The 72,089-nt window shown below is 35.7% G+C and overlaps 2 protein-coding genes and 3 pseudogenes across 2 annotated transcripts in view; 2 read left to right on the top strand and 3 right to left on the bottom strand.

Annotated features, from left to right (window-relative positions):
• The window catches only part of LOC101789345 (olfactory receptor 4P4-like), a 15,494-nt gene extending 14,533 nt beyond the window's left edge, over positions 1 to 961 (top strand). The window contains exon 4 of the mRNA XM_063229074.1: positions 800 to 961. Within this exon, the coding sequence (XP_063085144.1) occupies positions 800 to 961 (162 nt within the window). The remainder of the gene's footprint in view (positions 1 to 799) is intronic.
• An 18,727-nt stretch (positions 962 to 19,688) lies between these two features.
• LOC134471106 (olfactory receptor 4C12-like) lies at positions 19,689 to 26,289 on the bottom strand (annotated as a pseudogene).
• Positions 26,290 to 43,171: 16,882 nt separating this feature from the next.
• LOC134471206 (olfactory receptor 4C3-like) lies at positions 43,172 to 43,768 on the bottom strand (annotated as a pseudogene).
• A 3,523-nt stretch (positions 43,769 to 47,291) lies between these two features.
• Positions 47,292 to 48,257, top strand: LOC100726090 (olfactory receptor 4C5-like). Its single transcript, XM_003464171.5, has one exon. The coding sequence runs from the start codon at positions 47,319 to 47,321 to the stop codon at positions 48,255 to 48,257; it is 939 nt and encodes a 312-aa protein (XP_003464219.2). The 5' UTR covers positions 47,292 to 47,318.
• A 16,152-nt stretch (positions 48,258 to 64,409) lies between these two features.
• Positions 64,410 to 66,064, bottom strand: LOC100726365 (olfactory receptor 4C3-like; annotated as a pseudogene).
• Positions 66,065 to 72,089: the final 6,025 nt, after the last annotated feature.

Below are 72,089 nucleotides of genomic sequence, written 5' to 3'. Positions count from 1 at the left end.
TTAAAGGATTTGGAACCTTATGGAGCCCTAAAAATCATACAATTTGTCTCTTTTTATTTAACCTCCACCATACACTCATTTGGGAGATAGAGGATCTAGGACAGAACCTGATACTCCTCCCCTCCATTCAATCTCTTTTCCTCTCCTTATTTACAAAAGCTTTGTTTCCATTTTATCCTTCTTTCTCAAGAGTCTTATTAATTTAGGCTAATGTTAAAAGATATACAAAAATCTGTATTCTTACCCAGTTCCTTTGAAAATTTGTCTATCACTGGTAGTATATCTGAAAAACTGGGTGCAGAAACTGGGAGTTTTTGTAGTATTGGATATTTTTTTTAAAATGTTTATTAAAATGTGTTTGCAATGTATAATATTTACACTTACCCTAGGAGAGCAGTGTTTTGATGTATCATGTCCTGATCAGTTTTCTTCTCCTTTTCCTGAAAGATCTTCTACTTCTTCAGAACTTTTTATTTCCATATATTGTGTCTTCCTGTATCTTACTATATCTCTTTCATTTTATTTAAATTTTATTTTTATATTTATATTAGAGAAACCTTGAAATATTTAACCTTCTGCATATGATTGATTTCACTTAGCTATGTGAGATTGATCTCAGTATCTTCACATGGATAACATTCCTAGTGCTATTATTTTTTGTTTTAATTCAGGCCTTATTAAGTTGCTAAGTTGCCCAGGTTATGCTCAAATTTGCAGTCCCTTATCTTCAACTACCAATTGTGCTAGGATTACAGGCATGTAGCATCAGACCTAGTTCCATAATTTTTGATATTCCTAGAATACAAAAGCTCCAGCCGTCATCAACATCCAGAAAGACTTTGAAAAGAGAAGAGGAAAACCTCAGGCTCCCCCAGTTTTAGTGAGAGTAGTTCTGATCCACAACAGCACTTCCCCACTGATGCATGATCACAGCCCTATCCACCGCTTTGCAGCCCATTAGACTCACTGAGACAACTTGCCACATGAGTCATTGGTTCTTCACTGGTGAAAAACAGGACAACTCTTCTCATTTTCAAGTTGAAAAGAAAATCATTTACTTAATACTGGGAAAAATGAAGATATTTCTTCTAATTAATAATTACACTTATATAACCTAAAACATCATAAAATATTAAATTGCTTTTCTATACAATGTCAATAAAATATGTAAGCATAGCTTTCATCTTCTACCATGTCATTCCTGTTTATATTTACATGTTTTAGGAAAGTAAAGTATTTATCACATTTTGAGGCTCTAGAATTTAGCTACATTTCAACTACCTGAGTGGAGATGCTTCATTTAGCGATTCTTGTGATGTATCTACTTCGTGTATGGTTACAGATTATTAATATAATCTGACCATCAAAGAGTAAATAACACAGCTATTTATGCATGAGAAAAAATAAATATTAAATTGAATTCTGAGCCTACCTTAACTTAAACCCAGCCAAGCCCAGGCTAGATGAGGTGAACTAAAGTTTACCCAAAGAAATATTAATTAAAATTAAATCCCTTTTATATAAACCACGAGTTTTAGATTGATTTGGTACTTTTACTACTACTAGCACTATGACTACTACTACTTCTAATTCACAGTGGTAAGGATTGAACCCATGGTCTTGGGCATGATAGGCAATCTCTTTATTACTATACTATAGACATAGCCTGGTACACATCATTATTAACCTTGCTCATCCTAGAGGAGCATGGTCTACTTCTACAAGTGTGGAAGCCGAGACACATTCCTGAATGAAGTGAAAAGTTCTTTGCAAAGAACAGTGTCAAAACTCAAAATACAGAGAATAGTTGTGACATGAAGGGATGCATGTAGCCTGAGTTCTCCACATGATGAACAAGCACTCAATGCCAGAATACAAAGCAGCCAGCCTTGCCCAGTTTCTTCCACGGGCCACATGTAGAAATGAATGGGCAGAAGGGTAACTATGCCCATATAGATTACCTTTCACTTCTCTCTTGTGGATTGTTTGGTAGGTACAATGTAAACCTGTATTTATAAGCCATGTTCACACAGAGTAAGAGAGGGTCCGTATTTTTTTAGGAGAAAGATGATAACAAATCTCTCACTACAAGCAAAATTAATTTGGAAGTAATGTTTGCTGCCTATATAAATAGATCAAAAGCTTATTAAAAACAAACATCAAGATTTGACACCTGTACATGCAGCCACCCACATTAATTTCCTTTCAACCTCAATTTTCTGAATGATCTCACCAGGAGATAATCATCTTCAGATGAACATGGAAGTAAAAACCTGACTTCATCTGTTCTTGTCTTCTTATCCCATTTTTACATACATTATCAGTTTTCTTCCTACCTCTCCTAAACTTTAAAGCAAGACACATCTCTAATCTTTTTAGAAAGAAAAAAGAATGATTCTAAAAAATTTCTCATATTTAACCAGGTCCTGCTTACCTTTATGACACAGTCCTGTTACACAAGAGGAAGTGAGAGTTTAAGTGTACACAGTTCGGGTTTTTTTTTTTTTTTTTTTGGTAGACACTGTCCTACAAAGGAAGGAGAACAAGAAAATTGCAGTCCTGTGTGCAGCTCATGATTGAAAAGTTGGTGAGCTTTCATCTACACTCTCAGTCCCAAGTCATCAGGTAAATGTTGTAGTAATGGGTGGTAAGCCCTGAAATCCCTTCAGTCTCTGAAATCACTAGTTGCATTTTAAGTCAAGGCAAAGCCTGCTTTCATTAAAGATAATAGTCTATGCTGCAGTTTCACTGAGTTCCACTTAGTCATGATTTGTTTTTGAGTTACATTGTGATATAACTATTAAACATTTTCTATATCCAATATGTATGCAATGGTGATTTGATAGACACATAAATTTTGAAAGGTGATCATCAGCAAATTAATTAACATATTCATCATACTTTCTAGTATGTATATGTGTGAGTAGACATGTGTCTCTGTCTTTATTTGTAACATAAGAGAATTCATTCTTTCTCATGACAGAGACATCTCTGTGTACAATGGACATAGATTTGCATAATGTGAAAAATCATTATTAAAATTTCAGTATTATATACATGTTCCACATACAATAAAAATGAACAAGTTGCACATCAAGGCTATCTATTTCTTCATTTATATGCTTTCATTGCTTTAAAGCCTTACCTAAATTGGGAAGATTTTCTTGCCACAAATTTATGAAACAGTACAATTTGGCATACTTATAAAGAATTCCATAATTTGGCTGTAACTAAAGTCACAGGGAAATATTTGTAAATTTTAAATAAAACAAATGTTCTTCATCCTCTTTTGAAAGTCTAATTAATCTAATACACTACCAATAAGCTACTAAAAATGAATTACTGTTACTTCTATTAGTAAAATATGAATGTTATAACTACTTTGAATTGTAATTTTTAAACCTATTTTCTTAACTGAAATTTAAGATATGTAATGTGTATATTTGCCACAGCTTTACTTTTTGTTTTTTTTTTTCACTTAAAATTATTCAGGTAGAAGATACATTGCCATTAACTTTCCTCATTTTTCATTAGTGTAATGAAAATTTCAAAATGGAAGTTATTAAGTGTTTTTTCAATTTATGACAGGTATCTCATTAAAGACATGTATTTACTAAAGCAAATCATGATATTTATAATATGCTCCAATAACAGCATTATGATGCCTATTATATTAGGGGTCTTGAAGGGCAGTAGAAGTTCTCAAAGATCAGATCTGGGAGACCTGGAGATCACATGAATCTCTTCTCTGTGTACAGCCACAGAAATAAGGAAACAGAGAGGCAGTGACTGGGGTCTACTTCTTTCAGGACTTGTGGCTTTTTGTGACAGTGCACCTCCTGCTGCATTTACTGGGATCAATTCCAAAGCTAGAACAAAACTGAGCAAAGGGCTCTGACAGCAAAGCATTCGATCTGCGAGTCTCTCTTTCCTCACAATGTTCCTCCTGGCTGTGCTTCCCAGCATGTAGATGAGGGGGCTGAACAAAGCTCTATTCACAGCATAAAATGGAGCAAATCCCTGGTCACTGGGATGGAATCAATCTTGGGGGCTTAGGCAATAAGACAAAATAGAAGAACATGAACATGATGGTCATGTGTGAAATGCAGGTGGGGGGATATGTGTTGTCCTTGGGTAACCAGGTCCTGAAGATAGACAGGATGAGGATATGGTGGAAGAAATCAGCAAGGCAACAAAGATCAAGCTGGGCATCTGTCCTGCCGTGTAAGGACATGGAGTCTAGTGTCAGTGTACATCAGCACCAGCAAGGGAACAGATCACAGAAATGCTCTGTCAAACTGGGGTCAGAGAAGGAAAATTCAATAATAATCAGTATGTGCAGGAATGAATGAAGAAAGGCTCCAATAATAGAGGCCATCATGGGAATGTAACACTGTGTCTGTTCCTGACAATCGTATAATGGGGGGTCTGCAGGTGGCCACAAATGTTCACATCCAAGACTACCAGGATGAAGATCTAAATGACAGCAAACAGGAAGGCACAGGACTTCTGCCCATGCAGCCACTGTAGAATGTTATATCCTCCAGTCAGGAAGTCCATGCTCCATTTATGGAGCCCCATGGAAGTAACACAAATATTCAAAAATAAAAAAGTTAATGTTCTGTACTTAATAAAATTAGAGATTTGTTTCTACCAGTGGCAATGTAAGAGAGTGAAAATGTAGACCTCAAACTTGGAGAAAATACTAGCAATGAAGAGTTTCAATAAAGGGTTGCTATCTAAAAGTACAAAAGATCCTTAAAACCCAATAATAAGGAAACAATATGACTAATAAATAAGAAAAGCGCTTTGCAGATGCATCTTTAAAGAAGGTCTACAGAAGGCATATAATCTTGTTAAAAGCTGCTTTCCCATATATCACCAGGGACATGCAAATTAAGACAAAATACTACTATACTCCTAAATAAAATGGCCAAATCCAAAACACCTCTTACGCCAAGTGCCAGTGGGGAGGTGGAGAAAAAAGACAATCTTGTGTTACTCCTGAGAAGCAAGTCTTGCAAAGCCACATGGAATGATAGTTTTGGCAGTTTGTTTGAAAACTATACATTACCCATCTTATGATTCAGCAAATCACAATCCTTGGTATTTATATTCAAAAAAACTTGAAAACATATGTCTACAAAACTTCTGTGTATAGATGTTTGCATCAAATTTCTCATAGTTGACAAAATGGAAGACACCAAGATAAAAAGTAGGTTAATAAATAGATAAGTCTGATATACCCCAATTGTATATAAAATAAGTGGAATAAATCAGCAGTGAAAAGAAATTAGCTATACAGATATGAAATAATGAAGAAAAATAGTGCATATTATTAAGTGAAAGACATCAGTCTGAAAAATTTAGCTATGAAATCCCATTTGTTACTTTGAAAAAGGCAAAACGACGGACATAGTAAAAGATAGGTGATTTCTTGTAATTAAGTGAATGAGAAGGATTAACAAAGCAGAAGTTAGTGCAATCAAATGTATCTCCTGGTTATTTGTGTACATATTCTTGCCATCACACAATAGCCAAAAATCAGAATGCATATTAAGAGTGAACTTTGTTTAAACATATATACACTGGATGATAATGACGTGTCAAAGTGGTTTCACAAATGCTAATGACTTTAACATTTTGTTGGGGAATGTCAATCATGAGGAAAGTAATGTATGAGTCAGAGCAGATGGGGCCCATGGGCAGGTAAATAGCATTCGTGTTATTGATTCAGCTCACCAGCAAAGCAAAGCTGTATCCACATAACACATGAAAGTCCTCAACCTTCGATGGGGAAAGACGGAATCAGAAGTTGGAACACAGCACACACACACTTATATTCAAAATGCACATAAATGAAATGCTGAATGTACAAATTGCACTGACTGTGCTATTTATTTCATAATGTACACACCTATGAAATCACATTATATACTGTAATTATATTCAGTTTCTATTTGACAATTACATCTTAGGAAAACATAGGGAGAAAGATTTGCAAACCTCATTGAAAACTGAGCCATATACTTCATTTGTGCTGAATTCTCAATTCTTGTAAAGAGGAGCCTTCTGTGGTCATCAAGTATGAACTGCACTCCTGAACATACCTAAGGAAGTGAATCCTAAAGAATGGGATAAGATCACTTGGTTTAAAAATACTAGAACTGATCATTTGTGCTGCTCTGTCCCTCTGTCACAGGTCTACTGAGGTACTGAACTCTACACACTCAGTGTATCTGTGTGTTTGTGTAATGAGAATATGAGTGTCAAGGCCATGAGTACATTTGAAGAAAATATCCAATGGGCGACAAAGTTTTCAGTAATTACTTTTCCTCTAGAAAAGACCCTGATAGGTGCCTTGCCTGAAAAATCAGGGAAATTAGAGAATGATGAGATTAAAATTAATGAAATTGCAAGGGAAATAAGGGGATAGCAGAACTTCAGATTCTGCTTTTGATGCTGATCTAGAGACTCTGTCCTGTGGGATGAGCTCGCTCAAAAATGTGAGAGCGAACAGAGCGCACTGTAGCAGCATGGGAGGGAGTCTAATGCTGCTATGTTTTTGTAATAACCCTGTTGTTATGAGTGCAAGATACATCCTCCAGTACCTGGTTATTTTTATGTAATTTGAAAACTGTTATTTGGTTTCTCACAAAAGAAGAGCTTACAGGAATCTATTTGAACATGACTTACATGAATATTTTATGAATCTTTATTTTATAATTTATCAAAAAGAGGCATAAAAGGACACACCAGTCTTGGGTAACACTATGCATCTTTCTATGTCTTTCATGAAAGAAACTGAGGGAAGTATGTTGGCTGCTTTGTGCCTAGGTTTGTGGGGTTTGCAAATTATGAATTAACCCATACCAGTCTCTGTCTCTCATGTTCACTTTCTGTGTCAAGACTTTTCTGTTCCTAATTTCAAATCACCTTACTCTACATTTATTGGAGGTTTTATTAATTCATAGACTTGCTTCAGTTCTAGTTTGAAGGTATTAGTCTCAGATTCATAAGACCAACAATGCTGTGCAAAAAGTCTACTCATGACTGATAAAAAAAATCACCTAATTATTTTACCTGTATGTCTAGCTAAAATGGGAGTTCATCTGGTCTAGACTGGGTATAGCTGTTATTAATGTCATATTTCAGGATGGACCCAACTGCCTCCAGGGAGCTTTTCCTCCCAATATTACAAAAGCAATGTTACTCTGAACTGTCATTCAGATGACACAACTGATCACCACAGAAGAACACAGAAAAAAGAAGAAACATTCCCACACAGCAGTCACAAAGTACTTTAATTCTGGATACCCATAGGTGGAACAAATGGTAGTTTCTTGAGTCTATGTAAATGAGACAAGCACATGACACAAGGAAAAGGACACAAGCTTTGCTTACATATTCCACTGACATTGCTTAGAAATACATTCACACTATTTATGTTGATGCAGGTGAAAGAAGCACAAGCACTGGTTAGAAGTTACAGGCAGAGATATTTTCACTTTTCTCGTTGTTACATAAATTAAATTTAGCTTGAAAGAAAAAGCATTGTCATCTTTTTCATCAATGAATTTTTTAACACAGGTCCTCTGTGGCATCATTGTCACAGCCTGGATATGGTACTGCAAGACCAGCTCTCAGTGTGGTGGTCATGACTTTTTAGGATGAGACTGATGTTGATCAGATCCACTGTTACTAAAACTGGGAAGATTTTGAATTTCCCACGATTCATAGTTGTGCTATTCCAAAAAATATATACTGAGCCTCTCTGAGCTCAAAGGAACTTTTTTCAAATGGTGAAAGTTTACACTCAGTGTCTTTCATATGCTCACATTCTTTGTCTTTGAGAAATATGAATTAAACAGTTGCAACATTTTCACTGACATCAGACTTCCAACATACATCACAAGAGTCAAATATTTACTGCAAAAGAACAGGAAGTGTATCACAGAGAATTGATCAAATGGGTTAAATTTATTTATCACACTTTTTTCTAAATTCATTTCAATTTTAGCAGAGTAGATGGGCCACTTTGAATTCTATCAACTTATAGAGCTTTGCATCCTAAGAAAATTCAAAATCATCTGTTTTCAGCTTTCCAAGTCTAAGTGCTCAGATGACCCATTAACTACATAAAAATAACAAGGGGACATTGATAAAATACATATTTTTGCATAAACACTAATTCTGACTTAATGGGTCAGGATATCTTAGAATATTTTTTGTTATAGCTCCAAAAAATTCACACATGATCTTTATGACCAGTATAGTTTTGTGAAGCACTGGCATTGTTCCCATTTGTAAACTGAGCACATATTCTGAACTGGCATAATAAATGTATTAATATGACTTTAGGGAAAGTCTTATAACTTTAATACAACTTATAATCAAGATATGTTGTAGCTTTCTAATTTGGCTGTGTTAAATTCTGAGTACACACCAATGTCAGACATCAGTCTTAATAGCCTTATAGTCCAAATACAGTAATGTATCTGGGTGCAAAATCAGCACTCAAATATCAATAACATTACTATACACAAACAACAAAATCACTGAGAGACAAGCCACATATTTCACAATAACATACAAAAAATGAAATATTTAAGAATCAGTCTAACAAAGGAAGTAAAATACCTACACAATTAATATCACAATACTCTAAGAAAGGAAACTGAAGATCTCAGAAAATGGAAAGATACCTCTTATTCACCGACAGGAAGAACAAACATTGCAAAAATGACCATTCCTCCAAAATTGGTACACAGGTTTAGTGCAAGTCCAATTGAAATACCATTAGCATACCTCACAGATCTGGAGAAATCATTCCTGAAATTCATCTGGAACCAGAAGAGACCTAGAATAGCAAAGGAAATTCTGAGCAACAAAGGCAAAGCAGGAGGCATCACAATCCCTGACTGAAGTTGTACTACAAAGCTACTGTGACAAAATCAGCATAGTATTGGATTAAAATCAGACCTAAACATTAATGGAATACGTTAGAAGATATGACCACAACTGCAAACACACTCAACACTAAACTAAAGTCAAAATGGATCAAAGATCTAAATATTAAAAGATAAACACTAAATCTGATGAAAGACAAAGTAGGTAGAAATCTTGAGGAGATAGGGATAGACACAGAATTCATGAACAAAAATCAAACTACACCAGAAATACTTCCCAGAATCAACAACTAAGATCTTGTCTTATTAAAAATTTTGCATGTCAAAAATAATCTCCACATGAGTAAAAAGGAAAACCCAAATTGGGAAAAAAAATTTAATCAACTGTCCTTCAGACAGGGTACGTCTATCTAGAACATATAAAGGATTAAAAAATTCAAAAATCCAATCCAAAAATGGGCATCTGAGAGGAATACACAGTTCTCAGATAAAGAAATACAAATGGCAAATAAACACATGAAAAACTGTTCAATAGCATTGGTATTAGAGAAATTCAAATAAAAAGCACACTGAGATTCCATCTCACTCCAGAAAAGAATGTCCAGGATCAAGAAAACCACCAATAACAAATGCTGGAGAGGCTGACAGGGAAAGAGAACTCTTCTGCACTGTTGGAGGACGTGTAGACTTGTGCAATCACTGTAAAAATCAGTCTGGATGATCTTCAAAGTCTCATTTGACCCAGCTACTGTATTTCTGTGCATATTCCCAGAAAAATTGAAAATGTACCACAGTGATATATGTGCACCCATGTTTATATCAACCCAATTTGTAATAGCCAAATCTTGGAAACAACCTACATGCTCATCAACTGAGGAATAAGTAAAAAAGACATGATACTTCTATACAATTGAATACTACTCAGCTATAAAGAAAGGTTACATTGAGGCTTTTAGAGATAAATGGATGCAACTTGAGGCCATACTTATAAGTGAAATAAATCAAACTCACATACATAAATGTTATATTGTCTCCCTAGCATAAGAAACTGAAAGAATAAATAAGGTACAAAGTCATCAGTAAGTATTATAAAAGGGTAAGATTTTGCTCAAAGGAGAAAAAGTAACAGAGAAAAGGAGAAGAAAGAAAAGGAAAAGAAAAACTATATAAATTTGTATATATACAAAGAAGCTAAGATCATTCTACTTCTTATCCTATCACTTCTTGGAACAAAACAGTTAACATTCATAGAATTAGATTAATTTTGCATGCTTATATCTGGTAATAGGAGAAACACTTTTGAATATTACTATGCAAAAGAACAACCGTTATTATGTTCCTACCATCTTGTTTTGAAAACATATATTGTCATTGTTTTGGGCTCTTTGTTATTGTTCTTTATTTATCTCTTGTTTCTTATTTTCTTGTAATTTGTTTTTCTCTCTAATATAGAAAGGATAGATTTACATGTAGAGCCTTATACATGCTTAGAACTTCTCCTAAAGAGTTTAAAAGAATTGATTTTATTATGCATGATGATATGAACAACTACTTTGAAGAAAAAGAGTTATTATGGCAGCCATTGCTGATTTGCTATCATCATGTTGTAAAGTCTAGTACTACTTTTATTCTTTGTTTAGATTGGTTTTAGTCTGTTTGATATTTTTTATTTTAAATATATATGAAGGTATAGACAGCTATTTTGCAGAGAATGAGAGATATGTTAGCTATTGTTGATTTTCTTATTATCTGTTTTTGAAGGCCTGCAATGCTTTCATTCTTCCTTTTTTACCCATTTTAAACCAATTTGTTTTGCTTGAATTCATTGTGTGTGAAGGTATGGGCAACTATGCTGAAGAAAACAAGAGACATTATGGTAGCCACTGTGGATTTCCTGCTATCTTGCTTTGAAATCCTGCTTTTGAAATCCTTTGAAACACATGCATTGTTCTGTTCTGATCTGCTTTGTTCTGTTTGTTATATTTTGTTTTTCCCCTCTTTAAAACAAACAAATTGACACTGTGTAAATTTGGAAGGAGAATGAGAACATCACAAAAGCATGGAGGAAATGTCATCTGGGCTTTGGTTTTGTCTTTCTTCCACGTGATAACGTGAACTAATGTCCAGTTCCCTAAACTCAAGGGGTCTGTAGGTTCCTGGAGATGTTGGATGCAGTCAAGAAGAGAAATTTAAGCACTGGAGAAATGTGGATACCAATTTAATAGCAATTCTTACTGTAATTCTTGGACAAGTTAGAAAAAATATCTGATGATTTAAACTTACTATTACTTTGGAATTTCAAGAGTAATGTATTTCAAATTCCTTAAATTCAAACACAGGATTTCAAATGCATAATTTGTGATCACTGATCATTACGTTATAAGTATCTTTATTTTCTATCAACGTTTTCATTATTTGGTTTTCTTCTTCTATAACCAAGGCTAATTTTTATGCTATTAATTGCATTTGGCTTTTTCTTAACATAAGTAACTTCAATCTTTGAAAGAATTTTTATGAAGTTTGTTTTTATTCTTTCAACCATATCCCATACATCAAATAATTTTATTGTACTTAGAATGACTAATTTCTCCTGATACCATTTCATAACAAATAATGATGTATAGTTTCATAGTGTTCTTTGTTTTATGGTTGTTTTCTGTCTACATATTAATTTGATTTCATTGGTACTTATTAGCAATACATGACATGTGAAATATACAAAATTCGCAGAGTAGATGCATGTACATAACACATCTCAATTCCTTTTTATTCCATTTCCCCTTTCACTCTTTTTATCTAAGTCTCTGGTTTCCATTTTCATGGAATGGAAATTTTCCATTTTCATTATTGTTATTATTTCTATTATTTTTAGATCATGATTATGACATTTAATGTTTACATTTGGGGGGGGTATTTCGTACAAGTACCTAACACATTTTAAATCTTAGTAATGGTGTTTTCTCAGATGAGTGAATATAAAGCTCTTTTTTCTTACTGTGTACCTAATAATTTCAATTTTATGATGTCAAAAGGACTACAAATAATTTAATACATTCACTACAAGTTATGAGAAACTGAAGAATGGGTTTTGAAAGGATTCACATACCCAATATATAAAATGGCTTAATGTGTTGACAGCATTAATATTTTGACAGGGGCACAAGAGATAATTTGACAATGCTAGATATCTAGTAACAATAGTTTAGAATACCACCTCTACAAAGATGCTTCACTGCAATGAGTGTAGAGAGTGCTACAATGCTTTATACATAGTGGTGACACAATAAATATTTCTATATTTAACCTACACAGACAACTATAATTCCATTTCTTGCTGCTCCTGAGATGTCAGTAGCCAGAACACATCATGACTTTATGAATTTTCCACTATATAGCCTAAGTTGAATTTTGGAAGGCTTTTTTTTTCCTTCCAGTGGAAAGTATATAATCAGTGAAAAAAAATTCCCTATATATACATATACATCAAGATACATAGAGAGACATATGCATAAACTCTGCACATTTGGACACTCAAAGTAACTTTTTCATTACCTTTAAGCAAAATGTGAGAGTTTTTGCTTTCAGGTACAATAGTAACACTGGTGAATGCAAAAACTGGTCAATAGAAACTTGAATTGAAATGAAAGCAAAGAAATCCTGTTATGGGAATGCTTTCCCATAATCCCAGTTGACTGAGAGACTGCGGTGGAGGATCATCAAGAGTTTGAGGCCAACCTGGGCTACATAGTGAATCCAAGGCTGATGTGCACTATAAAGCTAGATCTTGTCTCAAAAAAAAAGATAGAAAGGAAGGAAGAGAAGAATAAAGAAGAACAAAAGAAAGAAAGAAAGAAAGAAAGAAAGAAAGAAAGAAAGAAAGAAAGAAAGAAAGAAAGAAAGAAAATACCAACTGATAATCTACTCATTTATGTGCAGCAAATCCTGTTAAAGATTCAGGACCCTAAAATTAGTGCTTCATTGTCAACCATATTTATTTGACTATGTCTTCCCAATGGTGATGATTATCCATTAGTAAGCTATTTAATACCTGTAGAATCCTAAATGTTCTATGTACCACAGTGATAAGTGCATTTTAAAGAATTGGAGAATATATAATTCAACTTTTATAAAATGAAGGCAAATTTACTCTTCTGGTAAATATATCACATTTGTATCATTAACTAAGGTTGTCCATCAGGAAAAAAGACTCTGGTTAAGGAGTTGTGCCTGCACCCCTTCATCTTCCTCTATAATACAATTGTTTTTGTAGCAGCTGGGAGGATTAACAAAAGAGACAAGCTGTGCATTATTGGCTCTGCATTATTCATATCTGTGACACAAGTCCTAATCTCTTCAATACAGTACCTTTTAGCATATGTAATGGTTTCTGGTTGGCTAAAGTTTCTGTGTGCCTAACATGCTTCAATTGCATTTTCCCTTCCTAAGATATGGGCACAATTCCTTTTAAATTTACCCATTGCTGAGACAAAATATCCAACAACCAATGTTACAGGGTAAAAGATTTATTTAGCTCACAGTTTGTATATGTTTTGGTGCATAATTGGCTGGCTTCAAATCAGGGTAGTATTATAGAGCAGAAAGAGTTCATGGTGGGGAGAAGATAGCAAAGCAGCAAGGGGCAAGATAAGCGTTTCGCCATCCCTGCTGTTCTATCTAGGATTCTGGGATTAGAGCTGTGCCAAGTCCATTATTGGACTGATTTAGTAATCACCCACACGTAATCCTACCACACTTAATCCCAGCTTTGCAGCATGAGTCAGTCACATTCTATATAGTTACTCATCTCTGAAAAAGCCCCACCTATACCTGCATGAGATTTGGGGGGACATCTAGACACAACAAAGTAATCAATAAAGGAAGCTATCTTCTGGATATTTTGAGGACTGGGAAACTAACACAAGTTATATTGAAATTAAAAGGAATTGAACTCAAGAATTTATTCCACATGCTGAGGAATATGGGTTGAACATACTTCTTCTGCCTGAACTCCATATTCCCCTACTCCAAGAATATTGAACCAAAAGAGATATTTGATGCCTTTAACATTGCTATCAACCTTGTAAACTTCTTAAATTCTTGTTCTCTGTTTTCTCTATTGCACAGGATTACACTAACATAAAAGAGCTTTGTAGAAAATATCAAAACATACTCATACACTTCCAGTGCAATAGTCCTGTTTCAAGATTTGAATCCTATCTAAATCTACTCAAAGGATTTAAGTCTAAAATCTATTGAAAACTGAACCTGTCACATAGATCACATTTATTTTTAATACAGTGTTGCTAGTGTTATCATCTTTCAATATAATTACTATCATTAAACAATTCCTTCTAACACTAGTGGCATATTCATTCATTTAAATTTATATCCGTCCATCTTGGCACTGGAAATATCATCATCATTTCTCATTGACATTTCTCATCTCATTTTCTCAATGACATTTCTCATTGTCATACAGCCTCACAGATCTACTGTAATATATATACAGTGCTACTTCTTGATACTCTACAAATTCATCATGGCCATTAATATGTAAGAGCAAAGTTTTACAGAAAGATATTCATTTACAACTTTCACAGATGGTCTCAAATACTTCCATACTCCCGTACCAGCAAATGCACATTTTGTTAGCAAAGACAACATCTTCTGTATTCTCCCAAAACATACAGTCAACTGGAAGTTTTCTGGCCTTAATTTTTTTTTCAATTTATAAAGGAAAAAATAAAAATAAAAAGTTTCAAAAAGCTTAGTAGGAGAGTTACAATAATTAGTAATTATTCAGAGCTTGAGATATAATCCTGGCATATTGTCCAAACAATATAAGCCCAAACTTTTCTTTTCAATGAACTAATTGAAACTAGAGTATTACCTTAACTACTTTATGCATATATTTTTTTTTCTTTTTTTCATTTCTTCCTTTCCCTCCTATCAGAGTTTGTCATTTCTTTTGAGCAATTTCTTCCTAGTTCCAAAATGTCTATTGTACATTTTGGATTTTATTTCCTTATGCAGTTTCTCACACTGGTGAGATTGTAAGATGTTCACAAATATGTGTCTAATTTATTTTACCTGTGAATGTGCTCTTGAGTTGCATTCACTTACCTATAAAAGTCTTCAGCTTTTCCTTCTTTATGACCAAGTAGCAATCCATTATACTCACACCAAGGGGTTAGCTCAGCAACATAAGCACCTGCCTGGAAACTAGAAGATCATAAATTCAATCCCCAGTACCAAATATAAAAATAAAAATAAAAAAAAACTCACATGTCTTTATCCTTCAATTTATGGGCATTTGGATCATGTCCAGGATTTAGCTATTACAAATTGTGCTAATATAAACATGGGTGCACTGTAGTATGATGTTTTTAATTCTCTGGGGAAAACTCTTAGAAGAGGAATAACTGTGTCAAATAGGACCTCTGGTCCCAGTATTTTGAGGAATCTCCACACTGATTTCCATAGTGGACATTCCTGTTTTACTCTCACCCATGGTAAAGAATTCCTTTTTCCCCACAGCCCTTGCAGCATTTGTTATTAGTTTTGGTTTGTCTACTTAGCCTAGAAGCAACCTTCCTCATATAGAGAAATCACATAGAAACAAGCATGTGGAGATGCCTCTAGCTCAACAAAGATATGAGGGAAAGAAGAGAAGTTGAATATAATAAAAGTAGAGTACAGAGGAAATGTGGGAGATCGTGTCATCCATATGAAAGTCACTCAATCACAAGATGTAACTCTACCCCTACTCAGTGCCTCAAGTTGCCTCTCAGGGTTTAAGAAACAAAGTACTCTAGCTCCTGCAATACATTTGTAATTTATTTACACATATATTCCCAAGAAGATAGCCAAGTTCTATTTTGTGGCTTATAGATATTTCCTTTTGAGACTTCTAGATTTTGACAAATGTCCTTGGCATTAATACGTGTCCTACGCCCTAGAAATTCAGTTCAATTTCTTTGAATAATTCACAAAAGGGAAAAAAGACAACTTAAGAAAAAAGGTTTATGAGAATAACTTCATTCCTCCAATATTTTATTGTACATCTTTCATAAAATGGGGCTCTATATTTATAGCTTTATGTTAGTTTTATCTTTCAATCTACATAACTTCCATGAAGCAGGTGTTTAAAATAAAACTTCATATTAAAGAATCTGAAACTCACAGAAGTTGAACAGAGTTCCTGGGCTATGCCTTTAGTAAGCTTAATACTAATACCTGTACCAAGGGCTGTGTCATGAGGATGTGTTCTTCATGTTGTGAAAAGTGTGTTAGTAGCCTCTGCTTCTCTCTACCACAAGTTCATTTTTCTTCTTTGAGTAACTGGAAACTTCCAAATAACCCCTGTATTTCCACTGTGGGTTTTAAGATTATTTTCTTTGTGTTATTGTTTATGGTATTGTTTTTAAAATTCCTTTCACAGTGAGTTCATTATTGATTTACAAGAACCCAGTTTTTGTGTGTGTGCTGATTTTGTATTTTCTATAGTACTGGATTTTTATATTAGTACCGGGAAATTTTTGGTGGAAATATGGGGTCATCTATGTATAGGTTCATGTCATATCCAACTAATGATACTTTGACCTTGTCTCTTTATACACATCTCTTTTATTTTTTTTTTACTCTCCATGTTGTTCTGGATAAGTTCAGAGTATTATATTAAATAGGAATAGTTTGAGTGAAATCTTTGTTTTGTTCCTGATTTTAAAGGAATGCTTTCAATTATTCCCTATTTAATATGATATTGGGAGTAGATTTGTCTTAACAGACGTCTATCCAATTCAGATAATGTCTTTTTATGCCTATTAGAGAACAGTCTCTGCAGTGAACAAAGACATAAAAATCCTCAAGATACTGGCAAACATTACAAAAGATCATACATCATGACTAAGATGTCTTCCTTCCAAGGATGCAAGGAAGATTCAATAAATTCAAATCAATTATTGTGATCAATTATTGTGATATGTCACATAAAGAGAAGCAAGGGCAAAGTTATAGGATTATCTTAGGAAAAATGGAAAAAGCTTTTGACAAAATCCAACATCCATTTACAATTCTTAGTGTTTTTCAAATGCAATCTCACTGCATGGTTCAGGCTGGACTTGATCTCACTATGTAACCCAGGTGACTTTAAATTCCTAGGGATCCTCTTGTCTCTGCCTTCTTATGTGGGGATTACAGATATGTACCACCATCCCTGGGAAGAAACACTTTTAATATTAATCTTAACATCAATTAAATTTTCTTCTACTTATCTGAAATACCTTTTGTATGAATTATCTGTGAAATTAAGTATCTGTGCACAATTAAATTTTCAAATAGGAAAAGACATTATCATGTTAGCTGAATAGCTTGAAAAACAAGAGGCTGAAATTTCTCATGCATTCAGTCTTTTCCCACTCATATGACCAGAAGTTTCTAAAATAAAAGGATTAATCCTTGCACAATGATAGACTAAGAAAATTACTAATTTTATGAGCCTTATTTTATTCTCAACTTGTTTCAATATTTAGCACTCTTATCAGCTCTAATTTTGTTGCAGATGTTTCTCACTTCCAAAAGCCCTTTGATTATTATTAGAAAAGTGCTCTTATTGCCAGATTCTCATTTTCCATAATTGAAACTTTTTGTCAAAATCCAATTTACATAGTAGCTTTTTCAGATATTTGCATTAATTTCCACTGATATATCTGGTCACTTGTCAATAGCACATTTTTGACCACTTCATCAAAAAAGTTTTGTTAAACTAAAAGCATAACAATGTAAGCCATGTAAGAAGATGTATAAAAATAAAATGATGAATCAAAAAATGAACTTTAGTACGATGGAGTAAAACACCAAACAATCTACTACACAAATGCTATGATTAGAATCATTCAAGGATAGAATTGGAAGAGTGGGTTTAAAAAGTTTCCAAAAAACATTCCAGGTTTTATGAGAATCATAAACCCAAGAATTTGACAATTTATGAGCACAAAACCATAAAGAAATTAAAGTTATATCTTAATAAATTGCTAAAGCAGTGATGATGTTTTAGCAGACAAATGGAAAAGAAATATGAGGGAGGAATAAATAAAGATTAGACTATTAATCAGTTTTCCTATTGCAGGGACAAATACCTGACACATACAACATAAAGGAGGAAAAGGATATTTGGCTCATAGTTTCAGAAGGATTGGTTTGTAGTTAGCTAGCCGCACAGCACAAACTTCATGGCAGAAGGGTCCTTACCAATGCTGCTGATTTGTGCAACTATGTAGCTGGAACTGCTCTAGCTCCATCACTAACCAGTGATTGGGTATGGAGAGTGATTAAGGAAAGTGTGTTGAGTTCTTAAGATTGCCTCCACTGCCCAAAACTCTCCCTGTCCAGGTCAGACTAAGGTTCCCAATGGGGAACAAAGTTGTTTTTATTGTCTCTCCCACCACCAGGTTGGCTAAATATCTGCTGTAGCTGCACTACTCAGTGCAGTGGTGTGCTACGACCAGGGCAGCTCTCAAAGTTCCCAGGGGAAAGCATGATAAGATGAGGAAATAAAGATATAATACAATATGAGGAAATCTGAGGTCAGGAGGAGCCCTCTTTCCAAAAGGGAAGAAAGAAACTGCTCAACCCCTGTACCACATGTATTTACACATTTGGCTGATTGGTGTCATGTGAAACCCCTTTGCCTGGAAACCTATTGTTCGGGTTCTCTCAGGGCTTGGTGTTCTACAGGCTGAAGCAGCTTGTCTGCATGGCTTGCCTCAGGCTCTCTTTTTTCTTGGACCCAGCTTGCCTCACTCCTGCATGTGTGATCAGTTTTCAGCTTCAACTGCTCCCTACAGCTGTCCCTTTTCTGTTTTGTAGTTGCAAGCAATGAAGGTCTAATACAGTTGGAGGAGCTGTGTTTGGAAGACTTTTATCTTTTTTATTTTAAAGAGAATAAATCCAAGGAAAATAAAACAAAACCAATCAAAACAAACCAGTGTAAGTAATAAATGACTTCAAAACAATACAAAATCAGTAATAGTTACCATAATGTCTCTTACTGACTTCAAAATAGCTGCAGATACCTTCACACATAGTAAAAATCAAACAGAAAAGAACAGAATAGAGCCAATAAGACAAAACCATTAATGCAATCAAGGACTTCAAAACAAGATGATAGTAAATCCGAAATGGCTAACTTAATATATCTTGCTATCTTTGAAACAGAACAAAACCCAACTGAACAAAACAATGAAAACAATACAGGACTTCAGAAAATACAATAGGTAATCAACAATGGCCACCACCCTCAGAAGGAGACCTCACTAGATGCCACACTGCACACCACTACCTTCTGAACAGATGATCAGACCACTGGCCCTGGAACTGCAAGGTCAGTGAAACAGCAAAAAATCACAGGCATCAAACTGAATTTCACCTCATTAGCTATCTCAGCCTGTGTTTCTCTGGATCAGTTGGTTGCTTACAGTGCGTATGTATGTGTGTGTGTGGAGGGGTCTTCTTGGCTGCCAGCCCACAAACTGGAAGAGGCTGGATTGTCTCTATTTTCCTGTTGGCATATGGTACTGGTTCACAGGTGGGACTTGCTTCTTGGTGTCTCTTTGTTCTTTACCCTGACAGTCCGTGAATTTTGCTGGCTCTTGGAGAAAGGCTTGGGCCTGGTTGTTCCCTCTCCAGAAGCAACCTGAACATGGTGCTGGTTTGCAGAGTAGGAATTGATTTTTGGTGAGTCCTTGTTCTTACTCCCCACAGTCTGAGAATGGTGCTAACTCATGGGGACTGGTCTATGACATTGGGACAATAGAAGGACATCCACACAGTAAAAAGAATCTAAATAGTTGCATGCAGAAATCCTCCAGTCTAGGTCACTCCCATGAGGAGAATGCACAGCTTGTGCTCATGATGGTCCTGTAGTGCAGAAGTTTGCAGATGGCCACATAGCCATCATAGGCCATCACTCTCAGCTGGACAACTTCAGTAGCACCAAAAATGTGTTCTTCATAGACCTAAGCCATACAGCCATTAAAGGAAATGACTTTATTCTCATGAAGGGAGTCCTTGATCAGCTTCACAACTGAAGAATAATAAATTGTGTCTATCAACGAAAGGTGATATATGGCCTGAAGAAATATATGGGTGAGCTCAGAGCCTGGCTGCTGAAAATGGTGACCACTGTGAGCAGGTTGCCAGAGAGTGTTAGCATGTACAGAACCAGAAATACCACGAAGATAACTTTCTGATTTTTAGGATTCAGTGTGAGGCCAATTAAAATTAAAATGAATTCAGTCACGTTTCTGTTATTCTCCATGCACTTTGTGTGGGTGATAAGAATTCCAGAAACAAATGTTTCACCTTTAGAAAAAGAAAATGGGAAAAATCATAAAAAATCAAATAGTCTAAAACTCTGCCTTCTCATTACCCTATCATTTCATAAGCTATTGCTTTTCTTTCCAAAATTCTTTACAAATAGGATGCTCAAAACTTTTCTTGACTCTTGTTTTTTATTTTCATGCTTTCAAAAAATACTACAAAAATAGGAAATCCAAGAGAAATGGATTTCACCTCTTAGGATCAAATGATTAAATGAAATATTTCATTAGAACAGCAGTATGTTGGAATAATAATTAGAAGTAATAATCTTGGATATTAACATCACTTTGTGAATCATCTCTATAAACTATAACTATATATATATGTATATATATATATATATGAGGTGACAGTTCAGTGACAATGGTTGTAAAATTAATCTTTGAGGGTTATAGATATTGTGGGCATATTTTAATAATAAAATTCAAAAGCAGAGTCTTCATAATTTTCCATAAGTTTTGTTCCACCTACATTAAAACACATGTGAAATATTGCCTTTTCCTTCTTATCCTCACCAAGTAGATAGAACTAGCGAACACTGCATTTCATGACTTTAGTCAAAAAAAGGCAGATAATCACCACATGTTGTTCTCTCTCATATGTGGAAGCTCAAAACCATCAATCTGAAAATGTGGAATAGTGATCACCTGATGCAAGATTGAGTTGGGAGGCAGCGAAAGGGAGGCTGGGTAACAGTTACTAAAATAGAGATGCAAGACATTCTGATGTTCCAAAGAACAGTAAAAAGACTATCTTACTAACAGCAAGCTGTTACTTGTTTTGTGAACATCCATATTAGAGAAGCTCAAAGGTTCCAAACATGAAGAGAAAATAAGAAACTGCTATCACTCTGACTGAATCAGTGCCTACTGCATGCATATGTTGAATTACCACTTGTAACTCACTAGTCTGCACAAATGTTACATAACAATAAAAAATAAAAGGAAAAATACCAATACTAGATAGCCATTAAAAGAATATATTATAAATTTTACTAGTAAATTTATTAAAATGTTTAAAGCAGTTTTGTCAGGATATGATATTAAGCATGATAGTTCCTGTTTTGGTTTTTTTGTTTTGTTTTGTTTTGTTTTGGTTTGGTTTGGTTTTCTAGGTTCTCTAGTTTGCCTTGTAGATTTTATTAGAAAGAAATATTGAATTTCCACCATTTTCTTGGTAGGCTAAAACTGAAAACGATTAAGTAGAATATGCAAGACAATGAATATTATGTTTCATTGACACCCTAGGAAATATTATCAGAATATAATTAAAGTAGTGCTGTAATGTGCTCAGGATTTGTTGCTCGCAGCTCATCAAATGAACATAGGATGAGGTTCTGAACCAGCACTAGATGTTCAAGGAAGATCAAGGCAGTCAATGACTCTGTCACTAGAGTCCTATAGACCATCCTGTCACTTTGAATACATCAGTTGGGGACCATCAATCTCTGATTTTAAAACGCATTAGTCAACAATGTATATGCACACTCATTTAATCAAATCTGAATACTCTGACAGAATCCTTTTCATACAAAATCTATTTTCATTTACTTGATGAATACATGGATGACTTAATTGAACATCAAAATAGTATTAAATATTAAATGTTGCCATCATTAATTCTTACATTTTCCTGGACCTCATCTTCCTTTTATGCACTGTGATATGTTCTCAAAATATAAATGTCAAGAAAAATAGCATGAAATGCCCCTGTTACACATGGACAAGTGTGGTATTTTTTATGCCTTTTTCTAATTTACAGAGTTCACATTAATAATTCTATTATAAGAAAGACATATAATTTCTGTTTCCTCTTGAAGGCCTATATTAAAATCATGAATGTTCCTATTCATCAAAATATGTGAGACAACAAATATGGACTTTCTTGCTTTGACACATAGGGAAATATTTTCTGAATGTAACTAAAATAGTACTGCAATGTGCTTAGGATACTGTTGTTAACAATTCATCAAATGAACATAGAGTGACACTGCTATGACTGTCCCACAGAACATCCTAAATATCATTTTTAGTTTACCAGTTAAAGATTATTATTCTCCAGTTTTAATGTGCAATTAGCCAATAATTTAAATGTATGATTGGTTAGTCAAATCTGAATATTCAACCAGAATCCACTTAATTCAAAATCTGTTTTCATTTACTTGATATAGTATACACATCATATGTAATTCAATTAAAACTTCATACTAGTATTGAAAACTAAATTTTGTCATTATGAATTCTCACATTAATAAGGACCTCAAATCCCTTTTATTTATTGTTAGGTGTTCTTAAAGCACAAATATAATAAAATGTAGCATGAATTGTCCCTGCATGTGTCTACAGGACACACAGTGAGGGCCACAGAAAAGAAGCCTATTCCAGATGATCCCACAAAGGCTTCATTGTGTATATTGTCTTAGAGCTCCCAGACCAGCATGTTGGCATAGCCCAGTGCACTGGAGAATCCTTCCAGGAGCAGGAACCCCAGATAATAAAATGGAGTGCATGGCTAATTGCCAATTCATCTCTAGAGAAGATGGCTCTTGGGAGAAGAAACAATGCACTAATATGTAACCATGGTAGAACTCCTTGTACAGTGGTTTTATATGTCTTTTTCATTTCATGTGTTTATAGGAATATATTTTGTTTTGTCTTTCTTTGTTTTGTTTCTTCCTCTAATAAGAAAGCATAGAAATACATTTAAAGAGTCATGTATGTGTAGAATCTATAAACAGTTTATGAGAACTGTTTTTCTAATGCATGATGAAATGAACAAATATGGATAACTGCATGTATGTTTAAATGTGTAGAATTGATAACTATATTACTAAGTTTTTGATGGATAGCTGAGCAGAACTTTTTGCAGTCTTGCTGTTTGAATTCCCACTTTATATGTTTCACTTTTGTATCTTGAACAACTATTTGTAAGAGGACAATATGTAATCATCAACTAATGATTTCTTACTGTTTATTTTTTCTTTGAAAGTATGTATTATTTCTTCCCACTTTTGTTTTGTATAGTATGTCTTTAAACAAAATTTTTAAAAAGACCAAGAATATACCCATTAGAGCACAAATCCTCTAATATTCATATTTTTTCATTAAGAATGACCCTATCCTCCATATGAGGGTTCTCATTTTTAGCTGAGAGGCAAGAATCCAAACAAAGTTACTCCCAGAGAAAACTTTCTTTCTTGTTTGAATTTTACATACTCAAGCACTTTCAAAGGAAAGTTTACCTATAACCTCTTCCTTATCCATTCATAATAATATGTACAGATTCATTTTCCACCACTTGTTTCTTATATAAGAATTTTTCTTTAGTGTATGCCAAATGCTCACCTTATAATAAATGGTTTATATGTTCAATTTCAGCTAATCCTTATAATATGGCTATGAAGTTGGTACTCTTTTATTTATACTTTAAAGAAAAGTAAATTGTGGCTAGGAGAAGTAAATAACTTGATCAAAATCATAATGATAATAAAAATAGAAGACCTTGTGTTCTGATCCAGGCTGTTTGTCTCCAGCTCTTCAGCATACACTCAGAACTTCCCATTACAGATCTTGTTTAGTTCTGGAGATCAGGAGTGCTAGTATTTAGACAAGTACACTAGTGCCTAACACCACTACCTGTGACCTCCATGGCATGCTATAAAGTATATTTTTGACATGCTATGAAATACATTCTGATATAAATGTAAACTACCATCAAACAAATCAAACGCTTATACTTTAGAAATTGTCATATAACATCCATTTTTAAAATTCATACATAATTTAAAGATGAAGATACTGAGGACCAGACAACAAAAGCCTGAGCAAAAAACCTTGTCAACTGGTGTCAGAGAACAAGATAACTGATATCTTCTAACACTTATCACCATGAAGTTTAACGCACTACAATATTTGTCTTTCACAGGAAACTTTAAAATGTGTATATGTAAGGAAAAACAACTGAAAGAAGACAGATAATTGATATTCACAATTATTGACATCTGTCTTGACACCCTGAAAAAGGGGACTGAGTCTGAATGGGAAGACTGATAAACTGAGTCACCACTAGGCCCAAGTTTCTCGCAACATGTTTGGTAAGAACAATATCTGGGCAAGTCTGATAAACTCAAAATAAACTGTCATCCTGAGCCTGGAGTTTAATAAGACTCCCAGCCGCTACAGAGCATACTCTCTCCTTATAGATCTTATACTTTCATGCATTTACCTTTTGGGTCTCAGTTTTAGAGTTGACAGATTCCTTTGAAATCTAAAATCCCGAGCTGACCAATCTTCAAGTCAGTGAAGCTCATATGCATCATCTCAGCTCTGCTGTCAACTTGCCTTTTTTATCTTCAATTACATCTCGTATTTCCTCCCACCAGAGAGGGTTTTTATCTCTTTTTCATTGCTGGAAATTATCAACATCAAAGGATTATTTAACAAACATGAATGACTCAATGTAAACCAATCTCCAACTACTTGAAACACCATATTCTATATTGTACTGTGCAGGAAACTTTCAGCATACTGTCTAGGTATCACAGCCTCTGCAAACTGAAAAATCTAAAATTTAACTCCAAATTCCATAAATCATATATCTTTTCCTGTGAAACTGTAAATATATTTATACTAACAATTTAGGAGAATGGATATAAGATATCCTAAAACATCTGAATATAGTCATTGATAAAGTATCAGAAATTAATGCTCAAATGATCTTATTTCCAAAACCTCAGGGGGAAATGTGGAACCAAAATTAGTTTTTCCAAAAGGTGAAATTATCTCTGAGATACTAGACAAACTCTTAGCTATGAACCTCTATGAAAATCAAAAAGAAAATTAAACTTGGTCCACATACAATGACACAGGATAAACATTTCCATTCCAAAAGTTGGAAAGAGGACATAGAGATCAATGAGACCAAATCAAGACTGAAACCTGGCAGGGCAAACATTAAATCTTATGGCTGTTTGTTTAGCACCCTGTGTGAGTTGTAACAAAACATGAAATCCAAAGACTTGTGCAGCCTCTGCCCATATAATATTGCTTATGGTTGTTAACTTCATTGCTTCACCCTTAGGATAAATTTGTTCAATCCTTACCTTGGCTTTCCTTCACATTCCAGGGTTCTCCATCTTTCTAGGAAATCAACTGCAGTTTTTGTTTCACTTTCACAGCCTCATACACAGCTCCTTTGGGAAACATTCTGTATGACCTCTTTGATGACTTTCTTCAGAAACATGCATGGGCTTTCAATCTGGGAAGCTGAGGCCACATGGTGAGTTCCAGCACACTGATGTGAGCATGGGGAGAGTTTAAGGTCATCTCTCACAACAGCTAAGTGACCAGCAAGCTACCAGACACACTGGATTAAGCTCAGTAAGTCTCCCTAGCCTAACTGGGCCATGCCCTGTGACCTTCTCTCAATCTGGAGAGCTGAGGCATGCAAGGTGAGTTCTAGTGCACATGGCATGGGCCTGGGGATACTTTAAGAACATCCCTCCCAGGAGTTAAGCAACACCCCAGATTTCAGACACATTGGATTAGGCTCAGCAGGTCTTACGGGCCTAACTGGACAAATCCCAGTGACTTTCTTTCAACCTGGTGAGCTGAGGCCACATGAGGTGAGTTCCAGCACACCAGTGCAGGCCCAGGGAGAGTTTAAGATCATCAAATAAGTGCCTATCCAGCTTTCAGATGCACTGGACTTGGGAGGCTGGGGAGGTTTGGGGGGCCCAACTAGAACACAATCAGCAACCTTTCTTGAATCAGGGGAGCTGAGGGAATGCAAAGTGAGTTTCAGCACATTAACACTAGCCTAGGGAAAGCTTTGAACCATCCCCCACAGTATTTAGGAGCCCATGCAGCTTCCTGGAACACCGCAGGTGACACAGGAGGTCCTGTGGACCTGACTGGACCATGTTCAGCAACTTCCATCCAGTCCCAGGAGCCGAGGGCATCAGAAGCAATTTCCAGCACACCCAGGAGAAGCCTTGGAACATCGCTTGAAAACACAAAAATATAGGAAAATGACAAGATGAAAGGCCAAAAAGCAATCTCAAAACTCCATCCCATCCCAAGAAAGCCTAGGAGCCTTCTACTTAGAAGAAAATATAAGCCATACACTTGAAATGTCTGAAATAATAGCAACTGAAATAAAGAAGCTATAAAATAATTCAAATTAGAAATAATCTCCCAGTAAAAGAAGAAATGATAAAAGTAATCAAAGAGATGCAGAACACATCTAAAGAAGACATAGTTAAAAATATTAGAGGAATAATGCAAAAAGATAGAATACCTGGACGAACAATATAAGAAACAAACAGAATACATGAAGCTGACTCAAAGAGATATACAGGAAATCGAAAATTCCAATGAAAGTTGTCAAAACCACTACAACAAAAGTAAATGTAGAGAAGAAGACAATTTGCCTGCCCTCTTGGTAAGCGACCCTGGGGCCAGCTGGAAGGAGAACCAAAAGCAACCAAGACCCGGCCATATAGACCATATACTAACCTACAGAAGATATTTAAGTAAATGCAAAAGAATTGAAATTATCCCATGCACGTTATCAGGTCATGCCTCCAAGAAGCTAGAAATTATAAAGGAAACTGCAAAAAACCCACAAGCACATGGAAATTGAATAATACACTCTTGAACATTCAGTGGGTCACAGAAAAAAAAGAAATTAATCAATGCCTACAATCAAACAAAAATGCAAATGCAACATACTGGAATCTATGGGATGCAATGAAATTGGTCCTCAGAGGAAAATTTTTTGCACTGAGTTCCCACATCAGGAAAACAGAACAAACAAAAATAAACAACCTGTGCTACACCTCAATATCTAGAAAAAGAAGAGGAAGTCAAGCCCAAAACCAAAAGAAGGGAGGAAATTATAAAACTCAGAGCAGAAATTAATGCAATAGCGACTAAGAAAATAAGCCAAAGAGTCAATTAATCAAAAAGCTGATTTTTTGACAGACTAAATAAAATTGATAAGCCCCTAGCCAACCTTATTTTAAAAAGGGAAGAAAAAGCTCAAATTCACGCAATAAGGAATGAAAAAGGTGAAATCACTACAGACTTTCTGGAAATACAAAAGATCTTCAACACCTATTTCAAAAACCTTTATTCTCATAGGTTTGATAACACAGAAGAAATGGACAGATTTGTAGAAACATAGGAACTACCAATGATGGGTCAAGAAGATGTAAAAACTGCTGAATAACCCAATTTTTATTAATGAAGTTGAAAATGTAATTAAGTCCTTACCTATAAAGAAAAGCGTAGGCCCAGTGGATTCACTGTGGAATTCTACAAGAAATACAAGGAAGACAATGTCAACACTCCTCAAACTCTTCAATGAAATCAAAATTGAAGCAATTCTTCCTAAGTCATTCCTGAAAACAAATATTGCTCTAGTACCAAAACATGAGAAAGACTGAACTGAAAAAGAAAACTACAGGCCAGTCTCCCTAATGAACATAGATGCAAAAATTCTCAATAAAATATTGGCAACAAGGATGTAGCAAATCATCAAGAAGATTATACATCATGACCAAGTGGGATTCATCCCAGGCATACAGAATTGGCTCAATATACGTAAATCAATAAATGTAATCCACCAAATCAACAGACCCAAATATAAGAATCACATGATCATTTCTATAGATGCATAAAAAGCTTTTGATAAGGTCCAACACTCATTCATGATAAGAACTCAAATTGTAATAGCTGGTCTATACCACAATATGATAAAGACCATCTATGACAAAACAACAGCCAGCATCATATTAAATGACCCAAAACTGAAAGTCTTTACGTTAAAATCAGGCCTAAGACAAGGAGGTCCCTTATCACTGCTCCTATTCAACACAGAGAGAAATAAAAGGATTAAGATAGGAAAAGAGGAAGTTAAATTACCATTATTTGCAGATGTCATGATACTCTACACTGAAGACCCTAAAAACTCCATTGAATAACTCCTAGATATAATAAATAAATTCAGCAATGTAGCTGGGTACAAAGCCAATACTCAAAACTCGATAGCATTCCTACACACTAAAAACAAAATTGCTGAGAGAAAAATAAGAAAAGCCACACCCTTCACACTAGCATCCAAAAGACTGAAGTACTTAGGAATTAATCTCACAAAAGAAGTAAAAGATTTATACATGGACAATTATAAAACCCTGAAAAAAGAAATTGAAGAGGATCTCAGAAAAGAGATGGGCATCCCTTGTTTATCGATAGGAAGAATAAATATTGTGAAAATGTCATTCTTCCAAAATTGTGATATAGATTCAATACAATCTCAATGAAAATTCCACTAACATACCTCATAGATCTAGAGAAATCATTCCTAAAATTCACCTGGAACCAGAATAGCAAAGGCAATTCCAAGCATCAAATGCAAGGCAGTAGACATCACAATCCCTGACTTGAAGTTTTACTACAAAGATACTGTATTAAAATCAACATGGTGCTGGAATAAAAACAGACCTGAAGGTCAATGGAATAGATTAGAAGATACAATCATGACTACAAACACACTCAACAAAATTATCTTTAATAAAGGGGCCAAACATGTTCACTGAAAGAATGATGTTCTCTTTAATAAATGGTGCTGGAAAAATTGGCTCTCCACATGCCAAAAGCCAAAACTAGACTCATGATTATCAACATGTACTAAAATAAACTCTAAAAGGAACAAAGATCTAAATATTAAAACAGAAACACTAAATCTTTTGTAAGACAATGGAGGTGAAAATCTTGAAGACATAGGGGTAAGTAGAGAATTCATGCACAGGAGTCAAACCACATGGGAAATACTTCCCAGAATCAACAACTGGGATCACATCTTATTAAAGAGCCTCGGCATGTCAAAAAAAAAAAAAAAAACTCCAGTATAGTGAAAAGAAAGCCAAAAACTGTAAAAAAAATCTTAGAGAACTGTCACTCAGATAAGGACTTCTGTCTAGAACATATAAATAATTAAAACAATCTTACCCCTGAAATTCAAAGACCCAATTCAAAAATGGCCATCTGAGATGAATATACATTTCTCAGATAAAGAAATAGAAATGACAAATAAATACATGAAAAAATGTTCATCATCATTAGTCATCAGAGAAATGCAAATTAAAACCACATTGAGATTCCATCTCACTCCTGAAAGAATGGCCAGGATCAAGAAAACTGCCAACAACAAATGCTGGAGACATTGTGGGGTAAAAGAAACTCTCCCACACTGTTGATGGGAGTGTAGACTGGTGTAATCACTGTGGATATCAGTCTGGAGATTCTTCAAAACCTGGGATTGGAAGTCCCATTTGACCCAGCTATTCCACTTCTATGCATATTCCCAGAATAACTGAAAACATCATGCCACAGTGATATATGTGTACTCATGTTTATAGCAGAACAATTTTTAATTGCAAGATCTTGGAAACCACCCAAGTGTCCATCAACTGAGGAATGGATAAAAAAGTTGTGTTATTTTTATGCAATGGACTACTACTCAGCTATAAAGAAGGATCACACTGAGATATTTATAAATAAATGGATGCAATTTGAGATCATACTCATAAGCAAAATAAATCAAACTCACATGTATAAATACTGTATAGTCTCCCTAGTGTAAGTAATGGTAAGAGTACATAAGAGTTTATGGCAATCATGATCCCATTACATTGTTTTGAAATTTTATAATGCTCTCATTCATTAGTTGGAATGGTTTTATTCTGTTTTGTTTGATTTTATCGTGTGGGGTGTTATGAACAGCTATTTTGAAGCAAACAAGGCATTGTGGCAACCATTGCTGATTTAATATCATCTTGCTTTGAAGTCCTACCATGCTTTTTTCTACTGTTTCTATTGGTTCTATTATGTTGTGTCTTATTGGATTTTAATATGTGTGATAGTATAAACAAATTTTCTATGGAAAATGAGATAATATAGTAGCCATTGTTCATTTTCTGTTATTTAGTTCTGAGTTCTCTGCAATACTTTCATTCTCTTTAATAGTTTTATACTATTTTGTTATGTTTGATACTATTATATGTGAAGGTATGCTCAACTATTTCAAAGAAAGAGACATTATGGTAGCTACTGTTAGTATCCAGTTGTCATACTGGAAGTGATGCTTTGCTTACATTGTTGTGTCCTGATCTGCTTTGTTCTGTCCTCTTTTCAAAGGTCTTAACCTCTTTAAAATGCAAAAAAGTCTCTCTGGACTCTCAGTGCTTACATTATTCAAGCAGTAAAAGTAGCATCACAAAGATGATGCCGATATTACTAAACCTGGAGCAGTACTAGGCTCTCTTCAAATTCTGCTACAGAGGCCTTCCAATGCCTTGATGGCTAAGTATTATGAAACAAATTCCAGGGAACAAATTCCCTGGGTTTCTTCTACAGTTTGGTTTCCTCGATGCCCTTCACAAAACAAAGTATTTTTTGCCATTTTGAACCTACAAATGGTAGGATTTTTCTGATTCCTGACGTGCCTTTCAGACATTTGTTTTGTTGTTGTTGTTATCCTGATCTGAAGTATTTTAATGTTAATTTTTTCATCAATCAAGTCCTCCTCCCTCATCAGTGGAACTTTCTTTCCAACAAATCAAAAAACTTTTTAAATGAGCTTCTTGCCTTGATTTTCAGCGTAAATCTGGGTACAACCAACAAGCTCCATCTATGCTATAAGCTGAACATTTTAAATTTTCTTCTATGTAATTAATGTGCTACCCTTAATCTCAGTCTCCTCAAAATTCTCAGGACATGAGCAGAATATAGACAAACTTCTGCCAGAGCATAACACAAATGGTCTGAAGTTCATTTGCCAATAAAATTAATTCTCATTACTGAAACCTATTGAACCTTCTTCCACGAGGTAGCGAGAGTATACAGAGGTTATTCCAGCAGTTTGGCCTCTGAATCACTGACTGCTCCCAAGATGACATTGACAGTGTTGATAGAGTAAGGGATATTGTGGGTACAATGGCCCTTCTTCTTTTCCTCAAACACCATAATGTTTGATTCAAACTAATGGGCAACTCCTTCAGATTTATTCTCCATATCTGGGTGTGTTTGTCTCCCTGCTTTAGAATATTCATGTCACTCATTGGCTCTCCTCAGAGCTTCCCTTATCACCTATGTTTCTGGTTGGCCACAGTAGACCTTTAGAAGACCATCTTTGTCAGGTTTTAGTATAATGATTAAGCAGTCCTCATGTTCCTTTGTCATGAAAAGTTTCTACAATATATACTGAGTTTTTTTATATTTAGGAGAATTTGCCATTTTACTGGGCTAATATTGTCTTTAAAGGAATATTTCAATTGCAGAACCAAATGTGGAAGCATTTAATTGCAGCTTTAGTTTTGCTGTTTCATTGCTTGATTTTTTTTTTGCCAAATTCACTTTCCTTTTGTTCAACATGATTCAATAGGCATCACAAATCATTTTAAGTATTTTCCAGTCACATCCCAAAGTTTTCTCATTTAACTCTTCTCTTATACCATTAAGCTGTCAGGGAGATCAGTATTTCACATAGCACCAATCAAGTCAAATTATAATACCTTTCTTTTCTCTTTCTAAACTGAAACATTGTTGTCCCATATTCTACACCTTGCCAGTTAGTAAAATCTGGATTCTCTCTGATTTGTGAACATAACTATATCCCAGATATCAGAATCCAACTTTTATTCTGTACACTGACTTTTGACTATCACTGTGTCCTACTGCCCACTCCCACTCCCTGCTCTAATGTGATAACAGACTTTTTCTTTTATCTTTTCAATCCCAACCTCTGTATCACAGGGGACAAAAATATTTATGGTAGAAGAGTCTCACACTGTGGAATAATTTTTTTGTCATAAATTAAGTTTATTGTTTTATGTACAAACTAGGTTATGCCTAATCTAGCTATCTAGGCCTCCTGGTCTGTAGACTTTAAAAGCCCTCCTTTTACCCAAAGGAGCTCAGCAACCAGTAGGAGCATCAGCAAACCCTAACCTCACCTGTCGGAGCTCAGCAGTTGACCAGAACATTGGCAACCCTGCCCCCAACCTAGAGAAGCTCAGTAGCCAGTGGGAGTACCAGTGACCCCGCCACCTACCTAGAGGACATAGGTGGGCCAGGAGGAGCCTCAGTGACCCCTCCCCACACCCAGTTGTTCTCTAAAGGCAAGCTAGAGTGCAGTTGAGTCCTCTCCCCACCCAGAAGACTTCAGTGTGTCAATGAGAGGCTCAAGGACCCAACTCCCAACCCAGAGAATATTGACAGGCCAGAAAGAGTGTGGATGAGCCCTTTATCTATACAGCAGGCCCTGGATGAGCCAACAAGTGCTTCAGCAAGGCGTCCTGCCACCCACAATATATCAGTGGCAAGCAGGAGTGCAAGTAAGTCCTTCCCCTATCAACAGGACCTCAGTGGATTGGTGGGAACATCAGCAACACATCCATCCCACCTGGAGTGTCTTGGTGGGCACATGAGGGCATAAGTGAGTCCTACCTCCACCCAGAGGACCTTAGTGGGACAGAAAGACCACAGGTGAGAATTTTTGCACACAGAGGATCCATTGCAGACAAGTGAGATCACTGGTGATGGCTCCCAACAGCTGGAGAAACCTGACTGGAACTGCAAGACCCTAAGTGACATAGTAGGGCCCAGGCCTGGGTGCACACCATAGACAGTTGGACATGGCACTGATGAAAAGTTTGAAGCTGCAATAATAAAGCAAGCTAAGAGTTGGTTCACCATCAGTGCACCTAGGCCAGTCAGCCCAAATGAATCCAGGACTCACACAACTGGCTCTGCAGGAGGAATTCAGATAACCTGCCCCTCCCCTACACTGTGGGATGTAGCAAATGGGTGGACATCAACCACACAGTAGGACTCTAAGACACACACAACAAACAGACAAGACTAGCAGGATTGAAAGATCAAAATATTAACCAAGAGGTGAAGATGATAAAATGAAAAAGCACAACGCAATCCCCCAGCCCATCTGGACCAAAGACAGAGAATTGAGACATAGAAGAAACTGGAAGACACACACCTCAAATTTCTGAAAAGATAATAAGTGAAGTAAAGAAACAATCCACAAGGATACAGAGAAAATCAGATCAGAAATAATCTCTTGCATAAAAATAAATAAATAAATAACAACTTTAATGAAGGATTTGTACCTCAGGCAACCAATATAGGAAACAAGCAGATTGCAGGAGACAGATGTAAAAAGATATACAGGAATTAAAAATTCCATTGAAAACCGGAAAAACTACTTGAGTGAGATGGAAGATAGGCTTTCAGACCTTAAAGACAGGATTGATGACAAAACCGTGGTTAAAAATAACAAGGTACTGGAGCTGGGAATTTAGATCACTGGCACAGCACCTACCTTGAAAGTCTGAGGTCAAAAGTTTGATCCCTGGTACCAAAAAACAAACAAATAGAAAATAACAAGAGACCATTAAATAACAATTCATCAACTCCAAAATGATGCAAATAAAAGGAATATGATTGATAGGGGTAAATTAAAATGGAGGAGTCAATGTAGATGGCATAAAAATTATTTTCTTTTTTGCAGAAGTAATAAGTAACTTCCAAGAGTGGGAACAGAATCTGAAATACACATGATTGAGGTATATAGAACTCCAGAACTACAACAATCAAGATGGCAGAAATTCAGCACAAAAACCGAATATTAAAAACTTTTAGAGAAAACAAACAGATCGGCTATCAATGAAAGCCCATTAGAATCATAGTCAACTTCTTAACCCAAACCCTCAAGTCAAGAAGAGCATGTAGTGAAGAGTTTGACACCCTGAAAGAAAACAACTTCTAACCAAGATTGATGTGCTCTGCAATATTATCTTTCAGAGTTAATGGAGAAGTTACTTACATGGCAAAGAACAATAGAAGACACTCAAATCCACAAAACCAACCCCAGGAAGAATATTGAAAGATACCCTAGATAGGGATAAAAGTGACCACAATTCCAAAAGCAACAACTGGGCAAGCAATTAAACAGAAGGGCAAAGCACAGAACCAATCAATTAGGAAAATAATATAACAAAGTTAATACTATAAAGGAATGTTTGAGCACATATAAATCAATAAATGTAATATACCACATCAACAAAGTCAGACAAAAGTCCCATTATTACTTAATAGATGCAGAAAAAACTTTTGATAAAGTCCAACACTCATTCATGTAAAAAACTTTACAAAAATCAGAATAGATGGTCTCTGCCTCAATCTGATAAAAGCTACATCTACAATCACCACTCCTATTGAAAATAGTTCTGGTTAGGCAGAGTGATTAGACAAGAAAGAGAAATAAAAGGAATAAGGGTAGGAAATGAATAAGTTGAATTATCATTATTTGCAGATGACATGATACTCTACATAGAGGATCCCATAATTCCACCAAAAGATTAATAGAATTAATATGCAAATTCAGCAGAATACTTGAATATAAAAATTGATACTCAAAAATCAATAGTATTGTTGTACACAAAAAAGAAAATCTCTGAGAGATAATATGAAATTAGCACCTTTCACAGTAGCATCTCAAAAATGAAATACATAGGAATGAACCTAAGAAAGGATATAAAGATCTATATATTGAAAACTACAGTATTCTGAAAAAGAGGATTGAAGAGGATATCAGAAAATGGAAATATATCTCTTGCTCTTGGATAAGAAGTAGTGACATTGTGAAAATGGCTATACTCCCAAAACTGTTACAAAATTTAATGCAATTTCTATCAAAATAACATTTGCATTTCTCATGGATTGAGAGAAAACATTCCTAAAATTCATCTGGAATCAGAAGAGACATAGAATAGCAAAGCAATCCTCCACAACAATGGCAAAACAGGAGGCATCTCAATTCCTGACTTGAAACTATACTACAAAACTACTGTCATAAAATCACCACAGTATTTGGCAAAGAAATCAAAACTGACCTGAAAATCAGTGAAACAGATTACAAGATACACACACTACTACAAAGATACTCAGCCACATTATCTTTGACAAAGGGATCAAACATGTTCACTAAAGAAAGATAGCCTCTTTAATAAATGGTGAGGGGAAAACTGGCTTTCCACATGCCAAAGACTGAGACTAAATCCATATCTGTCAACATGCACTAAACCAAAGTAAAAATGGATCAAAGATCTAAGTATTAAAACAGAAACACTAAATCTGCTGAAAGATAAGGTAGATAGAAATCTTGAAGAGAGAAGTAGGCAAAGAGTTCATGAACAAAATGTAAACTGCATGGGAAGTACTTCAAATAATCAACAAACTAGGATCTCATCTTACTAAAAAAATTTTGCACATCAAAAGAAATCACCAACAGAGTAAAAAGAAGATCAACAGAATGGGTAAAATTTTTAGCCAACTATCCCTTGCACAAAAGGCTTCTATCCAGAGCATACAAAGAATTGAAAAAAAATTAGATCCCCAAATTCAAAGATCCACTCCAAAAATGGGCATCTAAGATGAGTACATATTTTTCAGATGAAGAAATACAAATGGCAAGTAAAAGCATATGAAGGAATGCTCAACATCACTTGTCATTTGAGAAATGCAAATTAAAACAACACTGAGATTTTGTATCGCCTCTGAAGCATGGCTATCATTAAGACATTAACCAATAATAAATATTGGCAGAACCTTGGGGAAAAAGATAACTTTCTCCACTGTTGATGGGAGTGTACACTGGTATAACCACTATGGGAATCAGTGTGCAGATGCCTCAGAAAGCTAACATTGGTGGTCCCATTCGTTCCAGTTATTCCCCTCTGGATATTTTCCCAGAAAAACTGAAAATATGGTGGCACAGTGATATATGTGCATATATGTTTATAGCAATACAATTTATAATAGCTAAAGTTTGGAAGCAACTCAAATGCTCATCAACTGTGGAATGGATAAAAAAAAGTTGTGGAATTTTCATACAATGGAATATTACTCAGCTATAAAGAAGTATGAACTTGGGGCTTTTATAGGTAAATAGCTGCAACTTGAGACCATACTCATAAGTGAAGTAAATCAGACTCACATGTAAATTGGTATTGTCTTTCTAGTGTAAAAATTTGAAGCAGTAAGATCCAAACTTCACAAAAGATACTATGAAAGGGAAAGGGAAAGAAAATACCCAAAAGGAAAGAACAACTGAGATGAGAAAAGATTATTTATATATTTATATGAGATAACTATACTACTAATCTGTTAGTTTATGAAAAAAGAAGTTTGTGCTTTTATTGTTTGATTGTTTGATCATTTTTATGCCTATATCGTATAATCTGAATAACTGTTTTGAAGATAACAATATGCAAAATGTTAACCAGTGTTAGGTGATAGTAAAACAATAGAACCTTCTTAAACATAGTGGATCCTCTGCCTGTGGTGACTGAGAGACTCCTCAGCAAGAAGAGAAATCATGCCTTCCCATGAGCCAGGCTCTGTCATGGGGTTGGGAAAAAGACTCAGTAATAAAACAAAGCACTCCTTTTGGTAAGCCAGACTACGTCGTGAAGATCAGGAAGAGACTCAACAAGAAAACAAAGCACGCCTTCCTATGAGCCAGCCAGTGCATACACTGGAAAAACAAAAGAGCTTCCCACACCACACCCCATGCCCCACCCCCAATAAGCAACTGGCTGATTGGGAGGGCTCAGGGTAACATGGCAGCAACTGAGTTAAAAGGAATACCTTGATGCTTATAATGTTTGATTGATTTGCAGGCCTGGGACTGGTGGTCTGGGCATCTATTTGGAGGATGACAGCATACATTGTGGCAACTATTGGATATTTCTTCCCATCTTGTTTTTTAAATCCAATTTTTTTCTGTTTTACTATTTTGTTTTATTCCTATATCTGGTAACCTGAGCAAATATTTTGAAGATAACAATATGCAGTATAATAGCCATTGTTAAATTCTTATCATCTTGTTTTAAAAGACTACATAGCTGGTGCTGTTCTCTTGTTGTTGTTGCCATTTTGCTGCTTTTTAAAAATTTGCTTGCATCTTGATTTTCTGTTTTTTTTTCTTTAAAATAAAAAATGTAGAATGAATATTGTGAATTGGAAAGAAACTGTTCAAAAGAAAAGATAAGCTCTAATAGGGGAAAGGAGAATGGGTAAGAGGCAAATCATATGTATATACAAAATAGTTAAGGTAGTTATACAGCTAGCTTCTGCTTCTTCCTTGAAAAGAAAGCCTTGTGCCAATATTGTTTAGTCAAGATATCATGTCTATGTCCTGTACTGTGAATAACAAGACAGCAATACACGATGTATTGAGCATCATAAATGTCCTATAACCCTGTTTTGAAACTCATTTTCATTGTTTATTTATGTTTTTCTCTTTAAAATAAAACAAAAATATTTTTTAAATTTTGTTTAAAGAAAGACTAAATAAAACAGAAAATAGGTAGAAATAATACACACATTCAGAGAAAAAAATAAACAGTAAGAAGTCACTAGTTGATGTTTACATATTGTCATTTTACAAATAGTTGTTCAACATACAAAAATGGAACATGTGAAGTGGGAATTCAAACACTGAGACTGCAAACAGTTCTGTTCAACTGTCCAACAAAAACTTAGTAACATGGTTGTCAATCCTATACACATTTTTTCCTTTTTTAAATTTTATTTTGAAAGTAGTAAAATACAACAGAACAAGACAGAACAAACCCAACTAGATCATACAGTGAAACTGGTACAAAACTTCCCACAAGTTACCAGGATAACAATAATAGGTATCACAGTACATTTCGTTATCTTTACAATAGTTGTTCTTTCAAACATATATATCAAAATAAAATGAAATACAAAACATTATAGAACTTATCAAAACAATATTAAATAGAGCAGCACCATTAATCAGAATAGAGCAAAACAGTAATAAAAATATTTGCCTTCAAAGAGATGATAGAAAGAAATCCCCTTATTTGCTATGGTCAACCTCCCAGGAGATGCTGCAATTTCTGGTTCACATTTTCTAATGGGGGGACAGGAGAAGGGTGGTAGGGGAAAGTGGGATGTTTGACTTTAGGCCATGCACCAGTAGATTCACTATTGCTTAGCAGGAAGACAGGCTGGTTGCTTGGTTTCCCAGCTTTGTAATTTCCAACATGGTGTGGATCTCAGAAGGTAATAGTGGTTCTTCCCCTAGAGGGACCATAGTCTGCCACTCTGTAGCCATTTACCAAGGAGTGGAGCTGCTTGCTGGGTTTCCCAGCATCCTGAGTTTCAACATGGTGCAGATCTCAGGAGCCCCTGGTGGTTGCCCCCCTGGAAGGGCCGCAGTCAGCCACACTTCAGCCACTTATCAGGGAGGGGAGATGCTTGCTTGGCTTCCCAGCATCCTAAGTACCAAAATGGCATGGATCTCAGGAGACCCATTCTGTACACTTAAACATACATGCAGTTATCCATATCTTCATTAATGTTTAGATTAAACAAACTAAAGCAGGTTAAAATAATTCTAAAAAAAGAATAATAGGATTTCACATCATGACATTCCGTGATCATCACTGGGTACTGTAGTGTCTTTTTTTTTAATTTAATTTAAAGAAAGACTAAACAAAACAGAAAATGGGTAGAAATAATACATAATTTCAAAGAAAAAACTGTAAGAAATCACCAGTTGATGATTGCAGATTGTCTTTTACAAATAGTTATTCAAGATACTAAAGTAGAACATATAAAGTGGGGATTCAAACAGTGAGATTGCAACCAGTTCTGTTCAAAAACTTATAAATATGCTTATCAACCCTATACACTTAAGCATATGTGCAGTTATCCATATATTCAATTATGTTGAGGCTGATTAAATCCAAGCAGGCTAATATCACTCTGAACAAAGAATAATACTACTTCTGGGTTTCACATTATGACACTCCAGGATCAGCACTGGGTATTTTAGTGTCTCTTTTTCTTCAGAGTATCTGTTCATTTCATCATGTGTCATAAGATCAGTTCTCATAAACTGTTTATAGATTCTACACATACACGAGGCTTAACATATATTTCTATTCTTTCTATATTAGAGGGAGAAACAAAACAAAGCAAGACAAAATAAAACATATTCCTATTAACACATGAAATGAAAAAAAATAAGAACTTTGTACAAAGAGTTCTACAATGTTTCCTGTGTTGTCTCTTGCTATCTCCAATAGAATTGGCTATATCATGAGACATAGTATAATTGAATATATCAGTACATAACAGTATTAATAAAAACACAACTTTGTATATAGTGTAGAACTTCAAAAACTGGCAGTTATCAAACCAAAATGTTTATCGCAAAGTCTTGTCATCTTCAGTGTAGTTGCCTATACTCTCAGACTTGATACTATCAATTATATCACTTTTGAATAAAATCTTCTCATTTCTGTTATGCTCTTTTGGCCATCAGTTGTCTGCTTATCTTCTTCATTCTGTTTTCTGCTCCTTTCATTGAGGCCTCTCTACCACTGTTCCTGCAATACTAGTACTTTTCTCTCTTTCTAGAATACCTTGCAGTATTCTCTGTAGACTTGGATTGGTGGTTGTGAATTTCCCAAGTTCCTCTTTGTCTTGGAAACATCTTGTTTCTCCATTAATTTCTAGAGACAGTTTAGCAGGGTATATTAATCTGGGATGAGGTTATTTTCTTTCAGGGCTTGGAATATTTCGCTCCAGGCTCTTCTTGACTTGATGGTTTGTGTCGGGAAGTCTGCTGTTATTCTGATGGGTCCTCCTTTATAGGTTATCTGTTTCTTGTCTCTAATAGCTTTTAATATTCTGTCCTTACGTTGAATTTCTGGGATCTTGATTATTATATGCCTGTGTGTAGCTCTGTTTTGGTTGTAGATGGCTGGAATTCTGTATGCCTCCTATATCAGAATATCATTTCCTTTTCCTATGTTTGGGAATTTTTCCTTAATTATTTCTGTGAATAACTTTTGTAGTTCCTTTGTTTCTAGCCCTGCTTCTTTATTCACATTCTTTATTCTAGTTATAGATCTTCTTGTCATTTTCTAGCCTTTGTATTGTTACTGTCACTTCCCTGTTACTTTTAGAAAGATTTCCCTTCCATAATCCCACATTGCAAAACTGTCCTCCAGTTTGGATAATCTATCCTTAGTTTCTTTCAAGATGATTTGCCATCTTTCCATAGAATTTTTATTTCATGGTGATCTAATTGAATCTGCTTCATGTATTCTATATTTTTTTCATATTCTTCATCAATGGTTCTCTCCTTTGTTTGAGTTCCTCCCTTCTTCTGTCTGTGTCTGCTTGACGGATGCCTTGTATCTCTTTAACTAATCTTCTTATATCTTGCTTTACTTAGCTAAATATTTCACTGTTGAACTCATCTATGAGGTCTTGAATATCTTTATATACACAGGTGCCATGTCTGATATTGCATGTTTGCTGTTCTCATTCTCCTTGGTATTTACCTATCCTGGGTCAATGTTCTCATGCTTGAGACCTGGGGATTTTTTTTTTGTTGCTTCCTCTTCCCATCTTTTTTGCTTCCTCCAGGAAGTTCCAGTTTCTTTCTTTGTTGGTTACAATTCTTCTGAAGCATGCTGGCTCGGATGACCCTTCCCACTGCCGTGTGCTAATTATTTGCAGACAGGGTTAGGGTTAGGCCCTTCCCCTCCGGATCAGTCAAGATGCTGTGGTCTGCACTGTATTACTTTGCGCCTCCTCCCCTCTGGGTCAGTCAAACTTCTGAGGCTTCACTGGGTTAGTGTGGTTAACGTGCACCACTGATGTGGGGACTTAATTTTGGATAACCTATTGGGTCTCAGCCAGATCACGTAACCCAGGCCTAGATCACTCCACCAATTGCATTCAGGAAGGGAACAACTGACTGAAGTAACTGCTGCCCCTTCTACTTTCCAGTCCTCCACAGTCCCAGAATGTCATCCATTGGTGCCCCCTTTCTGTGGGATGGCTCCACTCCTGTCACTCACCACAGGTCAATGCAGTCACCCTGCCAACTCAGCTCTCCATTTAGCTCACCGACCCCCGAATTCAATGTGACTGCACCTCCAGTGAGTTGAAATGGTGGGACCTCAGATGGTTCAGCCAGTCACGGTGGGACCTCGGCAAGTCATAGGAGGACCTCGGATGGTCAGCAAGTCACCAGCTGTGGCAGGAACACTGAACCTTTAGCTGTTCCAGTAATAGCACTGGGACTGTATGTTTGGTTGGTTCTCCTCACCTTAATTTCTTCTTGGGATGAGATAATTCATCTCCCTCTGTTTGGGGCTCCCTACTCTGTATTATGTTGAACTCTGTATTGACTATCTCAGGGAGCCTCTGTCAAACTTAAAAAAAATATATTAACCAATGTTTATCTCCTATTATTTTGTTTTGACATCTATATCAACATTTTAATTCTTTCTCTATTTTTAAATTAAAAAGTAAAAAGAAACTATTCTTACAATGTGACATGTCTGCTCATATGTGTGTTTTCTATTTCTTATAACACAAATATGTATGAGTACACCATTCTTCTAGAGATGATATTTTTTAAAAAGTTCCTCTACACTTCTGTTTCTCTTGACCAAAAATCTATTATGACTTTGATAATATTCTTCCAATGCCTTTTGGGAAATAACCTTCACATACACAAACACACACACATACATGCATAATGATAAAATAATATTGCTGTTGAGTGGTTTATTTACTAATATCATCATAATAGATGCATCATTCTTTGACTTTCATTTTCATGCAATATTAATTACTTTCAGGCTACTCTCTATTGGTATATAGAATTTCAATTTATTTTAACTACAGTATAGAAATTCAATATAGTTCAATATATATTTTATTGAAGCATTCACTTCTTTGTTTTTGTTTTATTAGAAAACATTCTATGGTAAATATCACTGTTTATGATTGCACATGCCCATGCATCAGAACTTTCTAAGCAAATACATATATATCAGTAAACCCATTCATGTTGGGAAGTTACTATTGTCAGAAATTGTATTAAAAACTTTGTATAGATCACCTCATTTAATTCTCACAATAACAATTTAAAACACAGAGTATCTTTACAAAGTTTTTTTTTTCTTATCTTTACTGGGAAGCATAGTTAATGCCTTTTAAAAGGAGGAGATTCTGTCAGTTGACACATAATAAAAGACCTAGAAGACATTATGCTTGGAAAAACTAAACCAGGCACATGAATACAAAAACTGTACTATGTCACTTATATGTGGAATCTAAAATGTCTACCCCATTAGTATCTCAGCACCAAAAGTTCATAGAGGCTTTGGGTCACTTAGTCAAGGTCATTAGCAAGCAATGACAATGAGATTCAGACTCAAGTTCATCCATCTCCTGGCCTAGGTCCTCACTGGCCTGCTGCAGCTGCTATGCTGCTGATATCACAGAGCAGGGATAGGAGCCTGCTATACAGGCTGTGTGTGAGGGCACTGAGCTGGGCTTGCCTCGTGTTTCTACAGCATAATTAGTGCTCACAAAGACTTATGTGGTGTTGATGTAGCTTGCTAACTTTAGATGAGGATGATGGATCAGTAGTAATTGACTTTGAGTTTCAAAGTTAAATAACCTTGATTAATCAGTTAACTGCATCATACAACATAGTTTCCTATTACTTAAAATCTAAATAACAAGAATAATAATTATAATAATTCAGGAGACAGATATATCCTTATGTTATACAAAAATTATGCAAGTCAATAACCAGTAAAGATGATGAAGACGAAAAGATGGATAATATGATTCTTATATGGTAGTACCAAAAAAACCTTTGGTTGTTTCACTGGTAGAAATAAATTTTCTTTTTTCCCCTTTGTTTTGGAACTCATTATCCACCTAAAATTTCTATCATGTAAAGAACTTTCTCGTGGCATTTGTTACCTCTTCATTCCTCAGGCTGTAAATGAGTGGATTCTGCATAAGTGTCAGAATGCCATAAAGTGTAGACTATGGATGCATATAACTAATTATACAGAACACAAAGAACAAGGCAACCACTGTGAAGGGTTAGAGGGAGCTTTGCATCTCCCCTTCACACTGTGGGCCACCAAGGAGCACAGGATGATAATGTAGGAGGCAGCCACCATGAGGAAGTTCAGCAGGCAGATCACACCATTGTAGGCCACCACCAGCAGACCAGTGATGTAGGTGTCTGTGCAGATGAGCTCCAGCAGAGGGAACAAGTTACAAAGTGGTCAGTCACACTGTGTCCATAGAAGGGCGACCAAAAGACCAGAAGGAACTGAACTCATTAATGCAAGAAGACCCCAGCCAAGCCACAAAAACTCCACAGAGTTTCCTAGTCATGGTGGTAGTATAGTTTCATAGTCAGTGTTGTAATATAACACAGGGGCTTGCAGATGGTCCCCTACCAGTCATGAGTCATGAAGGTGATCAGAGTGATTTCAACACTTCCCAAAAAGGAGCTCCAATGAGTTGAGCCATGGATTCTCAGAAGAGATGGCTATGTCCTTATACAGGAAATCAGAACTGAGAGATGAATAAAAGTTGTCAATCAAAGATAAGTTGGCCAGGAAGAAATACATGAGGAAAGCCTAAATATAGCTGATAGTTTGTTCCCAAGAGAGAAAACAGGCAAAAGTGATTTGGTTGCCATCTTGGCAAGAGCTGCTAATTACAATCCTCTGGGAAGTGAGAATTCAGAGCATGCCCAACTCTTCATTTGCATAACCTCCACTAAAGATTTTCCTGAAACCACATATATGAATGTTTCTAAGGACAGACTCAGGACTTCTGACCACCAATATAACCAGCCTCAGGTTGCTGTTGCTCCTGGGTGCTTCCATACAATTTGCATTCAGACTTCTAGACATGAATGAGTTACTTTAGGCTGAGCACATCTACCTAGAAAGGGATTTTAAATAGCTGAATTCAAGGACCTGATATTTCAAGGTAATTTTCATTTGTTACAGATTTCATGGAGTTCCTAGCTCTTAATCCTTCTGCTTTTACATAGTTTACCATTTGGCAGGTTTTTGACTCTGCTTAGATCTCAGATAAGAATCTTTTATTAAAAAAAGAATGTTTTTTATAATATACTTTCCTGGTCACTTCATCAGCAAAAGCGTAGCAAAATGCCTAAGGAGAGATGTTCTCCAATTAATAGTGTATTTTTTTCTCTAAGGATGTGTTTTGAAGCCTAATGCACTGAGATTGCCTTTTAAAAATCCATTTTCTGAACCAGAATGCTGGTACCTACACTTACAGAACTGTGTGACCTATAAGGCAAAATAAAACCAGTCCATAAACTCACCTTATTTTAGGTAGTCTCTGTTCATAATCACATTCAAATCACTTAATGAGGCTAATAAATATAAATACATGCTGCTCATGTAAAGCAGCAGCTATTGATGGTCAGAGAACTGGTTCCATGTGACCTGGTCTCTAAAATAAGATTTGCTGTGGAGGGACTCAAACACATTCAAAGAGGTAGAAACAATCTAGTGCATATTAATTATGCAGAATAATGGATTTCATTTTGGCATATTCATATAAATACATAGCATATTTGATCATTTTCACCCCACCATACCCACTTCTCTTTGTCTTCCTTCTTCCCTCATTTCTCAAGAACATACTAGAGTCTTTGGATTATAAGTGTGTAAGACATATTTTGTTTCTACTTTCACAGATGCTTATGAATTTTGAGCAGTATACTCAGGCTCTGGATTTGGTAGATCCAGATCTGACAACAATACGAGCTTGCTGGTCTTTCATGTTCTTTTCTTAGCTACTTACTATGGATATGTAGCATGTTGGACAATTTAGATAATTTTCTATAAGTTAATTTGTGTTTTCTATGTTTTGTATTTCCACTCATATCGAAAGATTCTTTTTATCTCATTAGTTTTTCTTGCAAAAACTTGTATCCTTACTTGACATTGCACAACTATATAATTCACTTAACAGTTTTTATTAAATAGGTATTTGAATTATTATTACTTCCTATCATGAATGCATATGCTAAAATATACTTGTCTTTATAATATGCCTATTTTATATAGAATAGATTTTCCAGAATGAGGAATACTGGACCAGAGAACATATCTGATGTGAAAACCTCGTCATGTAAGTTCAGCCTTCAGAATATTTTATAGCAACACACATTCACCAGCACCGAAATGCAAAATTGTCAGAAATCTTTGTAAAATGGTGAGTTAAAATATTTCACTGCTTTTAATTTGTATTTTTCATGATTTATTTAATAAAGAACTTTTAGATAACTTTGAGAGTGATTTTTAATTTCCCTTATTGTTATAATAGTATGTAAGTAATCATTTTGATTTGCTCAAAACTGTAATAGTTGTAGTTGCTGAAAATATTTTCCAGGCAGTCCCAGAGCTTATGTGCTGGAATGTATTCTTTATCTCTTGCTTCTTACATCACTGTGTTTTCACTTAAAATGTCCACTACTACCAAAAAAATCAAATGCAGTTTTTTAAAAGGTCTGTTTTTTTTAAAGATACATGTTTTATCTGAAGTCTTTAATGTATGCTTTTTTTCTTTTAGGTGATTGAAAAACGATTAGTTTTGAAAACTGCTTATCTAGTTCTTGAAAATATTTTATGAATTATGAATGTTATTTTAAATATCTGAAAATTAATGTCTTTTATCTATATTTATCAATTTTATTTGTATTTTTAAATGTCAAGAAAGTTTTAAATTTATAGTCTCATTTTCTATTGTCTAATGCATTTATTTTTATGTTCAACTTTTTGCTGGATATAATTGGTTTTTCACCTCTTCAGTTGAGTATTATTCCATTTCTTTCTCCCACTGTTGAAACAATTAGATATTTCATAGATGAAAATAATGATCTTTTCTTTGCTTTACCAGAATCTGGAGTACACAAGAAAAGATGTTTTCACTTTAGGATCTCAACTTGATACATGTGAGTATGATATTCCTCTTTTCCCCTATTATTATTTTTTATATCTTAGATGGAAAAACATTTAGGAGCAGTAAGACCCAAGATCCCAATGAACACCATGTGGCTTAAAAGCAATAAAAATCAATTGTAAAAATAGTCTATATGAATCTAAAGAATTACTCTGTTCAATAAGTATAGTGGCTTTATTTCTTCACTTTAAAAATATTATTCTGTAACAAATACAGGGAATTATTCATCATCTTCTTTAAATTAGGTTTTAGTTTGCAAAATGCCTCTGAAACTTGAAACAGTGGAAGTTGCACAAATAGCGAATGAAAATGTTTCTAATAAATTTAGAGGGTCCTGCCTTGCATTTCACAGCCTATGTCACCCCCTCCAGGACTCGCTTCTTCCACAGGTGTCTGAGTATAAACTTGATCATTTTTAGTCTTATGTGCTTTACATGTAGCATGAGCTCACAGTTTTAACTGTCAGGATACATCTTCCTGCAGCCTCAGACATTTGGTTAACTTCATGCTGGAAATGTGACTACATCACCCCTAACTTCAAATTAAGCTAAAATGATGCATTTAATTCACTCTAAAACAAGATAAGCAAAACAAACTCTGCACTGTAGGCTCATCAGGACTAGGACTTGGAGAGGCAAGACCAGGGTATATACCATCATGAATTCGAACCTCTGCACCTCCAATGGTCCTCTGTTCATTCCTGGTTTTTCTATAGGAAAATACATGCTGGTAATTTCTGGGAGACATCTATCCACACACCATTACAGAAAAGATCTGTGATGAGTCAATGTTATAAAACTATAATTGGGATGAGAGAAAGAAAGGAGAGAGATGGAGACAGAGACACAGACAGACAGACTGACAGACGGACAGACCGAGAGATGGAGAGAGAGAGCTATGCTCATTACATGTCTAGCAATATGGCCAAACTTTTAAGCCAAGTTTCTTCTTGGAATGTCATCAGTCTTGTAGAAAATGCTGATAGAATTTATGTTTGTTCAAAACTTGTCTGGCGCAATTTTAATGCCTTTGTTATTCCCAGCTCAATTACTTATCTGTCTGCCAAACTGAATTCATGGAACCACTGAATAATGTGACAGAATTCATCCTTCTCAGCCTCACACAGAACACAGAGATGCAGAAACTCTTATCTGTCATATTTGCCATCATCTACTGCCTTACCCTGGCAGGCAACTTACTCATTGTTGTGACTATCACCAGCAGCCCAGCCCTGGGCTCCCCCATGTACTTCTTTCTGTCCTTCTTATCTTTCATTGATGGCTGCTGCTCTTCTACCATGGCCCCCAAAATGATATTTGACTTACTGGCTGAAAAGAAAACCATCTCCTTCAGTGGGTGCATGACTCAGCTCTTTGCTGAACATTTCTTTGGAGGAGTGGAGATTCTCCTGCTCACAGTTATGGCTTATGACCGCTACGTGGCCATCTGCAAGCCCCTGCATTACATGATCACAATGAGCAGGCGTGTGTGTGGCCTCCTGGTGTCCATGGCCTGGGCTGGGGGATTGCTTCATGCTCTCATCCAGATTCTTTTCATGGTCTGGTTGCCATTCTGTGGCCCAAATGTCATTGACCATTTTATCTGTGACCTCTTCCCTCTCTTAAAACTCTCCTGTGCTGACACCCAGGTCTTTGGACTCTTTGTTGCTGCCAACAGTGGGCTGATGTGTGTGCTCATTTTTGCTGTTCTTGTCACCTCCTATGTCCTCATCCTCTGCTCTCTGAAGACTCGCAGCACCGCAGAACAGTGGAAGGCTCTGTCCACCTGTGCTGCCCACATCACTGTGGTCATCTTGTTCTTTGTGCCCTGTATATTCGTGTACCTTCGGCCCATGGTCACCTTCCCCATTGATAAGGCAGTGGCTGTGTTTTATACTGTGGTGACCCCCATGTTGAACCCTTTAATCTACACCCTCAGAAACACGGAGGTGAAAAATGCTATCAAGAAACTCTGGAGCCAAAGAATAATCTCAGATAGTAATTCATCTGAGTAGAGAATATTAAAACAAATGTATACACACTTTAAAAATAATGTGACTGATATAAAAGAAAATGCTATTGAAGTCAGCAAATATTAGTTTAAGTGTATTTTCCCATTTTCCAGAATTTCTTTATTGTTTTTTTTTTGCATGAATGATGAATACTTAACTAATAACTCTTCTTTCAATTTTAATATTCTTGTCATTTACACAAAATTATTGACCCAAACAACATTGCTAGTCAACATATAAATGTCATTTTAAAAATCCATGTTTCTGTATTCTATTGAATAATTTTCTATAAACCTCTAGGTATTGATTTCAAAACTTATAGGACAAGCTATTGCAAAATTCAAACATAAAGACTTAGTGACTAAATATTTGATTGAAAATTCAGTTTCAATATCAACTAATGAAATCAAATTGGATGCATTATAGTGAGAGATATAGAACAATCAAGAATAAAAGATTTTTGAAGAATGGATATCATTAAGAAGAACTGACAGCAAAATTAATGATGCCTAGCTCTAGAGTTATTTATCTTCCAATTTTGCTCATTTTACAAAAATTAATTTTCTCCACCTAAAGCTAGGAGGGTATAAAATTTTTTTCCAAATACAGCCAATCTTGTACATTCTTTCTCAGGTGGAAGATATTTGGTGAAGAATTTTTTTTTCAAAAGCACCCCATACACCATTTCACCTCCAAAGTGACTCTAATTGGATACATTTATGTATTAGTTGTTAAGAGCAGTGATAGTTGACACACCTGATGCCATATATCTTGATGAGACATCTAATCATGACATCAAAGTAATCAAGACAGAAACTAGGCACATTAAAATTTGAGGAGTAAATTGCAGAACAACTCATTTGGGACGTACATATAGAACACAGGACTTTGTTCCTAGCCCTGATTGAAATTTCTTTCTCCTTTCTTTTTAATCTGAATCTGAGTGCTTTCTCTTAAAGTCCTACAAGTTCAAGTCTACTTTCTTAGGCAATTAAAAACTCACAGAACTCCTTAGCCATGCCTGCAACTTTTGTTAAATGTCTGTGGCATGAGAGAAGCCCGTTCCTTTGTCTGAAGGACTGAATACTTCTGCAAGCAGGGAGGCATCACAGCTTCCTGAGGCACCTCAGCCTGTGGTGAGTGCCCAGCACAGTCTGCCCAAATCTCAGACTGTTCCAGACCCCCCAGGCTTCTGGGTGCAGTGAAGTGGAGCAGTGGGTTAGAGGCCACTACAGCTGCCTTCCCCCCCCCCCCCGCTACACTTGGAAGTCTGCTGAGCTCCTGACGGATGGGCGGGCCTACACTAACCCCCGAGCCCAGCCACGCCTAGCCATCTGCCTGCAGAGGAGGAGCTGGGCGGATCTGGAGTGCCTGCAGAAGTCCCTTCCTTTGCCTAGAGGACTGTGGATATCTCTGCAAGCAGGGAGGGATCACAGGCTCCTGAGGCACTGTGGCCTGTGGAGAGCACCCTAACCCGGCTGCAATTGAAGACCTGTGGATCTTTCAAGGGGCAGGTGGGCGCACAGTGTCCCTGAGGCCCAGCTTGTCTAGAACTGCGGAGTTCTGAGCAGGCAGAGGAGGGACACTGGTTCTGCAGGCCCAATGGCTTGGGGTAGTGCGGTGTCAGAGGCTCAGTAGCTCCAAGCATAGAAGGGGATTTTCAACAGATCCTGAGGAAGCTTTCAAATAACACTTGAAACACAGAAATATACAAAATGACAAAACGAAAGACCAAATTACAACCTCAAACCTCCAGCCCATCTCAGGAAACCCTAGGAGCAATGTATATAGAAGAAAATATATCCCATCCACCTCATATATCGGACATAATAGCTACTGAAGTTGACAAACAACTCCAGGAAGCTTTAAAGAAATTCAAACTCGAAATAATCTCCCAGATAAAAGAAGAAATGATAAAAGAAATGAAAGAGATTCTAAATATATCTAAAGAAAACACAGATAAAAAATTGGAGGAACTAAACAAAAAAATAGAATCCCTAGACGAGCAATATAAGAAACAAACAGAATACATAATGCAGATGCACAGAGATATACAGGAAATAAAAAACTCCACTGAAAGTTGTAAAAACCACCTTAATGAAAGTGAAGATAGAATTTCAGACCTTGAAGACATGATTGCAGCTAGTGAACAGGAAAGGAAAGATCTTTTGAAAATAACAAGGAATCAGGAAACAACAATTCAACAACTGCAAGACGATGCAAAGAAGAATAACATAAGAATGATAGGGATTAATGAAAGAGAGGGAGACAACATAAAGGATGTCAAGCGGATATTTAGAGAAGTAATAGCTGAAAATTTCCCAAGCATGAGATCAGAAACTGACATCAAGATCAGTGAAGCATATAGAACTCCAAACACTCATAACCAAAATAAAACTACACCCAGACATATAATAATCACCATCCCAGAAATCCAACACAAGAATAGATTACTAAAAGCTGTCAGAGAGAAAAGACAGATCACTTATAAAGGAAAACCTATCAGAATCACAGCAGACTTCTCAGCACAAACGATAAAGTCAAGAAGAGCATGGAGTGAAATATTCCAGATCCTAAAGCAAAATGATTTCCAACCAAGACTGATATATCCTGCAAAACTATCATCCAAAATAGATGGTGCAATACGATACTTCCATGACAAAGAACAGCTGAAGAACTTCATGAACACCAAACCGACCCTGCAAAAGATATTGAAAGACAGTTTAGATACACAAAGGAAAAAACCACTAAGCAAAGCAAATAATTAAACAGAACAGAAAGATAAAGATGCAACAGCAGAGAGATAACATTCCTACAATTAACCAGCATTTAACAGTAATAACCATTAATGTAAATGGTCTCAATGCACCAATCAAAAGAAACAGACTAGCAGAATGGATCAAGAAACAAAATCCAACCATATGCTGTTTACAGGAAACCCATCTAACCCAGAAGGATACTCACAGACTGAAAGTCAAAGGATGGAAAACAATTCTTCATGCAGCAGGAATCCAGAAAAAGGCAGGAGTAGCCATTCTGTTTGCAGACAACGTGAACTTTAAACCAACAATGACCATAAAGGACAAAGAAGGTCACTACATACTTGTAAGGGGAAAACTCCAAGAGGAAGAGATAACTATCTTAAATATATACGCACCAAACTCCAGAGCACCAAGTTATATAAAACAATTATTAACAGAAATGAAAACTCAAATTATCAGTAACACAATTGTAACAGGAGACCTTAATACGCCATTGACACCAAGGGACAGATCAACCAGACAGAAAATGAGCAAAGAAATAACAGAACTGAATCATACCTGTGAACAAATGGGTTTGATAGACATATACAGGATGTTCCACCCAACAACATCAGAATACACATTCTTCTCAGCAGTACATGGATCATTTTCTAAAATAGACCATATATTAGCTCACAGAACATATTTAAACAAGTGCAAAAGAGCTGAAATCATCCCTTGCATGTTATCGGATCATAGCGCTCTGAAATTAGAAATTAATGATAAAAGATACTGCAAAAATCCCACAAACACATGGAAACTGAATAACACACTCTTGAGTAATCAGTGGGTCACAGAGGAAATTAAAGAAGAAATCAAACAATACCTAAAAGAAAATGAAAATACAGATACAACTTACCGGAACCTGTGGGATGCAATGAAAGCCGTCCTGAGAGGAAAATTTATTGCACTGAGTTCCCACATCAGGAAAACAGAACGAATACAAATAAATAACTTGATGCTACACCTCAAACAGCTAGAAAAAGAAGAGCAAGTCAAGCCCAAAGCCAAAAGAAGAGAGGAAATTATAAAAATCAGAGCAGAAATCAATGCAATAGAGACTAAGAAAACAATCCAAAGAATCAACAAATCAAAGAGTTGGTTCTTTGAAAGAATAAATAAAATCGATAAGCCCCTAGCCAACCTTATTAAAAAAAGGGAAGAAAAAGCTCAAATTCATGCAGTAAGAAATGAAAAAGGAGAAATCACTACAGACCCAATAGAAATACAGAAGATCATCAACACCTACTTCGAAAACCTCTACTCTCAAAAGTTTGATAACACAGAAGAAATAGACAGATTCTTAGAAGCATATGAAGTGCCAAAGCTAGATCAAGAGGATGTAAAACTGTTGAATAACCCAATCTCTGTTACGGAAATTGAAAATGTAATTAAGTCCTTACCCACCAAGAAGAGCCCAGGCCCAGATGGATTCACTGCAGAATTCTACAAGAAATACAAAGAAGACCTAATGCCGACACTCCTCAAACTGTTCAATGAAATTGAAAGGGAAGCAATCCTTCCTAAGTCGTTCCTGGAAGCAAATATTGCTCTAGTACCAAAACCTGAGAAAGACCCAACTAAAAAAGAGAACTATAGACCGATCTCCCTAATGAACACAGATGCAAAAATCCTCAATAAAATATTGGCAAATAGGATCCAGCAAATCATCAAGAAGATTATACACCATGACCAAGTGGGATTCATCCCAGGAATGCAAGGATGGTTCAACATACGCAAATCAATAAATGTAATCCACCATATCAATAAAGCCAAAAGTAAGAATCACATGATCATTTCTATAGATGCAGAAAAAGCCTTCGATAAGGTCCAACATTTATTCATGATAAAAACTCTACAGAAAATTGGAATAGATGGTCTTTACCTCAATATAATAAAGGCCATTTATGACAAACCAACAGCCAGCATCATTCTAAATGGCCAAAAATTGAAAGCCTTTACTTTAAAATCAGGCACAAGACAAGGATGTCCTTTATCACCACTCCTATTTAATATAGTACTGGAAGTACTAGCCAGAGCAATTAGGCAAGAAAGAGAAATAAAAGGGGTAAAGATAGGAAAAGAAGAAGTTAAGTTATCATTGTTTGCAGATGACATGATACTCTACATAGAAGACCCCCTAAGCTCCATTGAAAGACTCTTAGATACAATAAATAAATTCAGTAATGTGGCTGGATACAAAATCAATACTCAGAAATCAATAGCATTCCTATACACGAACAACAAAATTACAGAGAGGGAAATAAGAGAAACTGGACTATTCACATTAGCAAGCAAAAAAATGAAATATTTAGGAATTACTCTTACGAAAGAAGTGAAAGACTTATACAGTGAAAACTATAATACACTGAAAAAGGAAACTGAAGATGATCTCAGAAAATGGAAAGACATCCCTTGCTCATGGATAGGAAGAACAAACATTGTGAAGATGGCCATTCTCCCAAAACTCTTATACAGATTCAATGCAATCCCAATAGAAATACCATCAACATACCTTATAGATCTAGAGAAATCACTCCTAAATTTCATCTGGAACCAGAAGAGACCTAGAATCGCAAAGGCAATTCTAAGCAGCAAAGGCAAAGCAGGAGGCATCACAATCCCTGACTTGAAATTATACTACAAAGCAACAGTAGTAAAATCAACATGGTATTGGAATCAAAACAGAGCCGAAGATCAATGGAATAGATTAGAAGATACAACCACAACTACAAACACACTCAACCACCTTATCTTTGATAAAGGAGCCAAGCAGGTTCACTGGAAGAACGACAGTCTCTTTAATAAATGGTGCTGGAAAAACTGGCTCTCCATTTGCCGAAAACTAAAGCTAGACCCATGTCTATCACCATGTACTAAATTAAAATCTAAATGGGTCAAAGATCTGAATATTAAAACAGAAACACTAAATCTATTGGAAGACAAAGTGGGTAGAAACCTTGGAGACATAGGAGTAGGTAGAGAATTCATGAACAGGACTCAAACCGCACGGGAAACACTTCCCAGAATCAATAACTGGGACCACATCTTATTAAAAAGTTTCTGCATGTCAAAAGAAATCTCCAGCATAGTGAAAAGAAAACCCACAAACTGGGAAAAGATTTTAGTGAACTCTCTCTCAGACAAGGGACTCTTGTCTAAAACATATAAAGAATTAAAAAAACTCAGACCTCCAAAATTCAAAGATCCAATCCAAAAATGGGCATCTGAGATGAATACGCAATTCTCAGATGAAGAAATGCAAATGGCAAATAAATATATGAAAACATGCTCATCATCATTGGTCATCAGAGAAATGCAAATTAAAACCACACTGAGATTCCATCTCACTCCTGAAAGAATGGCCAGGATCAAGAAAACCAACAACAACAAATGCTGGAGAGGATGTGGGGAAAAAGGAACTCTCCTGCACTGTTGGTGGGAGTGTAGACTGGTACAGCCTTTGTGGAGGTCTGTCTGGAGGTTTCTCAAAAAGTTGGGATTGGAAATCCCATTTATTCCAGCTATTCCACTTCTAGGCATATTCCCAGAAGAACTGAAAGCATCATACCACAGTGATTTATGTGCACCTATGTTTATAGCAGCACAATTTGTAATCGCCAGATCTTGGAAACAACCCAAGTGTCCATCAACTGAGGAATGGATAAAAAAGTTGTGGTATTTCTATACAATGGAATATTATTCAGCTATAAAGAAGGATCACATTGAGATATTTATCAATAAATGGGCGCAGCTTGAGACCATACTCATAAGTGAAATAAATCAATCTCGCATGTATGAATACCGAATAGTTTCCCTAATGTAAGTAATGATTCAAATATATGAAAATATGTGGCAATCATGATTCCCCATTATGTGGCCTTGAAGCCTTATAAAATTTTCACTTATTAATTAGAAAGGCTTTATTCCGGGCTTCTTGATATGGAAATATTTGAAGCTATAGTATATGAAGTTTTATCCAAATATCTCAAGGAAAAAGACAGACACTATGGTAACTATTATTCTTTTAAAAAATTATTTAGTTATTTCTTATGTTTATTTTAATTAAGGGAAAAATTTAAAAAATTAGGATATATAATAGTAACTCTTTTCGATTTCCTATTAACTTGTTTTGAAGTCCTGTAATGCTCCCACGATCTTGTTTTGACTGATTAGACTCTGTTCCATTCTGTGGGATAGTATCAGGTCCGAGGGTATAGGCAACTACTTTGAAGGCAGTAAGATTCACTAAGATGCCCATTCTGGTTTGACTATTGTCTCCTTTGGAAGTCCTGTAATGTTTACAATGTCTAAGTTTTATTGGTCTTGTTCTCTACTGTTTTGTCCAACTTTATAATATCTAATGAGATAGACAAATCTTTTTAAGGAAACAAGAGACAACGTTGATAACTATTGTTAATAACCGTATACTCTGTTCTACATCATGTGCTAAGTCTATCCTTGGTTTTCACTGACAGCTTTGTTCTGCCATATTTGACTTTATTCTCCCCCCCGCAAAAAGTAATAAGAACTAAGGAGTAATAAAATCTAAAATGTGTAAATTTTGTTGTAAAAAGAGAGGAAGGGGAAAAAAGAGCTCTAACGGATATAACAGCAAGTGTGTATAGGGATGTTGAATAGCTGACTATATTAATGTTTTTGGATCATTGAACACAGCTGTTTGTAGTCTCTCTGTTTGAATGTCTACTTTGTATTCTTTGATACTGTGATTTGAGCAACTATTTCCAAGGTGATAATATGTAATCTATTAACAGGTGATTTCTTACTGTTATGCTTTTTTTTGTAGTTCTGTATTATATGTAACCTTACACTGCTTTGTTTTGTTTTGTGTTTTTCTCTTTTTCCTCTTAAATAAAAAAAATGTCTGTGGCATGCATATTACTATGCCGCAGATTAACAAACAATGCTTTCCCATCAGAAGATCTGTTCTTCTCAGCTGTGTCTAGCAGATTTGCTGATCACTAAGTATCAATGTGGCTCTACCACCATATTTTCCAGCCTACTTCTTTGAGGTAGGACCATGTCCTCAGAAATGATTTGTGTCACATTCAAGGGAGTATCCCTTATGTGCCAGAATGATATTAATTCTCTAATTTTCTTTTCCTCTATTGCAACAAGACTGGAAAACATATTGAAAAGCCTAGGAAATACCCTGGAATAAGGAATCATCACATTGAGGGCAGTGCCCTAAAGAGCCAGGACTCAACCTTTAGTGGTAGAACACAAAATAAAATTCTGTACGTTAAACCATAAGAGTTCAGGATTCATCGCCATAGGAAGATGTAGAGTACACTCTCTTGATGGCATCAACTAACTTCATCTTTTTAAAGAATTAGCAGTATTAAAGAAGGGACAGGATAATATAACTTTTGCAATTATCTTGATACACCAGTAGAATAGAATGAATAAATAAGGTCCAAAATGTACAATATATATTGTGAAATGGAAATAAATTACTCAAAAAGAAAGAGGAACTAGATGAAAGAAAGAAGTGAAAAATACAAGAAATTTACACGACTAGTTTATCCTACTTCTTTGAAAAGAAAGACTTGTGCTTATATAATTTGGGGAATTTTTATGCCCATATTTTGTGCTCTAAGTAATTACTTTGAAGGTTAAAATACACAGTATGCTAACTATTTTATTTGCCTATTATTTTGTTTTTAAATTATGTTTTACTTTTTCCATAAAATAAAAAATAGTAATATTTACAAAATCAAACCCAAATAGAGCCTTTTTCTCTCATGATATATACATAATATAATACATAACAAAGTGAAATTTTAAACTATAAACTTATACATTTTTTCTTGCTTGCTTTACCCTAAAGTATAAGGCAGTACAAAAGTTTATTAGAAAATGTTAAACTGGTAGATGCCAACAAAATTTTGAACTCCAAGTTGAACAAGGATTTCAAATCTTACTAGAAAATTCTCTCTCTGTGAAAAACACATAATCTTCTAATCGTATGCTCCAATTTTCCACAACTTCCTTGTTATTTATATCCAATTAATTTTACTTTGATCTTATAAGATTATGCTTTCTACTTCTCATGAAAATAGAGACGAAAACAAAAGTATGCTCTCAATCTTAGGCTTTTTAATCAAAAGTTATAACCAGACCTAACCAGAAAACAGCAAGATCAAAAGTATGGCTTTCCAGGGCTTGGCCCCCTTTTAAGCATCAATTTGAATAGCTGCACAGGCACAAGAGCTCCTTTTCAAGTCCTGGAGAAACCAAGGTAAGCTTACAGAATCTTGGCTTAGCACAGAAAGAGGACTTGTGGAATAGGACAAGAAAAATTGCTTACGATTCCTGCCTCAGCCTTTTCTCCACCAGCCCCAGGCAGCACAGTATGGAAATGGGAGCCCTCAACCTGGGGAAAGGGGACAAGTACTGGTGTTTGCCTTCAAGCACAACCCCAAGCCTGCCACTATCAAACTCAGCACTGGACACCCTGGGCTCCAGGCGCCACAGATCAGTCCCCAGACCCAGCACCACCAGCTTCCTTCTCTGCACCACACAGATTCATTCTCAAGCCTGCCCAGCACCATGGTGGCCCAGTGGATACTGCTGGTGACAAAGATATAGTTATTATGGACTACAGAAAAGAGTTCCCTCAGTCACTTAAAAATGGAACTTCTGAGTGTCAAAAAATTGAAGTCAGAAAAACCTGAGAGACATTTACTCTCAATGAGTTCATGTTATGTGATTCAACCATGGAGCAAGAAAATTGCCCATTTACAGATGAATTGATATATAAAATATATATGCAATGAATACTATGCAGTTTTACAAGAGGAAGAGATCCTGTCATACACAACTACTTTAATGAGCTTTGAAGCCAAGATTTAGAGTGTCTGCTCAATAAGTATAGAGTTTCAGTTGTGGGGGATGAATAAGGTTCAGAAATCTTTTGTACTGCATTGTTTCTACAGTTACTAATGCCATATTCTGTGCTCAAATGTGTTAAAAGGGTAGATCTCAGGTTATACATTCTTACTTTTTAAAAGTGAAGGGAAAGGGGTAAATCAAATGTGGCATACACATAAAATACAATATTATTCAGCCTTAAAAATAAAGTTGTGGAAAAGAGAAAAGAACCTTATGCAACTTTGGCTAATGTTTCTCAAGAAAATTTATGACTACAGTGAAAGATAAGAGCTTATTTTGGGGGGTTTGGTACTATTTATGTCTTGAGACATCTGTTTGACTCTTAAATCACATCCTCTTCAAAAAAGAGAGACAATTATAAGTTCTTTAAAACTTTTTTTATTTTACATTTTGAGATCACATGGTATATATTTCTGTATATGTATGTATATATATATATATATATATGAACAATATGGCATTTTGAAGTAAATATACAAGTGGAATGATTAAATTTAACTAATTAAAACACATATGGTTTCATATAGTTATTATTTTTGGGTGAGAACATAAGACACCCATTCCCTTAGCATCAAATGTCATCAGCTACAGTCACCAAGCTGTGCCATAAATCTCTTGAGATTATTTTTTAATTGTGAACCCCTTAACTAACCTCTTCCCCAGTATTACCTGCAATTAACCCAGCTTCTGATAACCACTATGCAACTATCTGTGTCCTTGAGATGAATCTGTTAGAGCTCACACATGAGTCCGCACATGCAGCAAGTGGGCCTCTTTGGCTTGGTACATTTTCAGTAAAGTGCTCAGATTCATCCACCCTCTCGCAAATGCCACACTTTCCTTAATATAGTTAAATAGCACTACAGTGTGCACATATCTTACACGTGCATTTGGCAGTCATGCAGTTGATGGACACTTTTGTTGACTACGCATTTTGACTATTGTGAGTTTGTTAAATTGCATCAAACCTTTTTTTCTGTGTGTGTTGAGATGACCCACATGAATTTTTCCTCTATTCTGGTTATGTGATGTATAGTGGTTATTGCTTTGCATATGTTGGATCAGGTTTGCATCCATTTTCACAGAAGATTTTTACATATCTGACCTTCAAGCATATCAGCATATAATTTTATTTTTATTTTTTGGTGTATTTGTTATGAGTAAGGATGGAATCATAAACTGATTTTGAATCACTGCCTTACTTTGAATTTCTTAGAAGAGTTTGAGAATGGTTATTATATACTTAAATATTTGGTAGAAATGACATGTTAAGCCATGTTGTACTGGGATTTTTTTCCATGGGAGACTTTTTAGTACTACAACATACAATAATATTTTTAAAAACATCAAACATTGATGCCCATGCCAAGTCAAATGAACCTTGAGTACACTAAGGTTATTCACATTTAACACTAATGTTACACACCTATTCACTTACTCCACTCACTGCACTTAGCGAAGTAAGTCATACATGAGGAGGTCAAGGATGAGCCTCAGTGATAGAGCACTTTTCTAGCATCTGCAAGGTTCAAGAGTTTCGTTTCTCAGCACTGACAAAAGAAAAAAAAAACATGATATGGACCAAAGAAACACACTGTATTTTTCTACCTAGGAAGAAGCAACACAATTAAATTCATATAGACAGAAAGTGGTTACTAGGGACTGAAAAAGAAAGAGATGCTACTCTAAAACTATTTTCTGAGTAAGGAACACCAATGTGGGGACATTAGATATGTCAGTATATAATGGGAATGATGACTGATTTAAAATATGGATGTATTTAATACCACTGATTTTAAAATTGTTAAAATAATATTTTCTGATGTACACATATATGCCATGGCTGTTCCAAATAAGCAGAGGACTTATGAATGAAGATGGTGAAAAATTAATGAATATGGAGAATAGAGCTGAAAGCTTTGCATTGCCTCTTTGGTCCTGGAATCTAGATGGCATCCCTTTGGTTCACAAAAGCCAATAACAGTGAAAGCTGATTCCTTATAAGGTTGCAGGCTGTTCTTCACCTCATCAGAAGCTACAAGAAAGAAGAAAGTAGATGACACTCCTTTCCAGAGTGCTTCCATTCTTCATCGGTGATCATCTTTCTCTGTGAATGTTTGACTGTGACTTCCTGTATCACTAACACTAGAAAGCATGGGCCTCTGGTGCTAGGTTTCAACATGGTTTCTGTGGAGTAAAAAGAAATGCTTGAGGACTGGGAATCTAAATAGTCTTCATAAAATGATTTGATTACATCTAAGATTTTAATTTTCAGTCTTTGATATCTGAGATTCCTGTGATCTGAATCCATTTGTTAGTTACTAATAAAAATGTCCTCTGGGGAGTAAGGTGGCAGATAGATAAGAGCAGAACACAGAGACCCCCTGAGACAGACAATTCAGATGCTGAAATAACATAGCATGAGGAGTCCCAGACAGGGGAAGACGGATCCTCTCGACCCAAGAAGAAACTAAGGTGAAAAGAAACAGTCAGACATGCACTCCTGGGACTACTAGTGAGGCAGCTAAGATTCTGTGCTCTCATGCACCTAAATTCCAACCACTTTGACTTACTGGAACCGCAGTCACACTGAAGTGCAATTGCACTGAAGTCAGAGGTCGGTGAGCCCAATGAAGAATGGAGCCAGCAAGGGACTTGCATTGACCTGCAGTGAGGGCTGGGAATAAAACGTTTCCATGGGAAAGTGGCACCAACAGGATGACATTTTGGAATTGGGCAGGACTGGCAAGAACAAAGAACAGCAGTGACTTCAGTAAGTTATTCCCTTCCCAGATGAGCTTGGTGGGGTATGCTTGGCCTGGGTCACACACCTGGCTGAGACCCAATAAATTGTTCCAAACCAATTCCCTGCATGCAGCACACACTAACACAGTGAAGGGCTCAGTATGTTGACTTACCTAGAGCGGAGGAGCCAGCATATATCGCCCCTGTTTGCACCTCAGTAACACACTGAAGTGCAGGAACACCTAGTCAGTGAGCTTCAGAAGAACCATAACCAACAAGGAAAGGGGCTGCGACCTCCTCCATATACCTGTATGGAAGAAACAAAAAAATATGAGAAGAGGAAGCAACAAGAAAAGTCCCCAGCCCCCAACCCTGAGAACATTGATCCATGAGAGGTAAATACAAAAGAGATTGAGGACAGCAAATATGCAATAGCAGACATGGTATCAGTGGACATAAAGAGATACCTTTGGAACCTCATAGACAAGTTCAAAAGTGAAATATTTAACCAAGTAAAACAAGATATAAGTAGATTAATAAAAGAAATGCTAAGCACCTCTCAAGAAGACACAGACAGAAGAATGGAGGAGCACAAAAAAAGGAGAGACACATTTGATGAAGAATATGAAGAAAACATAAAATACATGAAGTGGGTTCAAAGAGATTACCAGGAAGTTAAAAACTCCATTGAGAGCTGGCAAAACTGCTTGAAAGAAACTAAGGATAGATTATCCAAACTGGAGTAGAGGTGTGCAATGTGTGACCATGAAAGGAAAATTTTCTTAAAAATAATAAGGAAAGAGGCAGTAACAATACAAGGCTAGAAGATGACAAGAGGATCTCTAACTTAAGAATAAAAATGTGAGCAAAGAAGCAGGGGTACAAACAAAGGAACTACAAAGGCTATTCACAAAAATAATTAAGGAAAACTTCCCAAGCATAGGAAAAAGAAATGATATTCAGATGTATGAGGCATACAGAACTCCAGCCACCTACAACCAAAACAGAACTACACCCAGACATATAATAATCAAGGTCCCAGAAATTCAATAAGATAACAGAATATTAAAAACTGTTAAAGACAAGAAACAGATAATCTACAGAGGAAGGCCCATCAGAATAACAGCAGACTTCTTGACACAAACCATCAAGTCAAGAAAAGCCTGGAGCAAAATATTCCAAGCCCTGAAAGAAAGTAACCTCTATCCCAGATTGATATACCCTGCTAAATTGTCTCTAGAAAATTATTGGAGAAACAAAATGCTTCCAAGACAAAGCAGAACTTGGGAAATTTGCAACCACCAATCCAACTCTACAGAGAATACTGCAGGGCATTCTAAAGAGAGAGAAAAGTACTAGGATTCCAGCAACAGTGGCAGAGAGGCCTCAATGAATGGAGCAGAAGACAGACTGAAGAAGATAAGCAGAAACTGATGGCAAAAAAAAGAGCATAACAGAAATGAGACAGAAAAACCCAGCAACAGTATTATTCTTTGTTCAGAGTGATATTAGCCTGCTTGGGTTTATTCAATGTCAACATAATTGAAGATATGGATAACTACATGTATGTTTAAGTGTATAGGATTCATAACTATATTTCTAAGTTTTGCTGGATAGTTGAACAGAACTGGTTGCCATCTCACTGTTTGAATTCCCACATTATAAGCTCCACTTTAGTATCCTGAATAACTATTTTTAAGAAGACAATCTGTAATCATCAACTAGTGATTTCTTACTGTTTATTTTTTTCTTTGAAATTATGTATTATTCTACCTGTTTTCTGTTTAGTTTAGTCTTTCTTAAATTAAATTTAAAAAAAAAGACACTACAGTATCCAGTGCTGATCATGGAGTGTCATGATGTGAAATCCAGCAATACTATTATTCTTTGTTCAGAATGATTTTAACCTGCTATAGTTTGTTTAATCTAAACATAAATGAAGTTATGGATAACTGTTTGTATGTTTAAGTGTATAGGATTGACAACAGTGTTACTAAGTTTTTGTTGGACAGTTGAACAGAACTATTTGCAGTCTCACTGTTTAAATTTCCACTTTCCATGTTTCATTTTTGTATCTTGAACAACTGTTTGTAAAACGACAATATGTAAACATCAACTAGTGATTTCTTACTGTTTATTTCTCTGAATGTATGTATTATTTCTACCTATTTTATGTTTTGTTTAGTCTTTCTTTAAATAAAATTTTTTTTAAAAAGAACTCAATATTTATTTTGTCTCGTATCCCTACAAATTTTGGTTAAAGATATAAACGTTTGAAGACAAAGCAATAACTTGATAATCTTCCAAATGTATTTGTTCCTAGAAATTAATTCCTCTTTGAGTAGAAAACTTGCTTTCCTGTCATCTTCCTGATTATTTCTTAGTACTGAAGTGGATATGGGCCAGGGGTGTGACTCAGTGACTGAAAGCATGCCCAGCCCACACACAGCCCTGGTTCCAATTCCCAACACACACACACAAACACACACACACACACACACACACAGACTATGTTACAATATAGAAAATTACATATTATTTGTCAAACAGATTATTTGTATTTTAATGGATGGAATCACACATCCTAAAGATTGAAGGACAGGGAGGGATATGGTCAAGGTTTAAAACCAGGAAAAACGTGGATTAAATGGATATGTATATTGAATATGAAAAATAACACTATTGATATCTAAAGAAGAATATTCAAACTTATTAGAGGTAGGAGAGCAAATGAAACAAACATTTTTATGAGCATTTAGGAAAGAACTGAGTAGACAGAGTAATATCAATCAGCATGTTTGCACTTTACTCTGTGCTGAAAATTACTGTAAAAACTTCATATTGGTCATTGCATTCAATTCCCACAATAACAATTTAGAACACACATTATCCTTATTCTTTTTCCTTTACCTTCACTTTGATGCATAGTTAATGCCTTAAAAAGGAAGAAATCCTGCCATTCGACACTCATAGATGGACCTGGACATCTTGATCAAAAATCTAAACCAAAAATACAAATACAAAAACTGCATCATCCCACTTATGTGTGGAATCTAAAATAACTGCCCATAGAGTTTTTGGTCACTTAATCAGGTTAGCAAGCACAGGCAATGAGACTGAGACTCAGGTTCATCCATCCCCAGGCCTGGTTCCTCACTCACCTGCTGCAGCTGCTGCACTACTGATATCACAGAGCAGGTGAGAAGGGGGTCCTCAGCATCCAGACCAAGTAGAAGTGTATTCTGGATGCACAGGACCCTGTGATGCAGGCTGTGTGTGAAGGCATTGAGCTGGGCTTGCCTTGTGTTTCTATAGTGCAGTTAGTGATCACATAGCCTCATGTGGTGTCAATGTGGCTTGCTAGTTTCAGATGAGGATGATGGATCAATAATAGCTGAGTTTGAGCTTCAAAGCTAAATAACCTTGAATAACCAATTAACCACATCACAAAACATAGTTTTTCATATCTAAAATAGGAAAAATAATAATTCAGGTAATATATATATATATATATATATATATATATACTTATTTTATATTAAAATGATGCAATTCATGTGAAAATCTAAACCATAAAACCTATGAAGATGAAATGATAGATGGTAATATAATACAAGCTTTGGTTGTTTCACTTACAGAAATAAACCCATCTATTTTTCTATTTTGCCACTCACTATTTACCTGCAATTTCTTATTATACAAAGAATTTTCTCATGGCATTTTTTGCCTCATCATTTCTCAGGGTATAAATGAGTGGATTCAGCATGGGTGTCAGAATGCCATAAAATACTGCCATGCTCTTGTCTATGGATAAAGTAGACGGTGGACGCATATAACTAAAGATACAGGGCACAAAGAACAAGGCAACCACTGTGAAGTAAGCCCCACAGGTAGACAGGGCTTTGCATCTCCCCTCAGCACTATGGGCTTCAAGGAGTGCAGAATGACAATGTAGGAGGCAACCAACATGAGGAAGTTCAGCAGGCAGAGCACATTGTTATCGGCCACTGCCAGCAGACCAGTGACACAGGTGTCTATGCAGACCATCTCCAGCAGAGGAACAAGTCACAGATGAAGTGGTCAATCACAATGGGCACACAGAAAGGCAACCAAAGGACCAGGAGGAGCTAAACCAATGAATGCAAGAAGCCCTCCATCCAAGCCACTGCCACCAACATGACACAGAGTTTCCTAGTCACGATGGCCATGTAATTCAGGGGCTTACAGATGGCCACATAGCGGTCATAGGCCATCACTATGAGCAAAATGATTTCAACACTTCCCAAGAAATGGACTCCAAAGAGCTGAGCCAGGAAGTTCTTATAGAAGATGGTTGTACCTTCATACAAGGAGTCAGCAATGAGCTTAGGTGCCAAAGAGGAAGAATAACAGGTGTCAATAAAGGATAGATTGGCCAGAAAAAAGTACATGGGGGAAACCAGCATGGAGCTGACAACGATGGTGATCACAATGAGCATGTTGCCACACACTGTGATCACATAAATAACCAAAAAGAACACAAACAAAGCTCTTTGTACACCTGGCTTCTGTGAGAGTCCCAGCAAGAAAAATTCTGTAAGATTCTGTTGTATAAACAGAGATTCCAAGGGCACAGAGAATGTGGTTACAGCAATGCCTAGTCAAAAAAAAAACATAGAAGGATTAAATCCACTGTTAGGTTATTGCAAGATTTCCTTTTGCATGCACTTCCATTTGACCTTCTTATTGTCTCCCTTGTGCTCCAAAATCTTACACCAAATTATCCATTTATCCTGTTAACAATAAGATGTGACTATGTGCCTATGGTTAACTCTAGCATCACCAGGAACAAGTCCTTAACTGATTAGCTAAAAGTAATAACTTAATTATCTCAATTTTCAATTTTTCTTGTAGTTAAGGTTGAATATTTGTCAGACACTGATTTTCCCTGACCATTTTTAGGATTAATAAATTGGCATCAGAGAAAACTGTATTTAAGGTCTCTCAAAATGTGTGCATTTCAGACCCATACTCTTCAAATTAAAGCTTCCTCCCTGGACTCCACAATAAGCTTTTCTCTACAGTGAGTCAATGTTTCCAGTGGTGATATCAAATGATGCAAGACAAGCTGGGTCCAAACTAAAAGAAACTCATTTAACTGCCTACAGAGATGCCCTTCTCTCCTGCTCAGCCACTCCTGCCCCATACAACATCGTGTTTATGAAGCCAACCGAAATTACTTCCCCACTTGCTGATACTTTTTGTGATCTTCCAGGTTTTCCCTTGGTAAAATCCATCTAGTTCAGTGTGGCTAGTTCCTCCTTTGTCTACAAAAGGATTCAAGGTAAAGCAACACTGTTGAACCTCCATAGCATCATTCTGTTACAGGATTACCTGCTGACTAAGGAAAGGTAAGAGAATGCAGAAAGTAGATGCCTTATAGTAACCCTCTAGAAACTGCAGTCTTTTAAAGTATAGAATGCCTGCTCATGCATTATTCTTGTATTTTTTTTTACATTTTTTCTCTGTTTTTTTTTTTGAACTGGGTATGAACTCATGATCCTGCACTTGCCAGGAAAGCACTTAGGCCACTCAGTTAAATCCCCAGCCTCAACATTTTTAATTAATCAAGTTTATTGTACATTTTAGAAATACATAATGATCACATTTATTATATATTGAGATACACATTGATCACATTTAGATATACATAAGGATCACATTTATTTATTATAGGGAATTTATACCTGTATATCTTTATTCTTTTTTCCACACTCCCCTACATTGCTTCAAACCCTCTTAAACTCCTTATTTACAAAAATTTTGCCCCCAATTTCCCTTTTTTTCTTGTTTTGTTTTTCCTTTGTTTCTTCCCCCCCTGCCTAATTTCCATTCCCATTTGAACATTTTCTTTCTATTTCATGATATCTACTATGCATCTTTGTTCTTATTTACATGTTCAGTTTCTTTGTGAAACATAACTAATGCATTTGTTTTGAGAAATTGATACATAATGCATCTTATTCCTTTATTCTTCTAATGATATTAAGAAAATACCTATTCTTATCTTGATTTGTATTTTTAAACTATTATTAACCCTGCCCTCCCCCATCCTTTTCCTAGAGATATGAAGCTTTTTTACAAAATGGCCAGGACCTCCAGTTTTCTGAAGATTTAGTAATGTTCAATATATCAAACAAAAGAAGGTATTAAGTGTCATAAAATGAAAAACATGGAGACATAAAAAATGCAGGAGAAAAGACTCCAGAGATGATCTGGAATCTGCCTCCCTTTTTCTCTCTGTGCAAATAGCATTTTTGTAAGTGACAGCTCTGGTGGGAAAGTTTTTGGAGAACTTTTGGTTAATACCACAGACAGCAATAGTAGTGCTTCACCAAACATGGTCCAAACTGTATCTGCTCTTTTTATTGTCACATTTCTAGCAGGCAGATTATTATTCAATTCTTATTTTGCAGAGGAAGACAAGTCAGACACACACTGCACAACTTTGAGCAGGGGTCTCGAGTACTTTCCTTCCCCCCGCCCCCACTAGTCCTACTGTTATAGGAGAAGCATAACCAAGTAATGAGTGACAGTGTTGGGAACAGCAGCAGGCTGTCTCAGCACAGGCTTCTGGACTTCACTGACTAGTGTCACCCTGTACACATCTGGGAGTGGATCATCCTGTGCCATTGATTGACCAGGTCATCATCAACAGCATCTCAAAGTTTCCACGTTCTTAGTTATATAATGAAGATCTCACAACTACTATGCATCAATTTTTAAAATGGACTTGACTATTTAAAACAAGTAAGTTTTTTGATTGCCTAAGGTTACAGCGGACAGCAACATAGCATGCATCACCTGTTTGGAGGAGCCTGAATGTGATGATCCCTCAGTGAATGGCGCCTCTCACCATCACCATTAACACAGTGGGCAGCAGCTCATGTGGACTCAGAGGCCAAGAAGAATAAGTGGGTATTGATATGGATATAATTTCAATCTAATCACGAAAAGTTCCCTAATACTGATTTTCATACAGAAAACAAAAGTTTAAAGAAAATAAAATCATTATGAATACTATACAATACAGCCACAAACTTAATTCATATGCCCCAAAGTGAAAATGATAAACTGAGTTGCCTCTGTGATGCAAATTTATGGGACTACAAACAAAACACATTCATTAAAAATTAAGAAAGAATCAGGCATGGTGGTCCTTGCACTCTAAGAAGCAGAGGCAGGGGGATAACAAGTTCAAGCCCAACCTGAACAACTAAATGAGACTCTTTCTCAAAAACATTAAAAAGGACTGGGGACAGAGTCCAGTGTGAAAGCCTAGGAATCCATCCTCAGTACTGAAAACAACAACAACAACAAAAAAAACTAGTAAACAAAGGAAATCTTCTATCCAATAGAAACAAAATTATTTATACAACACTATGACCATTTTAATAACATTATTCTATTCCATTATTTATTTTAAAAATGAATGACCGAAAACTTACATTGACTGTATGTAAGGGAACCAAAAAATCTCCAGAATGTTATTACTCCCCAGCATCACTGACAGGTGAACCTGAAGTTCTTAAAGGGTTGCTGAAGCCTGCTCCAAAAAGATCATTCCACATTTCATTGTTTCGTCCTTTTAAAATCTTAGATTAAATTCAGAATTCTTACATTTATCCAAAGCACAAACTAGACAGTTGTTATGTATTAAAAACAGACACATAAGCTGAGCTTCTCTTACAAAAAAAAGAAGAAAAAACTAGTTGAAAACCCCTAAAGAAGCCCATTCACAAACAAGCAGGTAGGTAGAAATTCATTCCGTTGTTCAGTTCCTTTTGTTAGCTAAAGAACACAATGACATCTAAAGCCATCTTTTCCAATTGTCTTCAGTTTAATGGTGAATTTGAGACTCCAAGAGATGAAGTGCAGTGGACCCAAAGTTGTGTGTGTGACTTGGGGCAGAAGTATGGCTGGGACTTGATCATTTTTTTTTATTAAGAGGAAAAAGAGAAAAACACAAAACAAAACAAAGCGGTGTAAGGGTACACGTAATACAGAACTACAAAAAAAAAAAAAAATAACAGTAAGAAAATACCTGTTAGTAGATTACATATTATCATCTTGAAAATAGTTGCTCAAATCACAGTATCAAAGAATACAAGGTGGATATTCAAACAGGGAGACTGCAAACAGCTGTGTTCAATGATCCAAAAACATTGATATAGTCAGCTATTTAACACCCCTAAACACACTTGCTGTTATATCCGTTAGAGCTCTTTTTCTTTTTTTTTTCTTTTTTTCCCTCTCTTTTTTACAACAAAATTTACACATTTTGGATTTTATTACTCCTTAGTGCTTATTACTTTTTTTGGGGGGGAGAGAATACAGTCAAATATGGCAAAACAAAGCTGTCAGTCAAAACCAAGGATAGACATAGCACATGGTGTAGAACAGAGTACAAGGTTATCAACAATGGTTATCAACGTTGTCTATTGTTTCCTTAAAAAGAATTGTCTATCTCATTAGATATTATAAAGTTGGACAAAACAGTAGAGAACAAGACCAATAAAACTTAGGCATTGTAAACATTACAGGACTTCCAAAGAAGACAATAGTCAAACCAGAATGGGTATCTTAGTGAATCTTATTGCCTTCAAAGTAGTTGCCTATGTCTTCAAACTTGATACTATCATATAGAATGGAACAGAGTCTAATCAGTCAAAACAAGATCGGGGGAGTATTACAGGACTTCAAAACAAGTTAATAGGAAATCAAAAAGAGTTACTATTTATATATCCGAATTTTTTAAATTTTTTCTTTAATTAAGACAAACAAATAACTAAATAATTTTTTTAAAAGAATAAGGGGGAGATTGAGATAAAACAGGACATAACAATATAACAATAGAGGTCAAAGCATGACTGTTTCAGCAACCTAGTACTTCACCACCATATAACCCGACTTAATAGTAGTTACCATAGTGTCTGTCTTTTTCCTTGGAATATTTGCATAAAACTTCATATACTCTAGCTTCAAATATTTCCATATCAAGAAACCCAGAATAAAGCCTTTCTAATTAATGAGTGAAAACTTTATAAGGCTTCAAGGCCACCTAATGGGGAATCATGATTACCACATATTTTTATATATTTGAATCATTACTTACATTAGGGAAACTATTCAGTATTCACACATGCAAGATTGATTTATTTCACTTATGAGTATGGTCTCAAGCTGCACCCATTTATTGATAAATATCTCAATGTGATCCTTCTTTATAGCTGAATAATACTCCATTGTATAGAAATACCACAACTTTTTTATCCATTCCTCAGTTGATGGACACTTGGGTTGGTTCCAAGATCTGGCGATTACAAATTGTGCTGCTATAAACATAGGTGCACATATATCACTGTGGTATGATGCTTTCAGTTCTTCTGGGAATATGCCTAGAAGTGGAATAGCTGGAATAAATGGGATTTCCAGTCCCAACTTTTTGAGAAATCTCCAGACAGATTTCCACAAAGGCTGTACCAGTCTACACTCCCACCAGCAGTACAGGAGAGTTCCTTTTTCCCCACAGCCTCTCCAACATTTGTTGTTGGTTTTCTTGATCCTGGCCATTCTTTCAGGAGTTAGATGGTATCTCAGTGTGGTTTTAATTTGCATTTCTCTAATGACCAATGATGATGAACATTTTTTCATGTATTTATTTGCCATTTCCATTTCTTCATCTGAGAATTGCATATTCATCTCAGATGCCCATTTTTGGATTGGATCTTTGAATTTTGGAGGTCTGAGTTTCTTTAATTCTTTATATGTTTTAGACAGAAGTCCTTTGTCTGAGGGACAGTTCACTAAGATTTTTTTCCACAGTTTGTGGGTTTTCTTTTCACTATGCTGGAGATTTCTTTTGACATGCAGAAACTTTTTAATAAGAGGTGGTCCCAGTTATTGATTCTGGGAAGTATTTCCCATGTCGTTTGATGTCATTTCATGAATTTTCTACCTACCCCTATGTGTTCAAGGTCTCTACCCAATTTGTCTTCCAATAGATTTAGTGTTTCTGTTTTAATATTCAGGTCTTTGATCTATTTAGATTTTAATTTAGTACATGGTGATAGACATGGGTCTAGCTTTAGTTTTCGGCAAATGGAGAGCCAGTTTTTCCAGCACCATTTATTAAAGAGACTGTTGTTCTTCCAGTGAACCTGCTTGGCTCCTTTATCAAAGATAAGGTGGTTGAGTGTGTTCGTAGTAGTGGTTGTAACTTCTAATCTATTCCATTGATCTTCGGCTCTGTTTTGATTCCAATACCATGTTGATTTTACTACTGTTGCTTTGTAGTATAACTTCAAGTCAGGGATTGTGATGCCTCCTGCTTTGTCTTTGCTGCTTAGAATTGCCTTTGCAATTCTAGGTCTCTTCTGGTTCCAGATGAAATTTAGGAGTGATTTCTCTAGATCTATAAGGTATGTTGATGGTATTTCTATTGGGATTGCATTGAATCTGTATAACAGTTTTGGGAGAATGGCCATTTTCACAATGTTTGTTCTTCCTATCCATGAGCAAGGGATGTCTTTCCATTTTCTGAGATCATCTTCAATTTCCTTTTTCAGTGTATTATAATTTTCGCTGTATAAATCTTTCACTTCTTTCGTAAGAGTAATTCCTAAATATTTCATTTTCTTGCTTGCTAATGTGAGTAGTGCAGTTTCTCTTATTTCCCTCTCTATGATTTGGTTGTTCCTGTATAGGAATACTATTGATTTCTGAGTATTGATTTTGTATCCAGCCACATTACTGAATTTATTTATTGTATCTAAGAGTACTTCAATGGAGTTTAGGGGGTCTTCTATGTAGAGTATCATGTCATCTGCAAACAATGATAATTTAACTTCTTCTTTTCCTATCTTTACCCTTTTTATTTCTCTTTCTTGCCTAATTGCTCTGGCTAGTACTTCCAGTACTATATTAAATAGGAGTGGTGATAAAGGACATCCTTGTCTTGTGCCTGATTTTAAAGTAAAGGCTTTCAATTTTTGGCCATTTAGTATGATGCTGGCTGTTGGTTTGTCATAAATGGCCTTTATTATATTGAGGTAAAGACCATTTATTCCAATTTTCTGTAAAGTTCTTATCATGAACAAGTGTTGGACCTTATCAAAGGCTTTTTCTGCATCTATAGAAATGATCATGTGATTCTTATTTTTGGCTTTATTGATATGGTGGATTACATTTATTGATTTGCGTATGTTGAACCATCCTTGCATTCCTGGGATGAATCCCACTTGGTCATGGTGTATAATCTTCTTGATGATTTGCTGGATCCTATTTGCCAATATTTTATTGAGGATTTTTGCATCTGTGTTCATTAGGGAGATCG

The sequence above is a fragment of the Cavia porcellus genome, unplaced genomic scaffold (genome assembly GCF_034190915.1).
Source record: "Cavia porcellus strain 051 isolate PalLab524CR breed Dunkin Hartley unplaced genomic scaffold, mCavPor4.1 scaffold_17, whole genome shotgun sequence".
Lineage (NCBI taxonomy): Eukaryota > Metazoa > Chordata > Mammalia > Rodentia > Caviidae > Cavia > Cavia porcellus.
Note: the sequence above shows the minus strand (reverse complement) of the source record. Positions and strands in the feature narration are given on the sequence as shown.

Bases quoted from the DNA above. Each gene is read 5' to 3' on its own strand.
- LOC100726090 (XM_003464171.5), top strand. From the start codon at position 47,319: ATGGAACCACTGAATAATGTGACAGAATTCATCCTTCTCAGCCTCACA.